At 43.8% G+C, this 71,615-nt stretch overlaps 4 protein-coding genes and 4 non-coding genes across 12 annotated transcripts in view; 3 read left to right on the top strand and 5 right to left on the bottom strand.

The window, feature by feature from the left end:
• LOC107193950 (solute carrier family 28 member 3) overlaps positions 1 to 2,859 on the bottom strand; it is a 5,507-nt gene extending 2,648 nt beyond the window's left edge. The window contains exons 1-5 of the mRNA XM_015583490.1: positions 2,830 to 2,859; positions 2,481 to 2,540; positions 1,885 to 2,053; positions 1,282 to 1,450; positions 1,030 to 1,195 (exon numbers count right to left, since the gene is read on the bottom strand). Coding sequence (XP_015438976.1) covers positions 1,030 to 1,195; positions 1,282 to 1,450; positions 1,885 to 2,053; positions 2,481 to 2,540; positions 2,830 to 2,859 — 594 coding nt within the window. The remainder of the gene's footprint in view (positions 1 to 1,029; positions 1,196 to 1,281; positions 1,451 to 1,884; positions 2,054 to 2,480; positions 2,541 to 2,829) is intronic.
• A 13,731-nt stretch (positions 2,860 to 16,590) lies between these two features.
• On the top strand, positions 16,591 to 23,347 carry LOC107193949. Its single transcript, XM_015583489.1, has 6 exons — positions 16,591 to 18,083; positions 18,330 to 18,356; positions 21,956 to 22,077; positions 22,161 to 22,400; positions 22,536 to 22,772; positions 23,187 to 23,347. Exons 1-6 carry the CDS (start codon positions 16,591 to 16,593, stop codon positions 23,327 to 23,329), a joined length of 2,262 nt encoding a protein of 753 aa, XP_015438975.1. The 3' UTR covers positions 23,330 to 23,347.
• Positions 23,348 to 25,070: 1,723 nt separating this feature from the next.
• LOC107194189 (NAD kinase-like) lies at positions 25,071 to 53,704 on the bottom strand. Of its 5 annotated transcripts, XM_015583769.1 has the most exons (9): positions 53,421 to 53,704; positions 51,039 to 51,092; positions 35,331 to 35,414; positions 30,452 to 30,581; positions 29,887 to 30,012; positions 29,607 to 29,778; positions 28,337 to 28,689; positions 27,429 to 27,511; positions 25,071 to 26,832 (listed from the first exon to the last, which is right to left on the bottom strand). In XM_015583769.1, the coding sequence occupies exons 1-9, from the start codon at positions 53,531 to 53,533 to the stop codon at positions 26,640 to 26,642; spliced, it is 1,308 nt and encodes a 435-aa protein (XP_015439255.1). In that variant the 5' UTR covers positions 53,534 to 53,704; the 3' UTR covers positions 25,071 to 26,639. The 5 variants fall into 5 exon arrangements, with proteins under 5 accessions (XP_015439255.1, XP_015439258.1, XP_015439254.1 ...); XM_015583772.1 differs by lacking the exons at positions 51,039 to 51,092; positions 53,421 to 53,704 and adding an exon at positions 42,370 to 42,682; XM_015583768.1 differs by lacking the exons at positions 27,429 to 27,511; positions 51,039 to 51,092; positions 53,421 to 53,704 and adding exons at positions 27,281 to 27,363; positions 42,370 to 42,608.
• Positions 41,343 to 41,414, bottom strand: Trnae-cuc. Its single transcript has one exon. It is a non-coding gene; the product is annotated as a tRNA-Glu (tRNA).
• Trnag-ucc lies at positions 46,834 to 46,905 on the top strand. Its single transcript has one exon. It is a non-coding gene; the product is annotated as a tRNA-Gly (tRNA).
• Positions 47,324 to 47,394, top strand: Trnag-ccc. Its single transcript has one exon. It is a non-coding gene; the product is annotated as a tRNA-Gly (tRNA).
• On the bottom strand, positions 52,767 to 52,838 carry Trnag-ucc. The gene has a single exon. It is a non-coding gene; the product is annotated as a tRNA-Gly (tRNA).
• A 7,188-nt stretch (positions 53,705 to 60,892) lies between the features above and the next one.
• On the bottom strand, positions 60,893 to 64,805 carry LOC107193948. The gene is made up of 3 exons (XM_015583488.1): positions 64,796 to 64,805; positions 64,463 to 64,665; positions 60,893 to 62,888 (listed from the first exon to the last, which is right to left on the bottom strand). Exons 1-3 carry the CDS (start codon positions 64,803 to 64,805, stop codon positions 61,317 to 61,319), a joined length of 1,785 nt encoding a protein of 594 aa, XP_015438974.1. The 3' UTR covers positions 60,893 to 61,316.
• Between the last annotated feature and the right edge of the window lie 6,810 nt (positions 64,806 to 71,615).

The following is a 71,615-nucleotide window of genomic DNA, read 5'->3' as shown; positions in this document are numbered from 1 at the left end:
TTTGCATGAGAATAGGTTAGAATTCTTTGTATTTTTTCGTAGTAATTACTACGAGACCAAATTTGTGATTGGCTCTGAACCAAAAATGGTGTTCTCACCCCTCAATTTATCCTATTCGCTGATCCACATTACATTATTCCGAGGCCTGCAAGAGGAGTGTATTATATTACGCAGACGTCTTCGTAGCCACGAAAGTAAAATGCTAAATATGATTACGGTAATATCGGCGACGATGAAATATTCATTTCCACCACGATACATATTTCAATTGTGATGCAGACACATTTCTCTCTTTCTTTGTATATCTGTCTTTCTCTCTCTCGCGTCTGATATTCAAAAATTCGAAAGAATCGGGCGCGACACGTCCAACTAAATCGTGGATCGGGGCGTGTGCAGGTTCAAGGGACGATTAACATTATTCCGTAGATCAGGGCCGGATTAAGACCTTCGGAGACCCTATGCACTTAAAAGATTTTGGTGCCCCATACATACGAGTGACTGCTAAAAATTACCAGCCAAGCTAGCAATTCCATCGTACGATTGTCATAACTTTTGTGAGGCCCGTATCCGTTAGAAACAGGAGGACAGATTGTTTTTATGCAAGGGAATTTTTAATATCACCAAATCTGAAGAAGTAATGCATCCTCGACATGGGCATATCAAGAGTTCATTCGTATTAGGGTGGATGCACCAGTAAATAAAGACCAGTGAATGAACATTATATACAAAAACGAGTAAATTAAACTTTTCAATTCTTTGTTTTTTCTTTGTATTTTCTCTGAAATTTATATTTTTCTTCCTTTTAATTTAATTGATTAGATTTTTCCAATTTTTCAAATTCTAATCTATACGTTATAAAAAGGTATAGATATCGAAATAATCTAATTTTCACGTGCCAAACATTTATTAATATTATTATCACTTAAAATTCGAATTTAATAGTCACAAAATCACTTAAGTGTTCGGTCATTTACTGTATTTCGTTTAATGGTTAATTCAGCCACAGATGATGTATACGATTTTACTCACACGACCGGGATGCTTCGAGAATATCCATCCCAGGCCCATCAGGATCGCCACGCCCGCCGCGCTGATCAGCCGGTCCCGCGATTCGATCGTGTCCAGTATCAGGAAAATGATAATCGCCGCGAACACGCACACGTAGATCGCCGATTTACAAATCGTTCCGCCGTATCTGCGAGCAACGTTGTCAATTCGTTAATTAGAATAGCACTGATACGATCGACGATTACGGTTTATCGAACGAACTGTCAATCGTACTTGGTCCTTCGGAAATCTTTCACTCGATCGTTGTACGGCGAGCAACATCGTCCAAGTGGTTTGCCGAAATATCTCGCGGCGTAGTGATAAAACAGTCCACCGTAGCCGATCACGAACAGGATTAGCAGTAGACCGTAACCGTGGCACCAGTTGAACCCATATTCCTGATCTGATAAATGTAGTTGTTATAGTGATCTCATATAAAAAAAAAAAAGGGTTCATAACTTCTAGGGTAGATATAGTGATTCATACATTTGTTCAGATAATTTTGAAATAACAATTAGGTACAAACTCTTATGCAACTTCCATTTAGATATTCTCCTTATCATTATTTTTATCACAGTTTTATGGTAAATTTTTCTTAATTTTAGTTTTCAGTCCCACTCATAAATTCTGGTAGCAAACTCACAGATAGGCGAAGTAATATAACGTGATGATTTTTTCTTTAATTGTCATTTATAGGTAAAATCAAAGGGTAAATAACCCTTTGTAAAAGTAAAGTAAAAGTGTTAAAAGTTGGCGACGATTGCGTTCGACAGATTTCTGTGAATATTCACAATGTCTGGTTGCATTGTTGTTAGTGGGCCAATCAAGTTAACCTACTGTAGTTTCTCCAATACTGAGTGGCGAAAATGAAGTAGATCACCACCACAGCGTTGAACACCAGCAGAGAGAGCAACCTGACGATCCTTTGGTGCCTCGACAGGAACACGCTGAATGCGTTGTATCCTGCTGCCAAACAACCGACAGATTCACGGTCTTCTATGTTTTCCTGCGAGAAATGAAAGACATCAAGGCCAATCTACTCTTTAGCAGAAAATACGAAGGATTATCGTAGAGGGGTTGTACTTTCCACTGTACTTTCATCTAGCTCATATTTAGACTAACACTATTAATTATATGAACTCTAATTTCGATAAATCCCTTTATTCTAGATGATCCTGATAATTTTGTAGTAGCAAATCCAAGGTACAAAATAAATTTTTATTTATAATATTTCAATTATTTCCCTGACAATTACTGTTTCTTAAAATTCATTCCCACACTACTAAAACTAGACTTTATTTTGACCACCTATGGAAACGTGCAACATCAGGAGTAATAACGTTTTATCGTTGTAAACATCGACGATTGATTGTCGATTCCAGGAAATAGCGGCATTCCACAGGAAATTATACACACGACGACGTACCGCATACCTTGTCTTTCGCGGGACCATCGACGCGCAGGCCAGCCTCTAGCATGTTCAGCTCGCTATCCTACCAAGACAACGTGGTTTTATTATAATTTATCCAATGATAATTGATCAGTACCACCTGGAGCCTTGATCGATCAATCTAATTCAACCTTACGAATATAACTAATCACTTCGAAAAATGTTATTCTCCACAAAGTTCCGCAGTCTTCTTATGAACAATATCTACCATATATCGATCTAAGGTCGCCGAGTGAAAGTACCACAAGCTGACGCAGGTGTTACGGAAAAACATACGAAAACGAAGGTTATCGGTCACGAGCGATAGACAGTTGATATGATATACTGACTACCTCGAACGCTGGATTCACGGTCCCAGACATCTTCCTGGTTTCCAACGGAACGAATGTAACCCACGGAAATACGTGTGTATGTGTGTTTGTCCCTCGCGGTTGTCAGCCACTGACGCGTTGCACAATGGCTAGCGCATGGCACCAGATAACGTAATAACAATTATTCCGACGGAATCGTGCCGCAATTCACATCGGCAACAGTATAGTGTGTCCCGTAACCGGAATAACAATCGTTCGTTGTAGATAGTAGATAACACCGATAAGAGAGACTAAGACCGATGGCCTGACGCAGCGGACGGTGTTTCGAGAGAAAGCCTGATTTCGAAGGATCTATAAGGGCTGTTTCCAATGTTCTGGGACTTCCTATCTCTGACTGAATAATGCATAGGGTAATGACTAGACTATCTTTATGCAAATTTCAATTTCTACAGGTTAATTTACCGAAGTAAAATTACGTCAGAGATTCGTTTTAGTCATTAAAACAGCGTTTCTCAACATTTTAGTATTTGGGACCGAACTTTCTATATCAGTTTCGTTCGCGGGCGTTCAAGAATAAAAGGGCCAGAAGTATTTAAAATCTGAAATTACATACATTATAAGAACTTGTTTAATTACATTAAAACGGAAAAACCGATCTCAAATTGACGTCGTACGGACCTGAACGACGGTCAAGCACAGTTGTTGTAACTCAAGGGTATCGAATGACGCTACCGAAACAAAAATAATACAATAAAAAAATATAAAAAATAATATAAACTTTAGGGTCGGTCAGGTTTATGGCTAACACAGTATATCTCCGAAGCAGCTGTACCCAGACACAGATGTGCGATACAGAACACTGATAAAATCGCACAAAAAAAAACCACTCGATATAATGTAATACCGAAACAAAAAATAAAAAAACAAAAAAGAAAGCAGCATGCAGCGGAGCGGTAATTTCGCGATCCACCTCGAGGCCAGGGGAAAATATCACTGGTTACACCGATACTGGGATCCGCGGTCACCGTCAACACACCCATACACAACGATAGTGGACGGGGTCAGGCGTGTACGTGCGAGAGATAAGCGAACCGAACCAACTGTGGAATCGGCGGTGTCGATCGTTGCCGTTTGTTCGGCTGTACTTGAACGATAAGTGTGGTAGGGGTGGGGGGATCAGTGTCGATACGGTAATGAACGAATCGAGTGCCGGATTCTGCAATTGACCTCGTTCCATCTGTTCACCAGCTTCGCCATCCGCGGGGGTCGCGTTAACGAACCACTGCGTGAGCCCGAATTCACCACCTGTCGAGTGGTGAATACCAGATAACCACGGAAATTGAACCACGACGGTACGCGACTAGTCGGCGACTAACACTTTCTGTCAGAGTTGGTGAAAGTTGGTTCGTTTTGATGACGACGACCTTGGTATTCCCCGTCGAAACTACGATTTCTGTGGATGAATCGGTAGCTTGAAGGATGTAGATTCTAGGTAGTAATTTCCTGTGGGTCTTAAGACATCTGTGAATTCATAGGATTCCTACGTGATTAGAGTATCTCTCGATTGTCGTGTAATTAACGATTATTGGTAATGTTTGCTTTGTAACGTTTACACTGTCATAATGATAACGACACGTGGAGGACCACGAACTTCACGCTGTCGAGATTCTTAGGATATACAAAAAAAGAAGGCAAAATATTCTCTACTGGCTAGAAAGCAATGGTATGCTCGAGATCGACGAAAGGTTTCGGAGTTCCGTATTCTTAATTCGACAATCTCCTGGAGCGTTCCTCATTACCCATAATGACGTGACCGTTGAGAGGAAATTAGCGGATTTCCTGGACGATAAAAATAATTGTCGTGTGTGCCGTTCGTTTGCGACAACGATTGCGTTATGGGATCGCTTCCACCTGGAATGTGTGTCCTCTTCTGTGGTCCGTTGATTGCTTCGTCGAGCTCGCGTGACTAGAAGTCTGGTCGATGCAGAGTTCCGTTGTTATTCAGGAAATACAGAATATCCGTGAACCTCAAGCTGTGTCATTGCCAGACTCATTGCTCACGCTGCTCGAACTACAGACTCCACTCGATTATTGTCTGGTAGGAGGCTCTTTCCCTACGCCACTTTTTGCCCTACGGAAAACCGAGTTTGCACGTCAGTGTACAAAATAATTATCGCCTGTTTTGAATGTGTTGAAAAACGAAATAAAACATGTCTGGCTACGTACGATCTTTTTCACTGGGGGCTGTCTACGTGTTAACGATCCTCATGAACGCCCAAGCGTCACTTGTGGAAAAGCAAAATGTCATCGTCCCATTTATTGAAATCTACAGTACAAACACCGTCTCACGATCTTCTCTAGTGTCGAATTGATATACAACCGATGCTCGATGTCGAAACTTTCACCTGTTTTCGTCCGAGACAAAGACGCCCCGTGATGCCGTGTCTGGGGCAAATGACGGGTCGGAAGATCATCATCGGTCGATCATCCGGTCGTTGTGATCCGAGATTTCAATCGGTCCCGCCGTGTTCGTCCGGTTCGTCCGCACGTGGATCACGGGGCGAGTAACGGACGCTGGCGGGATTGTTCGGCGCGCACGTGGACCGGGCCGAAGGTCTTCCTGGAAAGAAGACGTCGAGGATCAATGGAGAGAGAGAGAAACGGTAAAGTAAACATGAAAACATTCAGACGTGGCCGCAGACGGGACCTCGATCATCCCATGACATTTGTCGTGTTCCCATTCGAGTCGGCCAGACGATGAAATTCAGTTAAACGGCCCACAGACGACACGATTTATCGTACATCAAGTTCTACAAGTTACACAGACAGTCGCAGAGACCGATCGTATTCAGAAACGATGCAACTGTCTTTGAAATGATCGATGCAACTTCCGTCGTTATGTGACGATCTATTCCAGTATCTATACTTAATCTATAAGTATGCTTGACTAAATGATTAATTTTCATTTTTTGATTTTATTACTTATAGTTTAATTGCAAGTATCGATACCGATAATATCGATATTTTATTCCCGATATACATGTGTATCGATATTCTAGGTACCAATACCTGTAATCAATGATTGAATCGTATCGATATTTGGTATCGATATAATTCAAATGTATCGCCCATCACTATTATTGATACTCTGGGTATCAACACGTATCGATACCAAATATCTCGATATAACTCAAATGTATCGCCATCATTATTGTAGACCCTTTTGAGACCAGAAGACGTAGCATAAGGCAGCCCATACCGAATATGAGGTGGATTGGGAAGATGATGCCGCCGGCTTATCTCTTTAAGACGCAAGGCGCTCCCATCCCCGAGTCACGTACAGATTTTTGTTGGAAACCGACGCGTTCGCGCGTTTTTCGAGCTGCTCTCGCTATCCGACCCTACTTCCCGGCTCCGAGGGAATTTGATTTCCCAGACAGTGCTTATACAGCGGGGAAGATCGCGAACGGTGACGATGGATCGACAGGAGGACGGAAGTGGACGATGAGATAAACAGACACGGTTGATTCCGCTTTTAAATTGAATGTATAATTCCCTGGTGTTCTTTTATGTATTTCATATGGAACGAATAATTACAAATCTGTAAAACTTCCTCTTGGTTCTTATCATCGAACATCATCGTCCATAATAAGCCATGGTCTGAGATCACGCCGTACCTGCGTCATCACGACTCGAGCCTAAAATGGCGTTCGGCTGCTCAAGAAAAACCGTCGCACAGTGATACAGAACGCCTATTTAGGAGTTCAGAAGCTTAATTTGGATGTAAAAATGGGAATTTCTTTAATGTTCATATTTATTAAAAAAAATATAAAATTAATAAGTAATGTTTTTTAATAATAAGTTTTTTTAAGAGAACCTGTGATTGACAATGATAATTTCGTAAAAAAAATTATTATTTACAAACATTACTTATTAATTTAGTGTGCTTTTGATAAATATGAATCTTTAATATATGCTTACCAAATTTGGTTCCGAAATTCTCATTTTTACACCCAAATTAAGCTCCTGAACTCCTAAATCGGCGTTCTGTACCACTGTGCGTCGTGAAAGCGGATCGAGACCGTCGAATCGTGATTATTTCAAGATCGAATGCTGCGTCAAACCACGAGGATTGACGCGGGCCCGCTACCACGAAGAACGTAATTTGCATTTTTCGTCTTTATCCGAGCTGTTCGTCGTTTTCGCTCGTCGAACTGTCTACGGCCTTGATAATTCTGCACGGCTCTTCTATTTTCCCGCTCTACGCGGTGGAAGTCGGGCCGGGCCAGTTTTAGGTCTCTGGCAGCCGGCCAGAACCCGATGAGAATAGCGAAATCCGTGGAACATCACACTCGCGGATAAACAGCCGACATTATACAGTGCTGCCCCGCGTTCGAGACCCACGTCACCGTCGGTCTTCACTGAAAATCACGTGTAGACGAGGATCCATCGATCGTTTGGGGAAAGGGCGAATTCTGGCGAGGTGTCTGACCCATAAGAGTCGAGACACGGTGATCTCAGGAATTTTTTTGGGTGACAAAATAATGTATGAAAAATTACAGTGAAATATTTACACTAGAATCTGTATATACAGGGTGATTAGAAAGAAGGGTTTATAAGTTCTAGGGTAGATAGTACTGGTCAAATGATGAAACAAGTATTGATTAAACGTGGGTCGATAAATTAATATTTTCAAAGCAGTAAACAATTTTTTGTCGCGGTTAATGCGAGTGACGTTCTCGGTTTAGATGCTATCGTGCTGTATGGAGACACTGAGGAAATTTGTAAAAAATTGTTAATAGAAATGGTAGAAAACCTTCTGTAACCAGGAAATGAAGAAATGATAAGGTAATCCATTGCTTACATACGGTATGATAACTCCCGTTAATCAACAATCACTCGTTTTAACCGACATAAAAAACTGTTTACAACTTCGTAAATATTAATTTTTCGACCTATGTTTATTAGGATCTTTTCTTCAGCATTTCGCGAGTACTATCGAACCTTGAAGTTATGAATCCTTTTTCTGAATCACCCTAATATGGTGGATTTGTAGTAAGTCAATATTCAATCTTTGTAATTAGACTACGGATTTTTATATAGAACTGTTGATGAAGTAATTCATGAAAACAAGAAAAAAATAAGAATTTCTTTCTTCCCTTATGTAGATATCTTATCAGGTTAACAATGAAATAGGAAACCCGTTGGATTCGATGAAAGTTTTGTCTCATCAGTTATCAACTGTGTTATAAGTTATCAGTTTATCAAATGGTGGATTACTGATTGGTATAACGTGTCATTCTATTGATTCTATTTTCTCTATCCGATTGCAATCAATTACTTTCTACAAACAGCTAACAGCTTTTATTTTGATTATCGATCTCAGTCTAAGAATTAGGTGACTCACCCTGTATATTATATTATTATTATATATATATATATAAATATATATTATATATTATTATTATATCCCACGTTATAAAGGATCCTTGGTCGTTTCATCTATCATTCAGATATACTTCTCGTCCGGAGATTCCAGAACGATGGTCGAAACCGCATAGAGACGGAGCTCTCGAGAAACGTGAAATCGCCGTCGCGATTGATATTTTATCTCGACGTAAGATAAGAAACCGCCTACGTCGATTATGGCTCTCCGTTGGAATCTGGCTGGTATACTTACGGGGGATGGGAGGAATCGTGGATGGATCCGTGGAACACGGGATCGTGGGATTCCCACAGAGGAATCCAATGCGCGCGGAAGTGCGTAGTATACATAGTTTGCTGGCCACGGTGGAAACAGTAAACCCAAGATGGCGGCCGCAGGCCCGATGCTGGACACCCGAGAAACCGGAGGAAAAATTGAAAAGTGACTCGCTGTAACGACTCGACTCTTCCTGTTGCCTTTATCGTTTTACCAGCGTCGATCCACTTCGCTGGATCTCGATCTTTAGTCGGCACGTGGATTCTGCGTGTGTCTAAAACGAGAGGAATCCGTTAAAACGCGAGGCGACGCGACTCGGGAAGCCATCGGGATCGCCACGACGAAATATTGTATTTCGTTGACTGGTTGTTTTGTTATATTTAATAGCTACTTATTTATTTATTATATTTTATAAACTAGGGGTGGGTTGGAAGCCAATTTTTAAATTCTTGATACTCGAATCCAATACCTATTCTGTAAAATTTCGAAACTCTCGAAACTTGAAGCGCTGGTTTCGTTTTGTAAGAAGAATAATTTGCTTTAAGAGCTGGTTTTAAATGAAACTTAAACGAAATACGACAGAGTAGAGACATATTTGGATCATTAAGGATGTATTTAAATTTTGATTATAATTTGGGATGTTTACTGCCCAGGATTGATTTGTTAGGTCTAGAATCGTTAGCAGCTAGTACACGAATGACTAATATTAATATTATAAGAGAAAGATTTAAATAGTATTAGCATTGCTTTACAACAGAAATCCTGAGTGATTTATTGACCGAGGATGGGGTGAGACCTGGCTTAAATCATTCGTCGCGGCAAGTTTCCATGCATCTCTAATTGGGGTCCTACCGGTAGCTAACTGTAAACGAGGAGTCGAGCCAGCCGCGACGGGTAGATAAATCCGTGGATAATATGCATTGATATTGGGGCAGTATACTCTCGCTGGACGAATTTATGGATACCTTAATTTAAACCGCGTGTCAGCAGTCCGACGCATTTTTTAATTGGCTTCCTTTCTACATGCGCCGCGGCTCTGACACTCTTTTAGACGGCTCCAGAGATTATATACGTGAACACGTTCCCATTGCGATGTGCGACCTAAGTTCGATATCGAACTGAAATAATAGGGTACAGAGCCAAGAATTGTGACACCATTTTATTGGAATAATACGTAGCGAGAAGAACACGTATCTAGTAAAGTAAAGAAACTAGATAATTTACAAACTTGTATATTTTCGAAAGTATTTTATGTCTATCGATCCAATAGAAATTAATACACATTATCGTCGGTGGTTCTAATGTTAAGTTAATCAAATATGACTGGGCAAATATTTATCAGAGGCAACGTAGATCGCTTGATAACCGAACAATGTAATGACTTAAAGTGGCTAATTAAATTAAATCATCCATGATCTAGAGAATGCGATAATATTGCGCGTAACAGTCTCCTACCGTTTCATCTCTCTACCGTCAGAACGGAATGCGACGCGTTTGATCCGTCGTCTTCCGTCGTAGCACGCGACCGTCGTCAAGAAGCAACCAGAGTCAAGTTGCCCGTCTTCTATCGTCTCTGCCTCAGTTCTGATGTCTCTTTTTATCGGAGCTGATGATCATCTTCCGAAACCTCAGTAGCCGACTCAGTACATCTCGATCGTGGACACGCGTCAGCTTCGAGATGAAGTAAAGACTAACTGATTTGGATTTTTATAAGGTTTTCGATAACAGGTAACTCTATATCAAAGTCAATCGAAAATGTTTACTTTTTGAGAAAATGGACCTCGAAAATTAATCTGAAAGAAGTGTGTTCACCATAGTAAGTAGAAACGGAATGCCATGAACAGACGCGCTAGCCGAGTCCTATTCAATTGCCCCCGTATCTAGCAGATATTCAAAGTCGATTTTCTCGAAAACTAAGCCCTAAATGAACAAATTTTATTTCATATTTTGTTCTTAGTTTCTCATAAGGAATCACCTCGTATCCGCTTATATATATTATTAGAATAAATCTGGTCATTAGTTTATGAAATATTTAATCTTTAGTGCCGTGGAGCCTTCGAACAGTCATCGAGAATTGACTGTAATGGGATATTACCTCGTATGATTCCACGTGAGTTCCGTTAACACCGACGATTCAAACGGCCAATTATCCAACGACACCTCTGTCTATGTCAATAATAAGTATACCAACAGCAGTGTGAACAGCGAAACTGACAAGTATAATATCGAACAAGCAGCGTGGACAGCCAAGTCGACACGAAACGGGTCAAATGTACAGTGTAGTTCGATCCACGAGGAGGGGATCGACGCGTCGAAACTACGTGACGCCTCGACGGACGATCGAGTAGAAACGCCTAGGAATCGTCTAGACGGGTCCCGTGAACCGTGTCGAGTCGGCGAATATTTTACCTCGGTGTAGAAGAAAAAAAAAGGAAGAGAAATCCGAAGAATAACAAAAGGGGGGTGGCCCGACACATTTCGTGCGATCTCAGGGCCGAGATCGGATCGCGGTGCAGCCTAATGGCGTGGGTGGGATTGCGCAATACGGATCCGAAATTCAAATTCTTCGTTTCCACGAACCGCGAGCGTAGAGGAGAAGATCGAAGGAAGGCGACGTACCGGAGAACTCTCCTGCCGGATTCCAGGTACGCCTTATCTCGATTTCGCCGTCTGCCTTCACTCGAGGATGGGGGAGGAAGAGATGTGTCCGAGCCATGCAAATTGCACCATTTCCATTTTTTTTTTCTCCTCCTTTTCTGCGTCTTCTCGCCGGTCCTTCTCCCCCTTTGCCCAACCGCGACGACGTACCCCTCCCCCTTCGTTCTCCGTTTCGTTTCTGCTCTCAACGCGTCCTTTTTCACTTACTCTCGATTTTTCGATCTCCACGCACGATTCTGAGAAGAAACGAAATAAAAATGAGAGAAAACCGAGTAGGAAGAGAAAAATCGAACGTAATAATCGGTTGAACGTGGGCGTCCTTCGACGCGTTTGGTTTTCACCCGAATCACATTTCGGTGGTTTGACGTCACGCGATATAGGGATATGCGCATGGAGGATCGACGCTCTCGCGAAAGCTGTGTGGTTGTTGAAATAATGTGAATATTGGGAATTGCAGACGTGGGGATATTAACAGTTCAGGGATTCACTCTTTTTGCAGGGTACCAGTGGGAAGCCAACTTTGCTCGTGGGTGTACCTCCTCCGAGGCTACAGCACGGCTCCTTAGCGCACTAGCTTTCACAAAGCCCTTCAATTGGGGCTAGGGTAGACATTACTCGGGGTGCTTTTAACCCCCGACTTTCCAACCGATCCAACTTTTTTAGGCAGGAGCCACATGGAAGTACTCCTGCCGGGGGCGTAGAATCATTAGGATGGCCCATAACTACCTGTTTAATAACTCTCGTCTTCACTCACTGACCGAGTCTGTACAAATGCGGGATTCATCGTCGTATCGTCATCCTTGAGAGAGCTCTAACCCAGACCCCTAGATTCTAGGGGTTTAACGACTAACACTAATCAGCCAAAGGATATTCCGGATGTCCCAACAATGTTCCAAAGCTGTAGCAACAGTAGCTGTCCAAGATAGCTCTTGACTCATTCGAAACGAGGGAAACCCGAGACTTCGACGCAGACAAGGGTCCCCAGACGGAACTAGAATCTTCCGAAGATAATCTCTGGCGAAGTTAAAATTTCCAGAGGGCTACCGAAGGCCACACAGGAGGGCCCAGGGAATGGTCTTGACGGCTGATTAATCGGACGATCCGGATTGATACGTTGCGCGCCCGTCTCCTTGTTCCACGCGGGGTCTTCCGAGGCGGGTTCCGTTTCTGTTCCTCATCCGTGGCCCCAAAGGAAACAGAGGGGGTGGGGGGAGGGAGGGCCCCGACAAGGACGACGGATGAGTGTTACGGGTGCAAACAACAGTTTGATGGCGAGGCAAGGCCCCGCGCTGTTATTTATTTTGGTACGTCTAGACGCCAGATTGTCTGTTCGTACGTCCGAATCGCGACGGAGGATTCGGAGGATGACGTCAGAGAGGGAGAGAGAGACAGGCTTGTGGTATTGCATCGTCGAGATTCGACTTGCCTCTGGATCGGATATCTCCTCCTCTCTCTCTCTTCCATCTTTTGTTCTCTTCTGTTCCTCTTTCTCTATCTAGTCTCGACTTCGACGTCTCTCTGTCTGCCTCCGTTTCTTTCTTTTATTGTCCTTTTTTCTTTTTGTTTATTTAAATGCGTGCACGTGTCTCTCTGTGCGTAACACGCGCGTGTATCGGGCCCCGTGGATGGGAACCGTCTGTCTCCGTGTATGTGCGTCGTCACACCAATATAACGTGACCACACGATGCCAGTGTACCGTCGATGCACACGCGCGGATCTCCGAGCGCATCGGGTCGATGCGACTTGCAACTGCCCGGGGGTGGATTAAAGTGGTCCTCTCTCGTTCATCGATTTGTTTACCGCGCCACGATTCCATCCGCTCTGACCCTGGCTCCTACGGTTCTAGAATCGTCGTTACTGGCTGGAAGATCGAGCCTGCGAGTGTTACCCCTTGGGACGATCGTCTTTTCTTTTTGACAGGGTTCCCACACTTTTCGTCATTCTTCAACGGTCTCATCCGTTGCTTTGGTTCTAGAAAATATTGGATGATAAAATGACCTGTTCCAATCTGGATTGTTATTAAATACAAAAATTAACATTTTAGTGCAGTGGTCATTTTGTTTTGCCTAGGAGTTGGATTTTGTCGTAGTAATATAAATGATTACTAGTATGTAGATGACAGGAGGTGAAAGTTAACGAACTCACTTGGTTGGTCCAACAGAAGGACAAAGAAGGAAATTAATTAACCCTGATAGCGCCTCGAAGAGGCGCGAGAGTCGTCCCAGGAGACTAGAAGTGATCACGGGACGCTTCCGGTAAATTCAGCCGTGACACATTCCCGTCTCCGCGGCGAGTGATTTATTTTCGATGGCCCCGGGACGAGCTCGCGCACGGCCAATGTCTGCTTGTCACACCGTTAGACACTGTGGTCTCGCCGGGTCGTGGTAGAGACAGGTTCAGAGAACCGAATCCTTTCACCCAATTGCAAATGGAATCACCATGGGAATATCCTCTACAAGATGAAACACATTTCATCTCAAATTTCATCTAAGTTCACGTTTTCAAAACGAAGTAAAACATTTAAAGGATTCTGGTCGTCGAAGGGTTAACCCGTCCGAATTACGCACCCAATTACGTTCCTCATTTCTTGAAGTTCCATTGTGACGTCAACAACCAAATCCTCCGTCGCGATTCAGACGACACGGACAGACAATCTGGCGTCTACATGTCGTATCATTTCCCATTTTCAACGTTCCACCAGCTCCTCAGGGTGGACTGAAAAATGTAGATCACGTTCGCGATCTCGCGGCTTCCCTGGATTAGGCACCACGGGATCAAAAATAAATCCCGTCTGGCTGTGAGAGGTCGTCGAAAAACAGCGATCGAAAATAACGAGAAGAAGTGAAGGAAATAAACCGCTCGAAGGAGAAAAAAAAAAGGCCAGAGAGGGGAGCAGAAGATGGCGTGATCCGAACGTCGAGGTGACAGACAAATTTTCGCGACGGATTGATTTCCACACGCTCGCCCCGTACCCCCTCCCCCTACCCTTCGTCCCGCTGCTGGATACGTAATTCTTTCTCTCTCTCTTTTTCAAGCTCCTCTTTTTCCCTCCTTTCCTCCGTTCCCGTTCTTCGTTTTGGGGGCCCCGACGACGTCGACGTGCGTTGCCACGCATCGTATTTTCACGCACGCACGCGGAGGCTGCATTTATTAAAAGCGATACATTATGATTCAAAGATCATATCTTTCGATTCGTCTAGACGGCGGAGAGGGAGACACCCTATAAAGTCGTATGTGGCTGCCCCTGAAACGAGCAGCCGAATACAAGGTGCCACCTCGATCATTTCACTCGCGGCGGCCCCGGTCGGGGACACGGTCATCTTCTTATTACTTCTTTCTTTCTTTCTTCGTGTTCCCACCTATGTTTCCGCGAATACGGGGTATCGTCCAGGTGTGTCTTCGGCCTCTGTGTCTCTGTCATCGAGGATCAAGAGGATAGACGAACATCGACGAGTGTGGCTTTTGGGTATCCTCTTAGCCGCCATGGGCGACAAAAACTAGAATAATAAAAAACAGAAAACTAGAAAGGAAAATAGGAAGATGTGGTAACAGACTAGTTTCATTGAACGGAAGGAGTCATCTTTCTTTCGATTCTTCGCGAAAGCATCACAAGTTTATTTGCGTAGCTGAGAGCAAAGAAAAAAAGAGTAATCCAACCGAGAGGATGCCGCGGAATCACTGTCAGCGGCCGGTCGTGGAACGCTCTCGTGAGCCGCAGACCGTGTCGTTCTAGCCGTAAGCAGAGACAGACAACGACTACCACGACGACTACCACGGGTGAAAGGACAATTTCAGTTGTTCGTCAATTGTGAAAGGATCACCGATAAGGATCAGTATGCAGACTCTGTCACGCGCTCGACAAAGATCTTAGAAGGCTAGGCCATTACGGCGACTATACAGACACTTCGGGCCCCGTGTGGTCTGTCGCGCGTTGCATCGAGACGAAGAAAGGGGGTGTCTGTAGGGGAAAAGGGAGAGGAGGAGGACAGGACCGAAGAGCAAAGAGAACGAACCAGGGTGTGAAGGAAGACGACGAAGAAAGACGGGATAAAAGGAAAAGAAGGGAGGAAAAACAAAAACAGAAAGTAAATTCCGTGCGCCGTGTCGGGTGAGTAATCGAAGGAATTGCCAGGCCTGCCTACGAATACACGGCGGAGGTGGAGGAGGTGCAGCAGGGAAAGGAGGAGGAGGGCACACAGAACGGTGTAACACACGCTCGAAACGGGCGGTGCACGGCCGGTAGTGTTGTGTTCGCCGGAAGCAGCGCACGAGCGAGGCGAAGAAGCCACGCGGCGGCGGTGGCAGCGGCGGGGCAGATAGAGCTACCGATATATGTACTGCGGCGCGAAAAACCGACCCGGCAGACGAAGAAGGTGGCGAACGCGATAAAACGTCGCGAAGAGACAGAGACAGACCGCGAAGAAAAAGGACAGAGAAAGAGAGGGAGAGAGAGAAAAAGGCCAGTCGTCCGCGGGATTTCGGCGAGCGAGGGAAAGGGATTATAGAGGCGGGTGGAGCGAGCGGGAACGGACGCGCACCAGGAGAAAGAAAAAGGAGAAGGAGGAGAGAAGAAGGAACGGAATATACGATAAACAAAAAAAGAGAGAGAAAAAAAAGAAACCACCACAGTGTGTACGAGAGAGAGAGAGAGAGAGAGGGAGAGAGAGCGAGAGAGAGAGAGGGAAAAGAAAGACGAAAAAAAAACTAGAGGAGTGATCGTAGTAATACCGGCGCGGCGCGCGTCTCCTCTCGCGGGTTCTCGGTGGCTTGTCTCTCGGAATTAGTGAGTAGACAGAATTATGTCTGTGAGCAGGGCAGCTCCGCTCAGTTGAGACTTACTGCTCAGCCCGTGCACACGCGTGCCACGAATCTTTCCCCAGTTATATATATATATATGTATATGTATATATGTATATATATATATATATCTCGCGCCTTCCTGATGCGATTAGACTAGTCCGCGGACCTTCGACGGATCACGGTCCAGTTTGTTAACACTTGTTCGTGATATCGAGGGGGACACACCGTGCTGTTCCGTTCGTCTTCCGTGGATGTGTACACAGACACACGTGTATCCGCACACGGGTTCGCTTCTGTGTTTGCAAGCTGTCTGGTAGCAGACAACAGCGATCAGCTGGAGGTAGACACGTATATATATATATATATATATACTGAATTCACTTGGTTCCGTTTGGTTCGGATGAACAATCGAGAGTTCACAGTGATAATTCGTTCCGATAATGGAGGACATCGTTTATCGATAACAGTGCGCCTATTCATTTGCTGGAGCGGAACAGACAGAGTGGTACCGTTTTCGTGTTGCTGTAAAATTTTAGAGGATCGATCAATTGGGGGCAGTGCGTAGCGTTCGGTAAGCGGTGTCTATTACCTGGTTCAAAGACACAAGAACTTTGGGATTCGCCATGATTGGACTGGCCAGGTACTTGGTGCTGCTGCTGGCAGCATCCGTCATAAACAGTGCTTGGTGTCATCATCGTCATCACGGTGTCCACGCGGACATCAGGAAGAGAAAGGATCAGGTGGAACATGTGAGACGGTACGGGTCCAGGGAGGATCTGAACGCGATCACGTCGATAGCTGAGAAAAACAGGAGAAACTTGAATATAGATGAGACCAAGGAAAAGGTGCCTTATAGCGATAAGCGATTGGAGAAAATGCTGGAGAAGGCTATCCTGAAGATCATCACTGGTGATCTCAGCGCGGGTGATATCCTGCTGTTGAAGAGTCTGAACTACAGTCTGGAGGAGGTGCTGGCGATACGTGAGAGGGAACTGGGAAAGAAGATAGAGGAGGACACGAGGAAGAAGGAGAGCATGAAGGCTTGGACCAAATCGTTTTATGGTGAAAACGAGGAAACGAAGGCTAGATACTGGGACAAGAATACAATGGATCATTCGTCGCCGAGAAATCCTGATTACGAGGACACCAGGAACGAAGGTAAAAAGAACCGACACACGGAGAAGTCCTCGTACAAGGATTTCGATTTCGATGCTTACAATCGGCAAGCGGTACTCGATTACGAGAATCTGCCCACAAATCTGGAGCTCCAGCCGTCCAAGTCCGAGAAAACAAGCCTGGACTACGATGAGGCGGGCAAAGGTACAGAGGAGGACGGGATCGCTCGTCGTGACTTTGACAGAGCAATGGCGCCTCACGTGGTCTTCAAGATCCGCCACGACGACTCCGAGTTCGACTCCAGCTCCGGGTCCGACGAGACTGGTAAAAATCGCTCTAAGAGACCCAGGTACCATGTCCCATCGGCCTTGAAGCACACTACGTCGAGAAGTCTTGGGAACTCTGGCAATTCCTTTCACGGTTCACCAATGCCTGTATTGTCTTCTTCTACTGTTACCGTGCCACTTCCTCTGGTTCCTGGGTTAAGTAGCTCGAATAATGTTCAGACCAACCATCCGAGAAGTTATCTTTATCTCAGCACCACACCGTCGTCGGTGACAAGTAGCCAAAGTACGATCATTGAGTCCGATGAGCTGTCGAACCCTGAAGAGGAGACGAATGTTGTTGTTCACACCACCAATTCGAACGATGAGGTGATAGTTCCGAAAGTCGAGGAGAAGCACAGCGGGAGCAAGAAGATCAGTGAATACGAGGGACTCGAGTGGGTCGAGGACGATGTCTACAGGGTACTCCCCGAATTCGTGGACTCCCTTGGCTTCGAGAACAGCGAGGACAACGAAACCGCGGAATATGAAGACACCAGCCGTGGTTCTCGACAGAATTGGACCACGGAGGAGAACGAGAACGACACGTTGGAGTACCAGAACGACACGCCTGACTCGATCAAGCTCTTCATAGCCAACAACAACATATCCGCGGGCGATCTTCCCTTGGCGAACCTGACCACCTATCAGCAAGTGGCTATAGCACATCGTCGAGAGTAAGTAGATTTCTTCGTTGTATTCTTCGTTACCACTGGCGAGCCTCTGCGTTGAAGTTCTGATATGTTAGATTCCAAGTTTGGACAGAACTTTAGCGCAGGTGGTCCCAGTAACCGTGATATTTAGGCCAGGAAAAATAGAAGTTTTTGATTTATCATTCTCACGTTATACGTCCATCATGTGTCTCGCTTATGCAGTACCTAGCTAGACTAGTCTCAACAAACTGTGCTTTTTGTGTCTTTTAGAGGAAAGCTAACCTCAAGCTTCGACAGGTAAGCATCCCCCTGACGGCGCAATGATCGCTTTGGGTAAGGGACCTACTCGGTGTTGTTGCCAAATTTACTTAGCAGAATTTCTGCCGAATTTTTGTTTTGCGCGTCTGGCCCCAGAGCACGGCAGCTTTCTTTCGTTGGCTTGGCTTGCATAATCTAAAAATACACATTCTCATCGCAGTTATCTCACATTGCTCGTGTTGCATGAGACGCGATTTAAGTGCGATAATAACACGAGACCTTTTCTCTTACGTGGTGTGTTGTGTTTGCATGGAAAAAGTAACAACGTTTCTCTTTCTCTCTGTCACTCCCGCCCCTCTCTTCTTGCTTCCATTCTCCCCTCGATTATCCAGACGAGAAAAACGCGAACGGTTTTCCAGCCACGTAACCCCGACCGTCCTGCACACGAATACACTCCGACCGGCTGAATCCATTGCCCCCGCCACGTAAAAATATCTCGATGGCCTGTAAAAATATCGTGACGAAACGAGGAGACCCGTGAAGAAGCGCTCTCCTGAAATTCAGCGGCTGGTCGCTGACCAGCGTCCGCTTCGTCGTACGGATCGTACTCTCCGTTCGAATTGTTCGATGTTTAATGATTAAAGGTACGTTTTCACGTGACAATAAAAATCTAGTTTTCACGACGACATAACTCATGGCAGCAAGTGTCATGACCGTAAAAGTCACGATTTACTGTCACATGAAAACGTACCTTAACGTTCCTGATCCTCTAAAATGGACCGTGGTTACATCTATCATACTGTAGGGTAGTAAAATTTGTAACGGAGTTCTAGATAAAATCCCCCGATTGTGTCCAAAAATCAAGGTATCTTGTGAAATATTCTAGTTCACCGGGTGACCAAAAGGTAAAAGAAGTAGGAACGTAGAATCTTTTCGCGAGTAAAGAGTCACACACAGCCGATGGGACACCAAGAAGCCCCCGTAGCCAGGAAGGACGCGCACGGTGGAAATTCCGCCGTGGTCCCCAGCTATGTTTTTAAATCGTCCCCCTCCTATCCCACCTCCGCTCGTGGTGCCCCTCTTCGCGCGAGCGGGTGCGAAGGCGTTTCTTTTATTTTATTAAGTCTAGACGCGTAAATGCATTCGTGTCGGCACTGGCGTAGCCTGGCCGGAGGAGTAGTCCTCCACCTCCTCGCGCGCGCCCGCCCCGGTGTGCTTCGACTGTACACACACACCGTCTGTTTCTCTGGAGAGGAGTGGGGAGGGGGGGGGCGATCTAGACGATCTACAAACGTGAGACGGTACGGTGGACACACCAGGTAGGGCGAGGGGGAGTGGAAGGGAGAGGGAACCAGTTTTTCAATCGGTTCAACTTTTCCAACGATCTCGCGGGCCCGCGTTCCCTCTCGGCGGGTTTGAACAGAACTCTTAAGAGTGATACGTGTGTGACGTCTCTGCACGTGTCGTTCGACGACCATGATGTCAATTAAGCTTGCATTAAAGGTTGCATGAGGGCCTCGATGATTAGAGGAAGAGATACGGCGGTAGAGGGGAGGGAGGAAAAGTGGTTCTAAGGTCTCACGACGATCCATACGATCGTGTCGAGGGCCCCGCCGTTCGATATCGACCCGTCCCGTGAGTTGAGCACCCCCGTAATCACCGGGTGTCTAGTCAGATTGCAGTTAGGAGTGCTGCTCTCTTACGAGGTTATGTAACACATTTCAATTTAATGCGCTGACCTTGTCTATGCGCGTCTCTCTTCCTATCCCCGACGGAGACGATGTGACGCGCGTGCGACGAAGAGAGAGGAGGAAGTTTTCGCCAGTGGCTCTCCCCCACCTCTCTCCGCCGCCGCAGGCCAGACGATGCAACATGCATTTTTTGGCGGCCGCCAATCACGTCGCTTCCCCCTCTACACCTTCTTCTTCGGGTGTTTCGCGGTAACCGGCTGTATCGGGGAATGCAAGACTTTTTCCCTCGGAGTCTCCCGAACCCCCACGTGTCCCGATTCCTTCGCCATGGGTATTTTCGATCTTTATCGATCCCGACAATTCCGATTATTTATCGGTCCCTTTTTATTTTTTTTCTTTCGAAACGATAAGATTCATCGAATGTTCGATTTATTTGTCGAAATGAAAAAATAATGAAGTCTTCTGACTTTTTTTTTTAAATTGAAGTCGAGCGGAATTGTAAATTGCTGGAAGCTTTCGGTATCTCCAGGGTAAAATCCATTTAATGAATTATCCTCTGACCCTCTGGCCGTTCACGGGGGAGGAGGAGGGGTGCCGCAAGCTCTCGAGGCCTGTTACAAAATCGACGGTAACACCACGAGCCAATTTTCTTAATACGGTACTCAAAGAAGGATCACTGGATTCATTCTCATGATGCAACGGCCTCCAGACACCCGAGTCCTTCCCTTTCCCAGACGGCAGACAGACGTGGCACGTACGCAACGAGAGACGGTGTAGAATGCGTGACTTGGACGCGGCTAGATTAACGAGCATGTCTAGAATCGAATACACAAGCGCGACGGCGGAGAGATTTCGTGGCAAGATTTCGTCAGTGGAGCCCAAGTTGCGCTCCTCTCTTCCTTGGCCTGTCCCCCTCCTCTGTGTCCAGGGTTCGTTGGAAACAAAATATTGAGACAGGCCCCCCGAGATAGGGTCACCGAAATTCCTCCACGTTCTCTCCTTGGCTTCCATCTCTCTTTCGGTGAATACACTTTCCTCCTAGACGTCCTGTCTGCCCAGGCAGGTTCGTTTCATTGTTTAGAAAAAGAAATTCTGGTTGTTTCTCGACCAGCAACGAGGTCGTTGACGCGCCTGTTGTCTGCGCTCAAATCTCCGTGTGGGCGTCCAACGCAGCAATCCTTGCCAGTGACGTAGAGAAAAGACGTTCCTCCTTTTTTTTTTGTTCTTCCCCGGCTCCTTCGGTTAACGACTTGCAGGCGTTATTATGTAATCCTGTAATCTCACCTGATCCTCGGTAAGGCTTTCGATACGCTGAAGAGTTGTGGTTCACATTCGACCGGTCGTTAGGAGATGAATGTTATGAGAAATTTTAGAGATTCCGATGAATCCTGGGCCTCTTTCCGTGTTTCTAGTTTCGTGTGTTCTTTCTGAAATAGTTAGATCGTTTGAGAATTCTCTAATATGGCCGAGAGGGTTGAGATGTTCAGTAAAGGGATTCAAGACACACGGGATACAACTGCGAAGCGTTAATGCGTCTCGAGTAGATGGATAGATTAGATGATCGTTACACCAATGCCTCGTCGGCTGTCTAGCCAACGTCTAGAACGTATAATAAATATCTCTGACCCATACCGTGGAGTCTATAGGTCACTGACCACCGTCCAATGGCCTGCCTCGCCACCCGGAAGAACTTGCATGCATCTCGAGGAGAAAATTTCCACACCCCGACATAAAAACAATTTCACAACTGTTTCTGCTTCTATTTTTTTGTACATCGAATGTTTTTAACCGCATACACGAATCCCACCAGTTAATCATACTGTCTTTTATTTTTCATGTTCAGTCACTGACGGTCGAAAGCTTGATCATTGTCATGGTTTTTCATTTTGTTTTCGTTGTACTTGCTAATTATTTTATCCAAATGATTTCCCCCGTTCGTCTGTGCAGCCAAGGTGAAAAGGCCATCGAGGACATTAAATCGCGAGTCTTGGCACTAACTGGAAGATTAAACAATAGCGGCAGCGCGAATCAGGTTCAACGACAGAGGCTAACTATGTTCTCGCCTAGCTGTGAGTCGATCGATTGTTTCGTTAATTAGGACTTATTCGGGTAAACGGTGTTTTTTACGTTAAGGTTTGATCCTTTCGAACAGGCCAAATACCACGGAACACGGACCAGGACGCTTGGACGGATCCGTTCACCATGAACATGCATTTCCAGTTGAATCTAACTTCCAGCGACCACGTGGTCGCTGCAAAATTAAGGATCTACAAACTACCGCAAGAGAACCTAACCTCCACGACGGGAACTACTTTCGAGGAGGAAGAGGAAGACGAGAAAAAGATCAGAATATCGGTCTACTATTACACGAAGTCCCTGAAGAAGCATCGATGTGAGTGTTTATAAAATATCCTTAAATATTAGAGTTTAAAGAGAACAAATCAGTTGAAGATCTAAGGCCAAACCTAGGCAATATATTTATCTAATTTAATACGTGGGTTTCTTATATAATTTTTTTTATTTTCAGCGAAGAAACGTCTAATGGATTCGGTGGTGACACCGCTCACGTCGGAGGGAGCTCACTTGGCCTTAGATGTTAGACAGTGTCTCCGATTTTGGAGGCAAACCCCCCGGAATCCTCACGGAAACGGAAATAATCACGGTTTGGTGGTCCTAGTGGAGGACCAAGATGGTCGGCCGTTAAAACCGAGTCTGTACATTCAGCAACAATCATGCGCGGACCAAGCCACGGATCAGAAGGCATGTGAGTGTGTGCGCTAACAATACTAACTCCGATTTGGAATGTTTGCTTGTGGTTTTCCGAGTGATATTTAACACCGTGTGCCGTAACACATTTTGGATGACGCAGACGATTCAAAAACGGGACGATCGATCGTAGCGTCAATGGTGTGCAACGTATTATGTTGGCAATGCTGCACGGTTTTCCCGCGATATTTTCGTGGGCGGTTTATTTCGAAATAGATTGACTCAATTCTAACGAGAACAGGCGTTTCAGTTTCGTAAATTTGCCTTTCGAACGCCGTTATGTTAAATAAATTGCTAAATTTTTAAGATTTCCTGTTTGGTCTCGAGATGGATGAAACATGTTTGCAAGCATTTCTTTCTGAATATGGATACTTGTGACAAAGACTTACCGTATTTTCCTTGTTCTTTACAGACCAGCGCGTACCTGCACTTTTCTTCCGAGCCTGTACTCGTTATGTTCGTATCGTAAACGGCGAAACAGTGACGTACGTAAACTGTAGGCACAAGACCGCCGAGAAACATAACGGTGAAAAGGGACGATCGTTATTAACGTAATTTATTCGAAAAAACAACGACGACAAGGAATCACTTTCGTTTACGTTCCAAGCGCACGAAGATACTGGTACCAACCTGGACCACGAAGTATAAACATCTTCCATGACAGCGTCTAGGTACTTTCGACCTGTGACTCGTAGATCGATTATAGTGATTTTTTAATCTAATCATTGAAAAACAATTAACCGATTTTTTTATCGCTGTTCTAGTATAACTAAGTCTATTGGCATCTTTGTAATCGCCAGGGTAATTTCCTTTTTTTATATACATATAAAAAACATCGATCACCCTAGTGACATTTTGATTGGTTTCGCGTTCGAAAACAATAGACCGTTGCGCCGCTACCTGTTTCAAATATCGTCGAACAACTTACGCGCCAACGGTCGAATGAAACGGTGAACGATGGGTCCCGCGGAAAATTCATGTCATCCCGGTGAAAATCCTTCCTTGGATGAGGTCCTCCACAGAATAGACTGTCTTTTTAATCGTTAACTTAAAGAGGAATCGCGTTATTTAAGTGCAGTAGTCGGTAAGTCGTATTTTATTTCGTATTTCAACGATGGCTTGGACAGCGCGTCCCAAACCGGGTCGCGTCTGATTCCCGGCTAACATTTAAGTTAAATGTTAAACGATTTAACAATGTAAATAGCAGCGTAGCTGCAACAATAGGTGGATAAGTTGATTAGATTATGATCGTTGACCTGTATACACATGTACGTGTGCATTGATATACGTGTGTATACAGGTCATGCCCATGACTGATGTAACCAAATGTCAATCCTTAGAGTCTAGATATTTATGTCATACGTTGATTAAGCAACAGGCTGCCCTTTGGGCCCTTTATTGCTGTATTCTGGGTGAAACCGGTGATAGAAGTCTATCTTTTAGTCTAACATTACGCGAGCATCATACTTCTTGACACGTTCATGTTTCTCTTCATGCTTACTTTATAAGATCAGTGGTTCACCCAAAAACTTATGCTACTTACTAGAGTACACTGTTGTCCTCTAAAGGAGGCAAGAACCAGTTGATGCAACTTTTACACAATCATTGTATATAATGTATATTTAATTGTCCGATTGCACTGAAATAAATGCATTGACGTCGAAACTTAATGGTGCTTTTTCCTGGGCAACCTTTTAAGTTTGACCCTTTGCCTTGGTGTGTGCAATGAATGTTCTGGTATCTATTTGGAAGAATGCTTATAGTACAATAGACTTATTTCTCCAGATATGTAATTCTGTGAGAGAGTCTTTCAAATAATGTTCTTAATAATACATCAAAATGATATTTATAGCTTTTACAATGAGTGTTTTGTTTTAATTTTTTTCATTCTTGTATCACACACATGCTTTAAAGTTGTGCTACCTTTTTGTGTAGTATGCTACAACGAATATCTGATTTCTATTTTATGTTTTTATGAGATTTATACCATGTCATAAGTTTCTCTCATTACAGCAGTATCTTGCAATAGTGTTTCCACTATTCATGATGTCCTTTTCACATTTTATGATTGGCTATAATTAAATGTTTAATATTTTATCGTTTCATTCTATTTTATATAATATGTATGAATTGTTTGACTTCTTTCCTCTTATGATTAACTATAATTAAATGCTTAATATTTCATCGTTCCATTCTATTTTACACATATAATATGTATGCAGTGCTTGACTTCTTTCCTCTTATGATTATCATGTTTCTCTACCTTGAATGGAATTAGTCAGACAACGAGTTCTGTATAAAAATGATTTTATTAAAAATTCTCATTTATAGGAAAGTACATTTAACATTTACAACAGAATGATCCATGTCTAGACCATATTCATTGTCAAAACGTAATAGTTACCGACAACGACCTCATCTCATTTCTATTTTGAATAGTTGATTTGAGCCTTGTGTGCTTTGCCCATTAGCAGTCGGCAATATCGCTCTTGAAAAATTGAACAGAATCTGTACCCGCGTGCAAAGTACAAATCCATTTACATTGGTGGCGTAAAATGCATTAAGAAACATGTATGTGTATAATAAATAAATACGACCGCGCGACTTGGAACGTTTTTTCCCCTTTCGAATTCATAATCGCGAACGCAATTTGTTGTTATAATTTCTCGTTGAAATATGGTACCGAAAAGTCGTTCTTTTTCTATTTTCTATTCAATTAGGTAAATCGAAGAGCGCATAATGCTTCAAAGGCACCATCGTATTCCGTGACAAAAGGGATTTACAAAATTTTTCAATTGTCCCCTGATTATTAATATCCCTTTTGTATTCGATTTTTGAGCGTTAAAGGATGTTTTTTGAAGAAGACATTCCTCAAAAATCACGTAAGAACATCCTCTCGACGTCCACTTTATCATCCTCAATAGAAACTATCAGTAGCGCTGATCTTAAGGATGTTCCATCACATTCTGGAAAGGAAACAAAGGTGGGAGGACCAATATTCCCTCCAAGTGCCGGTGATACAGATAAACCTGCAACTGCGAACTTCGTCCCTATGAGATCAGTGGCATTTGCTCAAACATTACATCAAACAGACTCGGCCAAGATGCCTCCATGGACGGCATGTGCTCAGAGTCTTGCCACTAGGATGAACAACAAAGGCGTCGTGAAAAGAACGTTTTCCCTTCGACACGAGGAAGATTAGAGCTACCATCGTTAACACTCCGAAAGAAAGAAGAAGAAGGTATAAAATCAAAACTCGTTTAGAGATGAGTTTGTTAAATTCAAAATGGAACGCAGGGTAGAGAACGTACGTGATCTGTACAATTATGCATTCGGTACAAAAAAAATCATCTCCTATTATTCGATCATTCCGTTGTGCTTCTCGATGCACCGGTTTTAACGCGACACCATCTATCCCAAATCTTTACAATCGCGAGTAGGAACGCGCTTCTGCGTAGAAGCAAGAATTCGTACAGTGCTACAGTTCGTCTAACGACAAATGGACCACATATCTTGTTCGTCCTTTGAATTTCTTGTGCAACAGTGTTTTTCGCAGTTACCATTCGCAGTTTCGCAGCGAATCCTCGAAAAAAAATTTAACAACACAATTGTGCCCGGACGACCATATGGTGTCTTCACTTGTTTAACTTGGCTACCTTTTAACCGACACGTCAATCCCCCGTTCGGTCTCACAAACCGCGGAATAAACGCAAGTCAGGCATGGTCTGTGCATGAACGATGACGATTTTTTTAACGAGTCACTGACTGATTTCGAGCCGACCTCCAGCCCGGTTGGCCTTAAAAGTTGGCTGAACGTTGCCGTGGCCTCGACACGCAATCTGATGTGACCCGTCCGTCGCTTGGTCTAGCTGTCGCGGTCAAGAGAGTCCAGGGTGTCGTTACTGGACGAATGAGTGAGATCGCTCAGCTCGTCCAGGTGTTTCTGTTTTTTACGGACGTTCCAGTGCAGACATTCCGCCAGGGAATCGAACCAATCGGTGATTTGGTCAGCGGCGCAAATGCTAGGTACCGGGTATATGGAGGTGGTGACCCTCAAGCTGAAAACGATGAGAAAACGATACGTCAGTTAGATGATCGGAACACACGATGATCGAGAAGCTAGAACATTGACTTGAGCGACAAACAGGATGAAACGTGAAAAAGTAATATGCCATCACCTTGCAGTACAGCCAACGTCTCGTTTCTAGGAGGATAGGTCGTGAACGGATTAGAATTCATTAGAATGACGAAAGTAGCATCGAGTTTCGATAGCGTATTATTAAAACATACACGTACACTGAGAGAACCCCCCGTCCCTCCCTGAAAGAGCCGAGGAGAAAATGAAATGAGCATCGAAGAAAAAAAAAGTAGAAACGGAATTTAGGTAACAATAAATGGAATGTCTAGAACATTGGTTGCAGCGACGCGTAACCGTGTGAAGCGAGACACAGAGAAGAGAAGAAGTCTTTTTTTTTTTTGTTATTTTAACGAAATAACACGACACACCTGTCCCCGACGCGTAGCTCTTGCTGATTGCGTCCGTCGAAGGAGACGTAAGCTGTGCTACGGGCCTTGCTGTTTGCCATTATCTGGAATAATTCCGAGAAAAAAAACGGACACGATTAGACAAATCTGACGTGCATTTCGCGTTTACCTGTCGCCGTGGAAGAGCTCCTGCCTGTTTCTACCGTCGAAGGACACCCACGAGGTGTTTCTGCTGTCGGGTGAAACAGAGATCTGTGGTAGAAAGCAAGAGACCGGTTAATTCGTTTTTAGCATAAGCTATATCCCTATTGGGGGTCAGCTTATGTCCTGAGAACACTCGGACCGGTAGCATCCAGCGATGTTACCGACCATTTTCAACTGGAACATATGGATCACTGTTATGTTTCCTGGGTTGTGTATGGTAAACCTCGTTCGACCATTGTTTACAATCGTTCGAAACACTACAAGTGGGGGTAGCAGCGCATGGTCTGGGAATGCGGGCGACATCCACCCAGGACCAAGTTTCCTTCTATGGGGCAACATACACGGACCACAGAGATCTCTCGATGTCACCGCGATAAGAAGGCCTCCACTGACCCACACGGAAATACTACCTCCTGTCAGCTCGAGAAACATCGCGTGTCGAGCGGTTTTCTCGTCGTTTGACACAGTTTCTCTGTGACTGGTGCAGTGAGTGCCAATTCCAACTTGGACTGATCCAGGGGTCTAGGATACTGGCTAGGCGACAAGGTAGCAGCGGGGCGGAGCACAATGGTCCAGAATCAAAATTTAGCAATTCAAATGGTCAAAAAGATATTTCCTTTATCTTTCAAAAACTTGTTCATCACAGACCCTTTCGTACAACCAATCTCAGTCAAAAATAGAAAATAATCGTGTTTGGGTTACTGAACGATCCCTAAAATTGATAAAAGTTGATTAATTTATCTAATCTTATTCGAATAAAATTTCTAAATTCCAATTTTTTTTATTGCTTGAGTTATTATAAGGATAAATCGCTAAAATTTGATTCTGGACCTCACTGTGCGAAGGGCAGAGAAGAAAAAACCTCGAAAATACCTTCAGCTCGACGCCAGCCGGCACGACGATCGGCCTGAAGGACAATGAGTGAGGGCAGATCGGTGTGATCATGATCGCCGGTACAGACGGATGAATCATACTGGCCCCGGCCGCGACAGCGTACGCGGTGGACCCAGTCGGCGTGCTCACGATCAGACCGTCACCCTGCACGCTGGTCACGTGTTTCCCGTCGATGAAGAGGTCGATATTCGAGAGATACGGGGACGGACCACGATCTACCACGACTTCGTTCAGCACCAGAAGATTCGTCGGTGGTTTGGCCGGTTTGCCCTCCTCTCCTTTACGCATGATGATGCATCTCAGTCGACTCCTCAGGGTCAAGGCCGCGTGACCTAAACAAGAAGAAACGAACCTATCGTCAGATTTTACGGCTACGTGTCTTTTTAACGCCTTCGCCTTAACACCACCGTGTTGCCTCTGTCCGAACAGTTAACGGCAATGTTTATTCGTTTATCTAAATGCTGTTTGCGTTATCTCTAATTCGCGTGAAAAATAACCGCGAACGAGGACGCCACGACTTGTACGTTTCGCTTTTACGAGGGCATTTCACACGTTGTGAGTCACACAGTGATGATACTTTATCAAGAGGAACGAGGGATCGTGCGACGTGGACAGGGTTTGTTTTTTTTTTTTGTGATTGACAAATGGTGAATCGATGGTGTTGAACGAAAGTGGGATAAATGTGTTTGCCTCTGATAAAAACAGGATTACAAGATGATGCGTCTCGAGACTGTGAAGCGGATACGCGTGCTAATGGGATGTCGGTATTTAAAAAAAAGTGCGCGAGTGACTCTATGCACCTGCGGGCGTATCGGTTCGGTGGGAAGTGGAATCAACTCGATGATGTCAATTATCATCGGTGTGACGGTGGCGGTTAGATGTAATGACAACAGGTTATTTACCGCCGGCTGACTAAAATGACGTCCCTACAGGAAGAATGTTCACGCATGCTTATTTTAATCCGGACCGAACGTCTTCAGGTATGTCCGAATCCCATCGGTTGTCTCAGTTACGTTCATAATTACTGTTTTTTGCCCGCACGGTCTTTATGTTTGCGGATAGGTTGTCAGTGACGCGAAACGTGTTGCGACGACTGATTATTATGTGGAATTATAGGTTTTTTTATCACTCTCTCTCTCTCACGGTAACGACGGAGGGGAAGTATCGAAGGACACAGATATTCTCCGTCAATTATTTCCGTTGTAAAAATAGTACAGACGCGCAGTAGCAGTGAAACACAGTTGCTCACCCTCTAATACGTTTGTCACTTGTTCCTGAAAATTGTCGAACTCGAAGGGCGTGAGGAAACCCAGGGAACCGAGATGGAACGCCATCACAGGCGGCACCGATTGCTGGAAGAGCAAACTCGCGTATAGAAGGGTCCCATCGCCGCCCAGACAGACGATAAAATCGATACGATCCTGAAACGGAAAATATTCGTCAAGCCTTCGTTTATACATAACTCTGGATTCTATTTGACAGTGAAGCTTCTACCGCAGTTCTGAAATTCGAGGGTCTAAAACAGTTACCTGTAGGTCATCCGTTCCGTCCCTGAATGTCTGCAGCCTGTCTCGAACCCCTTGGAACCTGGGGTCCCTAGCTAAGGCTGGATCCTCCAGAACGGACGCCTCGATGAACACCACCATCCGTTTCTCCTGAAAATCATTCGTGATGATTCAATATTCACGATTTTGTTCTTGTTTTCACGAACATCGTTACGTGTAACTTTTTACTGCACGACAAGAGAAAAAAAAAGACGACGCTTGAATGAAATCGCCGACTTCCTCGTGGATTCGCGAAAAAAACGTTGCTGGATGACGAAACACTCGTGGAAATTTATATAGTCATGCTGAATCGATAAACCGAAAGAAAGAGAATATAATGCGCTTACGTACCACAAGGAAATCATCGCGTGTAAAAATACATTCGATTTCATTTCGTCTGCTTAAAATGACTGTCCCTTGTTGTCTGGTCTCTGACAAGTGGGCGGCTTCGTTTCCAAGAAGGAAAAAGAGGAAATCCAGGAGGATACAATCGACGGTTGGATGCTAATTCGTGGGGCAAATTGCAGTGTTTTGTTGCGATCACACTTACTTCTATTAGCCATGTGACTAATTGGACGAACGGCGGTAGGACCGACGAATCACGGACCTTCTTGATGACCAGGACAGTGAGAGGCGGCTTGTACCACGTCAACCTCTGGGAGGCTGGATCCTGTATGGTCCTGCAATAAGGAAATTATTGAAGATCGCTTCACGAGACCCGTCGATCTCCTCGACGACAAACAATTTAGACGATCGCGTGTTATCGGGCACCTATACATCCTCCAACGAATCCAGCAGGCGAACTATTAAAGTCCTTTCGCTACCACGTGCGACTATAGCAGCTCTTCACGAAACGTTCATACACCACGGACGACTATAATCGCTCTCCACGAAACACAGTGCATATACTACGTGAGATTATAGTATATGTATTTGTATTTTGCATGTCATTTATTTTAATGTTATTATAATTGTTGTGATATATCATGTGCAGGAATGATTAACGATACTAGTACGTTCATGGATACTTATTCGAATTACGTCTAGAAATATATATTTCGATATTCAGTTGAACATAAGTTCATTTTAGAAATTATAAATGTCTCGTTTCAAGTGAAAACTTTCAAACAAACTTCGTTAAAGCATCACTTATAGGAGTGAGAAATTAACTCTTGGGTCACATATTCATTTAACAATTTTGTCACGTGGTTCCGTTCTGGCGACCAGGTCCATCGTGGCGAAAGGGTTAAAAAACTAGGAAACTCGCGGTGAACACCGCCATTGATATACCCAGCTGCGCGTCAGAGATAATTAATATTAATGACGAGAAAAAAATTAAGAAACTGTTGGATCGAGGTGTTTTAATGCCGTGATTAACAGGAATATCTCCTCGCGAGTCCCAAGGACGGAGAACCGAACCGTTCGCGCGATATCGAATAACGATCGGCACGGGTATCTCCTGGCCGAAGTGCCGTTTAATTATAAATTGTAATACTTGCTAATTACGGGGGCTATTTAATGTTAATAAAAATCACATGGTCGATCCTCCTGTGAACGTAGCACGACGCCCACTTTCGATTCGGACGGACGAGACGATTGGTGGAAAAGCCTATTTGAATTACCTACTCGGTCGTCGGGATCAGAGGTGCGAAGGGATCAATGATGTATAATGTATGCGAGGAAAGCCACGGTATAGTGATCTCGAAATGGCCAACGCGTCGATTCTATTTGCTTAGAATAAGACTTTCGTTCTCGAATATGCTGACTGTCACGAACCCTAACTTCCGTTTCTACCTAACTATTTTATTGCAATTTTATGGATCAACGTTCGAAACACTTTTGAGAAAGTTACATGGTACTAGCAAAGGCAGCTTTTCATACTTTTCAAATCACCTACGTACACTACATCACTTAGAAAAATATTAAGACACTTGGGGTCTGTATGAGAAACACCTGATCTATTTCGTAAAAATACTATGTTTTAGGCTATGTTTTATTATATCATTGTAGGTGTAAGCCAGAGATGGTTAAATCCATATCTGGACCCCAGAGTTAGAGTGTATTAAGTCCACTTTTTTAAAAGATGATACTTTATGTGTTTCCTGTATCAAATTTTTCACTCTTTTCGATGGTAAAAATTATTTCGTTCTAAGTTTTTAATATAATAGTTTGAAAGTGATATTAAGTCCCTATCTTGTTTCGAGCGAAATAGTGTGAATTCCATCACATAAGGGATTGAATGCAATGTCCACCATTTCTAAGTATCGAGACAAGTTTTTAAGTCCATTGAATAATTCGATGATGGTGATTGTTGGATTCTTATCCAATGATTCCAGAATTACAAGGTTCTTGCACTTTCGATTTGCTCTCCTCTAAAATTAAAAAAAGTCTGCCTTAGTGTCCTATCACTAAAGAATTATATTAATTCAAAATCTGCTATCACCAAAAAATTCGATATCATTATTTATCTATTTCTATCAGCCAGATAAGCATGATAGACTTTCGAAAATATACAAATTTACAAATTTTCAAATTCTTCACTTTCATATTAAAATAAAAGTTATAAATGATTTGAAGAAATGCACAATCATCGTTATAAATGTGTACTAACTAATCATTTTGACAGAATTCTACCGTCACTATCCCCTAAACAATATTTTCTCCAAACTTTCAGCAATTTCGTAATCCCTTATAACATTTACCGCATAGGTGCTCGATAAGTGTTCCAATACGGTGTCCCAATATTTACAAGCAAGAGTATATGTCAAGCGACGAATTGTATTAATCGAAAATCTGTTATCATCAGAAAATTCGATAAAACGATTACATATAAAAATTCGATAAACGATACATTGACGGTTGTCAATCTATACGATCGTTCGCGATGTTTGATTCCCCCACCGACGATTTCTGAGTGGCCTACCTGACAGTTCCAACCATGACGTGGTACCGGATTGAGAGTCGCGCTCGCACTGAACGTGGACCGAACACGGCGGTACGTTTTTTAACGGTAAACAATCGGACGGACGCGCAAGCGCAAACACACGCGCGCTGATTCGTTTTTATGCGAGAATAAAACGCGCCCGTAACCCGTGTGATTCACGTGCGCACTGGTTTCAGCCGATAGACACTTGTTGACCCAGCTACGCGGCGACAAGAGTACTCCGTCGAATTATCTGTGACGTCTCCAGCGTGGCAAATGAAAGCAGATGAAAAAAAAAAAAAAAGAAAAGAAGTCAGTCGTCTAGTTTCGTTCTTCGGTGAATAATTTCTGTATTGGCACGGTGAATCGACAGAAAATCGTAGAAGGCAATCACGCGCTACGATTACCATAATTCAGTGCCAACGTGAGTTTCAAGGGAACAAACGCAAATTACTATCTCAAAGATGCTCGCACGTTCGCAATAATTCCTCGGTTAGCATATAACGAAACCGTGCTCGTGAAAATCCATTGATCAACATTCACGTGGGGATTGTTTGCTAATGAAAATTTTGGTATCGAGCTTATCCTACGTTTCGTTCACGTGCACGTATGCTTCTAATGAAATGTTAAGTTGAATGAGTAACTAATGAATGTTGCATCGCACATCTGATTACCGGTTGACTGTAATGGATTTTTGTAGCGAACGTAACAGAGTTGCTCGCTGGAACGACACGCAACACACGTTTTTATTTCGAATGTTTAAAATTCGAACAATGGCGAAATGGAAATAATCGTATACGCTGACGTATGTGAATTTTTCAGCGATTACGATTAACGATTTATGCAGAGTAGACCACGAAACGTGATCAGCTTAGATTAGATTAGCAGCAAAATTAGCATTAGATTATTGTATTGGTGGCTGTTAGATCGAACATTTTCTTGGCTGGTATCACGTGGTTCAAGGAGAGGTTTAAAGATGATTATGCCAAATTTTTTGTCAACCCTCTTTTCCACAGTTTTTAAGGTCACTTTCAGTTTTTTTATAGATAAATCTATATTTTTTTTACGAACATCTTTTAACGAATACTGAGACGAATTCAGCAAGGATTATGACAAATAATTTGTTTTCTTCTAGACCAAAAAAACATTAAGAAACCATCATTTACCTTAATTACAACGATGTTCAAAATTGTGACCATAAGCTACAATGTACTCAACTTTAATTTATGACGTCTACACCGATGGTTAAGCATGCAAAACAATTTTTCATCGAACAGCTAACAGTAGGAATAATCTAACGTTTTGTGGACCACCCTGTATAAGGTCACTTTCCATTCATCGTGTACAAAATCGCTTAGAATCACAGGGAGAAGTCACTGTCACGGGTAATTGGGTCGTGTCGCGATATACATTCGCACGTGGACAGTACCGTTTTTTTTGTGCGCGAAATGACGCGCTTTCCCCTCTTGGGACCGATCATAAACCGTCTAATTAAAACTAAATGACGTTTAGGTCGTCGTGGAGCAGTTCCACGTGACTTTCTAGATGATATCGGTCCAACGATCGACCATATCTACGGCAGTGTTTCCCAACCTTTTTCGATCATGCCCCACCTAAACGCCTCAAAGTTTTCAATGTGCCCTCTAACATAATCGTGAACTATGTTCTGAAAATGTTTAACATTAATAGCTGCTTCAGAGAAAAAAGGCACATAGGTGAAACCTGTTGTGGATGAAGTGACGAATATTTACCCATTTGCAGTATTTGCGTATACAGGGTGTCATGTTTAAATCGACCCACTCGAATATCTTCGAAACTATTGAAGATATTAAAAATTGTTTCGGACAAAGGTTAAATGGTATCAGGGTACACACTTTTTGATGTAACTTTTTTTCCATGTTGACGCGTAGAGGTCATATGAAGGTCAACCTTGTGTTTTTAAATGGAATCTTATATTTTTTAATGCGCTGCTTGATGCCACTCGTTATACATAAAATACTACGTGACTTATGGCGAATTAGTGCATTAAAAAATATACGATTTCATTTAAAAAAAAACAAAGTTGACCTTCATATGACCTCTACGCGTCGTCATAGAAAAAAGTTACATCAGAAAGTGTGCCCTCTGATACCATGTAACTTTTGTCTGTAACATTTTTTAATATTGTCAACAGTCACGGAGATATTCGATTACGCACAATTTTTCTGGTCACTATCACGAAACCGTATATATACGCGCATCACGTTGTACAAAACAATTAACCCCGATCGCTCAAATCAATGAAATGTTAAGTGTTTTTGTACACTTCGAGATATTTGTAATTAAATTGACTAAAATAGGAAATTCCGTGTTAGGAGCCTATTTATCATTTTTTTTTTTAAATGACTCAAATAGGTTAATGATTTCCTAATGGCCCCCGAAAATATTCAAATTTCCCCTCGGTAGAGCGTGTACGGGTTGGGAAACACTGATGTACGAGGCACCACACGTCCAAGGGCGTACTTACATGACCATCGCAGAATTTTTCATAATACGCCCGCATGGGCCGAACTGTTGGATCGGACTGGGCGCGTTCAGACTCCTGGTTCTCCTGGAATCAGAAAAAGAAACGATTAGAAGGCATCTCGCGATTCGGTTCGACGTGATAAAGGTGTGACATTGTCCTTGAACTTTTTTCCTCTTGTTTGTCGCATGTGTCTTCTTCCCTCCGTCCGATTTCGCGATTGATCGCGGAAATGACGGAGGAAGATTCACTGTGGGTAATCGTGGAAGAAGAGAAAACAAAATAGAAACAGGGGAGACGTTTAATTCACGTCGAGTGGAGACACACCGAGGCGACACGTAACCAAGACCAGCATACGTACACGCGAATCAATTTGTAATACCTACGCTGGTACAGGCAATTACGTCGGCGTTTCACAAAGTGACCGAAGGAACCGTGGTTAAACGACTTTGTACCGTGAAAGACAGAGAGAGACTAGTCATTTGGTTCCTTAAACGTCTGGCAAATGTACCCGCGCGAATTGTGATTTATCGTGTAACCCTATAAAAACGAAACGATAAGTGTTCGTGCAAAATAACAAGGAGAAGGATGCACCTGAAGTGGAAAGTTCCTTAAGCATTTCTTTGTTTCGTTTTTTTCCATAGAAACGACACCTGGGAATTGGTGCAAGTGTCAGGTATCCTGAATATGCATCCAGTCACGTGCAATGAGCGGTAACAGTTTGTCTAGTTTTAACGTAAGATATGCTAAACGAGGATCGAACAGACGAAAGTGACGTTACTTTCTTGAATGGTCGTTCCTTCAGGGTTAAAGACCGTAAAGCTGGCCATCAGTTGATATCACTGCGAATTGGGTAGCAATCAGACCCTGATAACGTGTAACCTCGAGCTGCCAATAATTATATAAATACAAATACACTGCATGGTATAATTATAAAATCAACATAAAATTTTTAATGCTAATGTAGAGTAAATTAGCGACGAGTGTTCGAAGTCCCCTCGGCACTGATAAGAAGAGGTCGCCAGGTGTAACGCTGACTTAGGAATAGACTGCGGATTTTATGCATTTATAGACTCTAGAGCTCTGTGAAATACAATAAAAGACAAAATTTTTAAAAACAAAAATCGCATGTCATAGTTAAAATAAAAACGAATCAAATATACCATCTCTGAGCGGTACAAAAATACTGAAAAAATATTTTTTTAGCCACACGTTTTAATATGAAATAAATATTGAATCTAATAATGTATACATATACAGGAAATATAAAATACATGTTTCCAATATTAAATACATATTTATTTTATATTGGGAAAAAATATTTTGTTTCCAATATTAAATACATATTTTTTTCCTAATATGAAATAAACATTGTACGTATATTTAAACATTAAAAAGAGATTGAATCTCTTTTTAATATTGGATGAATATGTATTCAATATTTTGTGTTACTAGCGATCCCTTAGAAAAAAGAAATGGTACGTTTTTATTTTAACCACAATTCAATAAGAACTGAAAATTTTAGGCTGGTTTTATAGTTACGTCACGCAGTGTATATCGCACACCTTGACAAAATACGTACAATGATCAATACGATTACGCTCGATTGATCTTTCACCTGTGGTGTCGCAATCGGGGTAAAGAAAGAAAGCATTTCTTTTTCTCTACCTGAGCACACGGTTCCGGGGGACATTCTCCATCGGCGACTTGATCGATCCGTTGGTCCCCAGCGGATCGACGAGATCGAAATTCACGTCCGGATGACCGTTGCCGCCCCGTATGTCCAGCAACGGTGACACATGGTCGGTCATTTTCACCGTGAACGATTTTTCCGTCGTGTCTCAGACGATCACGGTTACGAAAGCCATTAAAGCCTCTGGCTGGAAAGATTCCGTGAAGGTGTCCAAGGCACGGCTATGTTAATCACCGACAAGCTATCTGTCACGTGATTGTGCAACCGAATAAACGATCAAGGATCGATCTCCCTACGAACCGATTACCAACAGAGCTCCCTCAGTCGACTGTGTGCATCTCCAAGATTGAACGAAATTGTGAACAGAATGATTCGTGATAAATAGAAGTGCAGTCACGTGTGTTTTACGATCGGCTGATAGCCCCGTTAATCGTGCGTTACATAAAAAAAAAAAACGGAAAGAAAACCAACACTTATCCGTCCAATCGAATCCTCGAACACGAGCGCACTTCGAAACGTCGCGGAACGCCTATTTCCGCGGGAACCGATCGTTAAAACCTGACTGCTAATTTATGGGAAATTAACGACAGCCTTCAGCCTGGCTAACGAAGAACACACAATAGATTTCAGGTTTCAAGGGTAGATTCTCCTCCTCTCCAGTGTTCTCCTTCCATTAGAAGTCGATTTTCCTGTTTCCCATCTTATCTTGTCCATTTGACAATATTTACAGGTAACATTCGTGTTATCTTCTCGCACGTAAATGACACTATATGCTACGCCATTCATCCAGCAAACTGCATGAGTCTGTTAAATAATTATGTTCCCAAATAAAGGCACAATATTCTAGGCCCTAGAATCTAGGGAACCTGTGACCTCAGAGAGGATTCTTCAAGGTGTCCAATAATTTGTCCCCCCCAGAAGTGAATCACGTTTCAATGACGACAGAAGGTTTCAAAGCGTCGATTTCTGTTCACCTTGAACTCGTCGGTGGTAATCCCACTTGGTGGAATGCGCACGACGCAGTGGTCATATCGTTTGTATGCATTATTCATGTTAATCATTGACGGAAAGGTACGCCGCCGATCCTGAAGATTAACATCACACACACACAGTCGATTTTTTGTTCCCTTTCTGGGATCCTGTGGAAACTACAACCCGAAGAAGCTCACTTTTCCGCGCACCGAAACTTTCACCTCACTGCTCACACGTTCCATGACTTCGTATTTCACGAACACAGAGAGCATTCTGCCAAGAACGCGTGGACACATGGAAGCGGCCTGTAGAAGGGACCGAATCGCAAGGTGGCTGGACGCGGAATGAGGATCGAAGTCGGGGGAGACCGTCGAACGATCATGGGATTTCTTCGACGGTCGGTACAGACCGTGGACTGGCCGGTTCTTGTCGTTGCTAACAGAGGAGTTATGTAATAATAAGTGATTATGTCATATCTTATCGTACAATAAATCTTCCACTGGGTTAGCCAACCCTCTGTATGTATGTGTGGTGTCTGCACCGGTGAGTTGTGACACCGATCTAGAGAAGCTACTACGAAGCGCCCGTTGTCTCTGCGAAGACTAGAAGCGATTGAATGAAATGGATATCAGAACCCAACATTTCAGAGCCGAGTTTACATTCGAACCTAGAAAAAAGAGGTTCGAACCAAGTGTATTCGAACCCTGGCCGAGTAGATTCGAACACTTCGATCTGTATGATGCCGGGCCGAGAAAGCCTCGAATCTCTGAAATGGATCTTTCTGGGCTCTAGAGGAATCTCTCTTAAAAGACCCAGTTGGAATACACTTTGACAATGTTACCAAACCCATTAGGCAACTTTTTCCTCTGGTTTCACCGCGATCGGGCCACTGTGATGACTTTCTCTCGGATCGATTGGGAAACATGGAGAAAGATAGAGGGAGACTTTGCGAGAAGATTTTCGAAGGATCTTAGTCCGCCCAGAAGACGTTCTACAATAGGTTTAGGTGGCTCTAGTTTGAATTCTTCGACTACGAGTAGCTACCAGAAGAAATCCAACCGATTTTTTCGTTGTGTCCAGTTTGGAGAATCGAAATCTGGAAGGGAGCAAAACTGTACAGAAAGAGTACAGAAGAAATCCAACTGATTTTTTCGTTGTGTCCAGTCTGGAGGATCGAAATCTGGAAAGGAGCAAAACTACACCAGAGCGTGCTGGTCCGGTTCGGTGATCGATTGCATCGACGTGGAATTTCTGAAATTCCAGGCGAGTCGGGTAATGGGGTCGCCCATCCGTGGAGAGCCTACGGGAGCCCATTGGGAGCTCGTGAGCAAAAGCGGAGTCGGGATGGAATGTGTACAGCGAAAGGTGAACGCGTTCTCGCTCTCGAAGAAAGGAGCAACAAAAAACGCTCTCCCACCGATTCGTGATTCGAGCAGGTATATACCCGGGGGGGGGCTGGTTGCACACGCGTGTGCAAAGTCACCACCTATCCACGCGATCCCTGGACATACACCTGAGATGTTCGGTTGATTGGAACAGGTCAAGTGGACTGTTGGAAACCCTTTCGAGTCAGTGATACACCCATGATAATATAATAAATATATTTCGGCACACTGGAGGTTTACAACAGTAGCTTTCTTTAATATCGATATTTTTTACTTTAAAATAATAACATACAATGTGTATATCAATCTCATAATTTTAAAATAACAATTTAAGAGTCTGAGCGTTAGAGGGTTAACTGAACTTTGTACAAATAGAAAGTGACTCGACGATGGGTAATTTTAGGAAACAGTGACTAAATAGAAGTTATATCGCTCTATTGATTCACAACTAACGGAGTACTACTCACTCAACCCTACAATTCCGAAATTACATCCCACGCTAAAGGAAACACAACCGATTCCTCAACAGACATATAAATCCCGGTACCAGAGGATCCGTGACCATTGCCAACGTGTGTATTTATAGTCAGCCTGGTGTGTACAGTCGCGACATATTACGCACGTTGTGCACATCCGTCGCGGTGAATATTCTCTACTGAAATCGGTCACCACACAATAATCACTTCATCACACTCGATCCTGTCAAGATACACTAAATCAATCGAACAGAATGTTCGCCAGGGACCAACACTTTCCTCCCTCTGTCCCTTTCTCCCCGTTCTCGTAATCTTTCGATAATAGCCCGAATCCTCCACCGTATTTCATCGAACAGACACACACAGAGACTGAATGAACAGATGTACACACAATCCCTACTAGTGCACCGATTCCACACGTGTGTAGATGTTCCACGAGCTGTTGTTGCCTGCCACTGCTTTGTGCCACTCTGTGGTTCAAATACGACACGTCGCGCGGCGGCACACGTTACACACGTAGAGGAGGATTTAGGTTAGCCGTTCGTCGTGAACTGAACCGAACGGAAGATGCGTGTGTGGCGCGCCTACCTTAATTCGTCCTCATCCATGGAACGCGATTTCACGATGTAGAGTCGAGAGGGGATATATATATATATATATGACTCTGTGTGTACTAACTGAGGAAACCACCGTAACCACGGGTGGAAGACACGCTTCGCCACTGAGGAAACACAAAAGGAGATACCATTGGGCGGGTCGAGGCTGCCCTGGCAGCGTCGCGACGCCTGACTCGCTCTACACGCATGCCCTGCTAGCCCAGAGGGGGATCGACCAATCAATTGCACTCCCGTCCGTTTGTGTGCACTTGCTTCTATTTTCTGACCGATTTTTATTTAACTTCTTTTACGCAACCAACGAGTGTTTTTTCTTTCGCTCTCTCGATGTGATAATCGCGTGAAGACGGATGGAAACAAAAGCCGTTGGGGAGATATGTTATAGTGTTGCAACCGGTTAGGGGTGTAGGGAACTTTCTCGTGCATCGGGAGCAAAGAGAACGATGAAACGGTTGTGTAGGGATATAGCAGGGAACACGTTCGATAAATTAACGAATTGTCAGCTTTTAGAGGCGTAACGTTTGTGTCCCCTCAACAATCCCCACCCATCTTCCCAGAGACGTAGGAATGTTGAGCAAGCACGGCGCTCGTGTTTCGAACGAATTCGAGTCGGATTACGGCGGCTCCAGTTTTAATTACGAAATTGAACGACCGTCGACACTGGTTTCGATATTGTTTCGCTGTGAACGGCTTACTTTTCATTTTTTTCTTTTCTGTAAATGAGTCCCACTAGTCTTACGAATACATACGCTAATTCAGTTGTATATTTTAAAAAAAGTTCATACTCCTTTTTTAATGTTTCTTAGGGAGAGGATTTATAAATCGTGTCACGCGGTTATGTAGGAAGAATATTAATTCAGAGGAAAAAAAATATATTCCGGTACCGGGAATCGAACCCGAGCCTCCTGGGTGAGAGCCAGGTATCCTAGCCACTAGACCATACCGGATTTGTGACGGTATATTTGTGAAGCTCTAAAAAATTCATCAATGACCAATCGAGAGTTTAACAATATGTATTCTTCTTTCAAACATTCATTCTTACCTATTCGGAACTATAAGGATTAAGATTATTATGCAATTGAACACTGTGAATTAGAGAAACTTCGTCATCATTGCATCAGAATTTTAAGTATACAGACACTTAGTACTCTGTGGCTAGTAGGTTACGGATTTTATGCACTTATAGCACGTTCAGGTGTCTGTAATTCGAGTATAGTAAAAAGTTTAACAATATGCCATGAGATCTGTATTTTGTTTAAAACCTAAAAGAGTCTTTAATAGATTAAAAAAATTGCTGGTGGCTTTCAGTTTCTCTAAATTAATACGTGAAAGTCTATATCTGCATAAACATCCGCAATGTAGTGATCAGAGATAGGGAAATTCATCATCTGGATAAAGAGTTTCGAGTAACAAATAAGATAAAAAAAGTATTACGCCATTTTTAATCGTTTAACCATGGAAATTCCGATTTTTATAATAAAATAAAATATTACTTCTCAAATGAGTAGACACACTTCGCAAACAATTTAGTCCTATTAACTGGTTAAAGGTCAGAATGACGATCTTAAGGTGAATTTACACTTTTACACTTTGAATGTGCGTCGTGAATGATTCATCCACAATTCATTCAGTTTATCAAAAGTAGAAGCAAATCCATTCAATTCATCAAAGATAGGAACAAATCCATTCAATTCATCAAAGGTAGAAAACAATCTACAGTTTTCACTGTGGATGAATCATCCGCTTTGCACGTCCAAAGTGTAATAACATTTTTGATGTATATTATAATGTAGTTATAACATTTTAATCATCGTTGTAGGAGTGTATTGACAAGTCATTTTGACTGATTCGTAGTTCTAGTGTCAAGTCCCTGTCCAAAACAGTTTCAAGCTCATTACTCACGGCCATGTACCGGAACGTTTCCGTCTGCGCATTTCCGGGTCCTTGTCGTAATCGTCGAGAAAGGGCACGTCCGTGCAACAAGCATCGTCCACACCGTTGCTTACTTTACTCTTGGCGATGCACCTCCAATCGAGCATCTCGCTCACGCTCCTACGCCGCGGCTTTTCTCTCACCATTTCCATTATCCTTGGATCATCACACACGACTCGCACGCAAGAATTATTCTCTCGACGGGGACTGTGCGAACACGATGCTCGATTTATGCATTTTTCTGGGGGGTGTTTCACACCGTCTTTGCGCGCTCTAATGTACAGTTACGAGATCCCACGGAGCAACACGTGCCTGATGGGGCGAGCATTTATAAGAGTGCCGAAACGTTTTATGCCGCCGCGTTACACACCGTTGCGAAACACGAAGAACGTCCCCACCCCACAGGAATAACGATCAACGAACATATTGACACTAGAACTACCAACGATAAACGCATATTTGCTTCGATCGGTGGGTAAACGTGAAAAACTTTTATAAAACTTAGATATTTTATAGTAATTAGTGATAGTGTAGATGTATCTCGAAGAATTTTTGAAAAGTTTTTAAATTGTTGATTTTACAGCTATTTGGAATATTGTGTCAACCTTATTTTTCAATATATTATAAGTAGACTGCGGATATTTATGCAGACATAGAATTTTATAGATTAATTTGTTTAAACTAGACGCAAAGAAAAACTTATTTACCCTGCTGAGGGGTCTAATATTTTCGAAATAAAAACAAAACCTAAATAAACTTTCTGAAACTTTTTACTATACTGAATTTTAGATCAGAATGAGCTTTGTGGATCTTGTTATGTCTCCGCTGTAAGCACTCACAAAGGTCACGTCGATCAGTTTATTAGTTCAACAGTTACAGTTTATTGAAAAAAGGTTGACACTATATTTCAAACAGCTGTAACATCAACAATGTTTAAAATATTCAAAAATCCTTCGATACATTTACACTAAAAAAGACTAACACATCCAAGTTTCAAAAAAATTCGAAATGTTCTCACAAAAAGTGTCCGATTTCGCGTGGGATGACTCAATAATTAATAGTCCAGCTGAAACCACAAGCAATCGATCGGAAAGGCCCCATTCCGCGATCCGTAAAAAAAGGTGAAACGACTTCGTTCGGACGGGAGAGGTCACACTACGCGTGTAAATTGAAACTTAGAAAGTGTTGCGCAAGCCACTCCTGAATTCATAGAGTATACACCGTGGAAGCTAGCCGTTCCGTTTGTCTCGACCATTAGCAAGGCCATTTCTGGCGTTCCATCGCGACCGTGGATATTCGAATTTTTCCAACAGCTCCAGAAAACTCTGGTGACTTCGATTTTAACGCGAGCTTCTACGACCCACTTCCGTTCCACACGCGTCGTGAATTTTACCGAGTGTAATAAACGGGCCTGCGATTGGTGAATCGTTACCGAGCTCAGTTTACCGTTTCCCAGTTTTATCTTATCGTTCGACGAACATTATATTGCGCTGAATCATCATGAATTACTTCGCCCCCTCCCTCGCACTCTTCCAGACACTTCCACGTCCCGTTGAACACTGCTCGGAACCGAGTCGAAGCGAGCTCAATCGTTGGATCAACGATCGGTTACCATTTTTTCCATTATCGATATCAAACGTCTATCGACCGCGCAACACGTTCCAATCATCGTAAATCGGAGCTATATACGATCACTATTGTTGTTTCACCGTTCGATTCGGAAGTGGAAATGGTAATTCGATGATTCCTCCTCGGGTTCAGACGATCCGCGTGACCTTACGTCGAGCGTACGCGAGGGACGCGCAGCAATTGACGACAAGACGTTCCCCGACACACGATCAGTGGCGTTTAACCGCGAAATCGGCCACTCGAACTATTTTTAAAAGAGAAAGCGTACTTACAAGGACGAGAACTCTAGTTAAAAGTTACCGTCGCGAGGAACGGGGTTTCACGAGGACGTTCTGAATGTTTTCCTTTTTTGGTGTTTTTTGTTGTGGTTTTAGAGGTTTCGGACCGTTTAACAATAGAACTACCAGACCAGTCAAAATGACTGGTTCTCACATTCTTATAACGATGATTAAAATATGATAACAATACAATTCCTCAGATCCTTGGCAACTTTTATTTCATATGGGAGTGACGAAATCAGTTAATTTATAAGTTTGTTTATCTTCACACGTTTATCATGTTTATCAACCGATCGAAGTAGATGTGCGATTATTGTCGGTAGTTCTAGTGTTAAGGATGGCGATTGAATGTGAGAAATGGTTTAGACACGCGAGAAATGGCTTACGATGGCCAAAATCCGACACGACGGTGAACGAACGCATGCGACGGGGAGCACCGCGATCGACGACCGCTCCGAGTTCACTGAGGAGCGACTTTACCGGCTGCAGCCTCTGAAAGGCACTTAGGGGGCTTTCTAACTCGCGCCGCTCGCTCCACCAATCCCCTGGCTATCTTAACGTACACGCGATAAAAAAAAAAGTGTCGAGCAAGCAGTGGTGGAGGCGTTCAACTGTGACCACCCAATCGACATCGTCCATCCCTACCCGTCTTCGGTCACGAAAGGATTGTGAGACAGAAATTTACGATTAAACGACAACGATTACGACCTGATCGATCGTTTGTAGACGTAGGGGAGACCGGGGTAGAAAGTAACAGTTTTTGGTTTTCATGAAATAAGGAAGTCTATATTTTAGCTAGAAATTTGATGTTAGTTTATATTAATGGGTTGGACATTCAAGGTTACTTCTATAGAGATGTAATGTTTTGAGATTGCCAGTAAATCCATGAGGCTCAGTATGAAATAGAAAATGGAGTACCTGACGAACATTGGCTTATGCAATTTTTGTTCCGTGAAATTGAATTTCACCTTTATGAAAATATCACGATGACTGGCCCAAATAACCACGTATTATTAATAACTCCGCATACTTTCTTTTGTACAGAATCTAAATTTACAAGTGTTCGTCACCTCATCTTAATTTATGAATCTGAGGGTCACCTTACAGTTCAGGCCCATTGTTCCAAATAATTCTTTTTTATGCACGGTTTTGTAGGAAGTACGTCCACCCCAAAGCGAGGCAGACTTCTAATCGGTGAAAGCGACAATGAAAGGCGAACGAACGATTAACTGGTTCATTTGCAAGGAGACCTTACAGCTGCGCCAGCGGCGTCGTCTTGACAGGCTGGGCGGTCGAGTCGTGCTTGACCCATTTCCATTGTTCTATCCGGGACACAAAGGAATATTCTCCGTTCCCCTCGTCCCGGTACCGTTGGTCCGTTCCCCTAACTTTATTCATAATCTTCCAGAATATTCTCTTTAATTATCGAACCTGGTCTCTTATTTTCGGCCTTTAGTGTATGTGTTACACATGACAATTCTGAAGAATCGAATCGGAATTCTGCTCGACTTCTGATGTTGTTGAACCCCATGTTGCATATCGTTTTCAACCCGTTCCCTCATCGAGACAAAAAAAAAATGTTACATCGCGAACACGGTCGCGACGCCTCCTCTGTTGCATAATAAGCAGCGATACGCTAGTCTCCGCGAGAAGTGTACATGTATGTAGGTACTATAATAAGCAGATTGTAAGACATAACTGTAAACCAGTTGCACGTAATGCAATTATGGTATGAAAGTGATCAAAATTTATTGCGGCCGCCGGCACCGTGGTTGCAAAACCGATGGGGCCAGGGATACACGTGGATTGGCGAGCCAAAATATGTCCCTCCGCTGAAACACTGGCGCCATGCTCCAGGGCCGTACGATATATCATGCACGAATTTTTCGTTGTAATAGATAACACGAAATACGAAAATTCAGGGTGTCTAGGAAAAATTGTATCACGATGTACAGTCAATCCTTGATGAGTGCTCGAAGGCTCCTCGGGACTGAACATTAAATATTTCATAAACTATACATAACTTCAGAATTCCAAGCTCTATCACTGTGCTGGTACCTCATTAAAACCGTTACACCTGGGCACCTCACCTTGAAGTGTTCAGGTTCAAATCGATATTATAGTAAAATTCCTAAATAGTTATTAGTTTTCCTATCGCACGTTTTCCAACTAGATAAACACTTTCTACGAGAAGGAAGCTCGAACAGAGGCGGTATTTTCTGCATTCCGCGAAATGAGATACTTTCTCACAGGGGGAACATAAAACCAGCGGTTCAACGACGACATTGTGGTCTACGATGAGGCATTGCGTCCTTCTACGTTCACGAGGCGATAGGAATGGGTCGTGCTGGAAGGGAATATTTACCAGGCATGCGAATATCGCGTTGCCTCCGTTAAATCGCCAACGGTGAACTTGACAGTGAGCAATTACACAATTTTGCAATAAAACGTGACATTGAGTTACATTCATGAGAAATTGTGTCATAATAAGTGATTTCTACCGAAAAAACGGAAAGTTCCATCAAGTGCGATGGTGGTGTAATGGTCAGCATAGTTGCCTTCCAAGCAGTTGATCCGGGTTCGATTCCCGGCCATCGCACATTACTTTTTTTCCCCTATTTCTTAACTTTATGACGATATTTGGTACTTGTCCGAAAACAATTATTATTGAAGCATTTAAATATTTTTCACACGAAGAATTAATCAATATATAATTTAATTTTAAAGAAAACGTGTTCAGAGCAGTGCTACATGCAGTAGGAATTTATTTCTTTTATTAATTTTATTTGAATAATTTATATTGTTAACCTTTTGTAGAATTGTGTCACGTATGTATTTGTTCCTATCCATAAAGAAATGAAAAGTTAAGATTTTATTTACAATTAATAATTTTTTATGTTGTTAGTATCATTGTTGCAATTTTGTTGCAATTACACTATAATTTCACGCGATATAAATTAAATGTTTGCAGTGGACTGCAGTATATACCTGCGAAAATAAAGCAGCGTCTGCAAGTAGCACTGCTGGTGTAGTGGTATCATGCAAGATTCCCATTCTTGCGACCCGGGTTCGATTCCCGGGCAGTGCAAAATTTTTTTTTCACCACAAAACAAAATTGTGCACAAACACAACCACGTACAAATCCTATTTAACACAATATTAACAAAAATTACGTTGTTCTGAGCCATGAAAAAAATTTCAATAAACATACCAACAAAATCGCCACGACTCGTAACACAAAACTCAATTATCCATATTAATCGATACTGCACGGCAGAGATTCGTCAGTTTCATCGATCGTACGTTTTCCCCACGTATTTTTCACGCCATCGATAACGTCAGGTTCCAAAGAATTCTGTTTCGTTGGGCGAGGAAAATTATTGGATTTCGCTCATTAATTATTAAAACGTTTCGTGAACACACACGATCGTCGTTGTTACGACATCGTGTCGCTGGCAGTGACATTGAATTTTACCGAACGAAATATTCCTGGTTTCACGTCTGAATTTAATCAATAAAACGTATCACAGACGTTTGCTGTGTGTTTACCTGATGGTTTTACCAAGACTCGTGTTCCGTTTGAGGAGAACCGCCCTGCCGAGGATACTTCCACCACGTTGCATCACTATATACCGGACACCACGATACTGAGAACGGCCAGAGCTGACAACGAACACTCGAATCCCATCTCAACGGTGGTGCATTGTCGGGGAAGGAAGGAAAACAAAAATCTCCAACGATAAGCGGGAACCTCCGCGATAACCCAGCATTTAACCGGCAAGAAAATATTGTTCGCCTCCGGCTGTTGCCCGAACGATCGTGATTTCCAATCGATCAATGGATTCGTCACGTGAATCCCATTATCGTTTGTGGGCGTTTAATGTACCTGCGACATAATCGACGCTTATCGCGTAACACGCTGAAAACACTTCTGCTCCAAAACAAAGTCCACGCAATCACGCGACGTCGCGCCTCTTCGGCATAGTTCCCGAGGGTATACAGGGTGGACCACAAAATGTGACCAGCTAAGATTATATTCTACCGCTAGGCTGTTCGATCGAAAAGTTTTTTGGCTGATGTAACATGCTTCAAGATGATTGTACCAAATGTTTTGTCAGCCCTTTTTTACCAGAGTTTTCAAGGTCACCTTCAGTTTTCTTATGGATAAACCTGCTATTTTTTTACGACCACCTTTTAGAGGATACTGAGACGATTTCGGCAGGCATCAATATTTTTTCTTCTAAACCAAAGACACATTAAGGAGTCATGCAAAATGTTCGATCGAACAGCTAGCAGCGGATTAATCGAAACTGATCACGCTTCGTGGTGCACCCTGTATATTCTCAGAATTAATCTCTGTCACGAGACGAGCGTGGTATCGCGGTGCTTTAACTGTTAGCTCCTCGCTGGATGGTAGCAGACACCAGGCGAAACACTTCTGCAGACAGAGAGACACTTTATCTTGCTCCAAGGTGGCTATTCATCAGACTACGTGTGCCTGGTATCAGTTTCGAGTTTGATCGAGGAAGATATCGAAATGGAAAAACGTAAAGACCAGAGATACGACGAGGATCGATGTGTTTGCGTTAAAAGTCGGAACCGATCGTCGAGCTACATTGAAGCAGAAATGGTACAGAGACTTTATATTCCAGTGAAATCTGCAAAGTCTGCAGAATGATTTCTGATACCGTGGTAACATTGTATAATGTACGAAAGTGGTTGGATCACGTGAAAGCACGGTCACGTCCACGGGATCAAAGATCTTAAATAGATGATGACCCCAAACAATGAGATAAAGCAGGATATCTAGTGTACCGGAGCTAAGTCAGACATGTTTGTACGTCTTGTGTCGCTGATACTCATATCAACCGGGATTATAGTCATCGTCCAGGGTGATAAGTGTTATGGAGACCCTCGTGACGAATTGGGTCGTCACACGGTTAACTGTTCCCCTTGAAATGCATCTAACAATGGATCATTATCAGACGTACAGGGACAACAGCGACAATATATAACACACAGTTTTCCTTGATCTATAACGGAACGAAGGCCGTTATTGTCGAACGGCCGACAATGACATTATGATCTTGAAAGTGATAGCGTTCTTACTGGTTATGGAGAAGTCAATTACCTACACCGCCACGAGTTAGCGGATCTCGAGCCGAGGATTTGTATCGAATACCTTGCCAAAAAGATATTTCTGTTTCGTTAAAGACTGTACGATTTAAGAGCATGATTTCAACGGCCTGATTAACCATGAGAGCTCTGCCTCGGGTATGTTAAATGTAATATGAAATTTGCATATGCAGTCTTGCCTCACACTTCGTTAAAAAAACATAGTTTTATACATTCAATGTAAAGAATTAATTAAAAATTCATTAAAATCTGCGAGTAATCTCAGTGTCACCTATAAGTTCCACCTCAAAAATCGTCTTGTCACTAATTTATGCCAAAAGTGGTTGGGTCTATAGTGACCCGGTATGCTCGACGCATGCCACAGGTTCTCTACGCGTATCAATCACACCGGCATAGCCCGAGAAAGTGCCTTGTAAGACTCAAGGTTAATTTACAACACACTCGATCGAAAGCTAGTTTCTTTTTGCGTACCGGTCGCTCTCGGTTATGACAAAAATGTCGCGCGTCGGAATGCTCGACGGAACAAAGGTGATTTCGTCGTCGTTGGGTGTCGATCGGTCTAGGTGTCTGACAATTTGAAGGAAGGATCTACGAAAAGGCTACTGGTACGATCTAGGACAACTACAAAGCTAATCGTGCTGGGCCAGACAGACAAAACGCATGCATAACAAAACAGTGAGGAGAGATACGGGCAATGTGCTGACACAAAAATGAGACAGGGGATACGAAGCGACACGACTGGGGCGGACGTGCGTCTACACAGGGTGATACAGAAAAAAGGTTCATTACTTCTAGGGTAGATAGAAAAAAAGTCTTGATAAACATGATCGAGAAATGAATACTTTCAGACTTATAAACAATTTTTTGTTTCGGTTAAAGCTAGTGACTTTCTCGATTAGGAAACTATCGTAACGTTTGGAAACAATGGATTATCATATTACAGTAAATCTTCGATGGGTGTTCGAAGGCTCCTCGATACTGAACATTAAATATTTCATAAACTACGCTATCACTGTGCTAAACCTCATCAAAAAGTCAGCATTACATCTGGGAACCTTTCCTTGTCAGTACCGAGGAATCTTCGAATACTCATCGAGGATTTACTGTATTTCTTCTTTCCCTGGATACAGGAGGTTTTTGACAATTTTCATTGGTTTCCTTTTATAATTTTCTTTTTTGTTTCCATACGGTAAGTCATTTTCTTTAACCCAAACAACAAATTATTTATAAGTCTGAAAATATTAATTTTTCTATCCATGTTTACTATGACTTTTTTTTCGTCATTTGACGAGTACTATATCTACCCTAGAAGTTACGAACCCTCTTTTTGTATCAGCCTGTACATGGCGGACCTGTACTTCTTCGAACGTTCGAAGAAGGAGACACGCTAGGATCGTATAAACGTCACAGACGAGAAATTTCGATCATCGCAACCCATATAGACGCACCTCGTTTCCGATTGTGTTCCACGTGAGAACCAACAACGCTCTGTTTGCGGGGAAGAACAACAACAGGAGGAGATACGTTTTTTCCTCGTCATGCTGGTGGCGCCAGTTGCAAGGGACACACAGGCTAAAGAGTAGAAAACTGCTTTACCTTCGCGGTTCCGCCGCCTCGATGCAATCGACCGTTAACTCGGACCGCGAGTTGCTTGAAGGAAAAAACAGAGAGAGAGAGAATATTATAATATGTCAGTAAAACGAGTAAACTGTAATGTGATTAATAATATTGAAATACAAAAATACAGAGTGTTGAGGATATTAAAAAATGTTTCGAACAAAAGTGAAATGGTACTAGAAAGCACAGTTTCTGATGTAATTTTGTTCTATGTTGACGCGCAGAGGTCATATGGTCATCTGCATTTTTTAAAATGGGATCGTATATTTTTTAATGCACTGTTTGATGCTAGTTGTTATTCTCTACATAATTTACTAAGTTACTTTAAGTTAATTAGTGCATTCAAAAATATTCGATTCCATTTAAAAAAACATAGGTGTCTTTCATATGACCTCTGAGCGTCCATGTAGAAAAAACTTCAGAACGAACATCAGAAAGTGTCCCCCCTGGTACCATTTGACTTTTGTCTGAAACATGTTTTAATATCGTCAATAGTTTCGGAGATATTCGAGCGAGGCGATTTAAATGGGACACTCCATACATTTTTTTTTTAAAATCGTGTCCGTGACAACTCATGGGGACACCTATTTGTCACGGACGATAGAGCTTCGCGAATTTCATGGTCGGATGATCTCCACAACGATACAGCGATGCGTATTGCGAGTGGTAACCTCGATATTACAATCGCCAAGCAGGTATCCTTGGCTTCGTTGCTAGAAACCCTTCATTTCAGTGCGTTCCCGTTGAAGATTAGAATTAAAGCCCTGTGGCGATCACGCGTGACAGACTTCGTTGCTTCACGATATTGACCCTCTCCTCCGGCTCATAATATCGAGTCGGATGTGCGATGAAGGTCTCAAAATGAAGCTGAATATTATGGTAATATTATTCATTTGGTGTTAGTCCAAGTGTTACCTTGTTCGTATCAATATTCAACCTTCAGATTGTATGACTATTTGCAACGATTGCATAATGCGTTTCCCGTCTGGAAAATTACTAATGGTGAAAATAACCCTGGGGCGCGAACACGGTCGCGTGAATAATCGTGTACAACAGGAAAATGACACGTAACAACAATTAGTTACATCGTACAAGAAACGTATACCCATATCGGTTGCTCTACATATACTATTCCAAAAGGGAGAGTATTGTTACCAATAAGAGTGGCAAGGTCCGCCGTCGACAGCCTTGGCCTAGATCGCCCAAATCAATTTCAGTGAAGGGACATTTCGACCTAACAGTGCGTTTCAGAACGATAGGGTAAATATCCCAATTACTGTCAGTCTTCCTAATAGTGTCCATTTTCTTTATTTTACTTAATAAAAAAGAATTGTGCAAAGAAAAAATTTTATTATTAAATTGAAACTCTGATTTATATAAAGAAATACATGTGTGTAAATTTTAATTAATTATTAATTCTTCATATTTAATATATAAAACTATTTTTTTTTAATGAAACACGCAATAATTGAGACATCTATCTTATATTCCAATAAAAGCAACGAGGTCAATCGATCTGCTTTATTCATTGATATTCCATTTCGATTGCAACACGAAACGCTGTCGTATGTGGATCATCGAACCGTAAAGTCTAAGCGGTATAGATTGAAGAAAAAAAAATTTATTTGCAATTGCATTGATACATGCGTAAAATAGAATGAATACACTTGGTAGATAAGAGAAAAGAAACGGGGGAAAAAAATCATGTGCGATGGCCGGGAATCGAACCCGGATCAACTGCTTGGAAGGCAACTATGCTGACCATTACACCACCATCGCACTTGGGAACACGGAGCCGTCAGTGACCTGATCCCTGTTGCTCGATCAATATTAAAACGCATCGAGCACATTTGGCCTTGACTTTTTTACGCGTCCGTGTTCGCTTCAAGGGAATTATCGTTGATAACAACGACGTCGTATGTACGCGACCACCTGTCCGATCAATGAACACGCTCATTTATTTATAACGCTACAGACTTTATCGTCACGCGGAACGAGGCCGAGACAGGCCTAGTCGATTTATTTTGAGGGAGAACAGTTTCTATTAATTCTGCTGCAAGATCGGCCACGACAATCGCCGGTTGCGTCCACTTTAGAATCAAGCCTGATTTGTAGATGTCCAGATGACATTAGCGCATAGTCGCTTGAATTTAACTGACGGAATTAAACATCCAGGATCCAGCAATCATCCAAACGATCGATCATCATGGGTCCTGTTACCTGCCGATCGCGTTAAACGCACGGCGATTGACGTGTCCTTATCCCTAAAGGCGCTATCGCATCAGTTCCCAGTCCCTGCGCGCGCCAAAGGTCACAACACAACACCGTGCGACCACTATTTGCGTGTGCTAAACGTCTCACCTGAACGTCTGCTGTTTATTCTGCATCCTTGAGACCGCTGTCTTCTTCGGGGCATTTTTCTCCAACTGAAGATCCACTATCGCCTTCGCCAACTGTAGGTCCCTCTCGTTCATCCTGGTGTTTTTCGACTGTAGTTCTTGTCACGGATGGGTTTACGTGCCCGGTTTTGCGCGTGGACAAACCGATTCCGCGAGACGCAACAACGTTACGCGAACACGCAACAAGGAAAACGGTTGCGTGAACCACACCGAGAGATGTCTCGTCGCGTACTGAAACACCCAGCCGAGCACCGGACTCGTGTGCACACCCCCTCGGCCCCTTTCCCACCTGCCACCGCGAATAATATTGTCTTGTAAATTATACCGAAGCTGCCGCGCGGAATAGAGTCGCGTTCTATTATCGTCGGCAGGGGTCCTGACGTGGTGCACTTTTGGGATATTATTGGACCCGTCTACTACACACTTTTGAATGGACTTCACCGTTTCCCGCTTCGTAACACGTTGTTTACGTTCTCCAGAGCTGACTGTTGTCGGGGGAATCGTCGAGGTTTCGGAGCGATTGAACTGTCAAACGATGCTAGACCCTTGAGGTCAGCATCGAAGCGACGGAATCGGAGTACACTTTTCGATTTAGACGGAACATTGTCAGGTTATATTCCAACGGAATGAATTGTGGGACATTTGAACGAGGAATTCTGGTGTGATTCGTAGTTTGTTCTTTCTTTAGGGAGATATTTGTCATACTAGTGTTCATATAGGTCTATTTACGACGTGAATTTAATTAGGCTTTTGTGCGTTCTCCTTTACAAGGACAATCGTGTCTGGACTTTAATTAACGACGTGGAATTCGTTGATACCTTGCGGAACTTCCGCCAGATGATGCTGTAAGCTTATTCTCGTTGCGGAAATGTAGTTTTTGTTTTTTAGTTTATTTCTGTGAAGCTTCTGGAAGTTACTAAACTCTTTCAGAATAACAATTAATGTTGAATAACTTCTTATAGTTTACTATTTATACAACGTTCAAGACTCTTTGATAGTAACTAAGGGAATGTTATAAACAAGTACATTTGGTGGCTGTACTTCCGAAAACCCCCATGCTCGCAATTGGATGAAATTTTCAAAATAGGTTGTTTCTTTCGACAAGAATGATGATTGCGAGGATTTTTGGCGACTCGAAAATTTAATGTTTCATGATTGGGATATTTTTATTCCCGTCAAATCATATAGGTACACGCAATATGAATGGAATATGTAATACTTCATTTGTGCTAATAATACTCAGAATTCATGCTTTATCGGTAACGTCGGGTATGACACAAAAATGGTAATTGGGCTTCTGTCGCCCTCGAAGCATGGGACAGACAAATACATTGCATGTCAGGTCTATTCATATATCTCGTCTGTGGTTGTAGCCCATTTGGTTCTGTGGAATGTGGAAAGTTTCACATTCTTCCAGTGTTTTTTTTTCTGAACGACAGATGTCGCGAGATTTGGCTCAATAGGAGGGACCGTTACGTTTCTTCATCCCGACAAGTGCATCCCGTCGCGCGTGTGCAACAGGGATCGATACATTCTAGTGTTGCATCTCCCGTCCAGGTGATTTTTCTACGACATAGGGGAGGGATGCCTTTCTGTTTCCATTTCTATCCACGCTTAGAAAGTTAACAACCGCTTAATTCTCCCCTCCCCTAATGCTAATGATCGCGAGTGGCATTATGATTCCACGCGGGATTCATCAGCCGGCTGATTTACACGAGACACGTCATGCTACCAATCTCCGTGCAAGTTGTTGATAGCAGGTCTTGCTGAACATTATAGCAGGCATTGGACAAAATTTGGCTTTGCAGATTTAACTGACTGGTATGTGTTATACATGGCTGTGGCATGTTCCTCAAGGGAATCGATCTTCTGAAGAATCGAATCGGAATCAAACATCCCTACTCTACGATAAATGGCACCTGGTAGTTAACACTGGTTGCGTTTTACTTTCAACCGGACACGGTTGTCTCGCAGAGCTTTCCATCGGACTCCAACTGCTACTAGATCCTGAAAAACGACCGTTTTCAAGGTATCCACCACCAGTATCAGATAAATTCGATGTGAATAGCGTCGCCGCGGCTGGAGACCCCCAGGTACACTGCGCTTTAAAAGCCAGGCGTGTAGCTATCAATCGATAGATCAGAGCGTGTACACGCAAGTACGTTTATGTACCTGTTTCTCGCTCAGCTTGGCCGGTACCGGGCGGCCATCAAGGCCAGTCACTCGATTACCCCGCGTTTCTTATGCACTCGACGTGAAACTCTGGTTCTCGTAGGACACACGAAGGCTGGGTAGCGGTCGACGTTCGTTTACGTCAGCGCTGGGCAGTGTAGGGGCACCTCACGCGCCTGTTTCCCCTTCCAACCTTTCTTTCGCACCGTGTGCCTTGGTAGAAACAAAGACGCCCAGACTCTTATCTCTGTTACTCCATTGTAACCGTGGACGGTGGTGGGAACAAGTTTTAGCTTCCTCGAGCTAACTTTGCCCACCGCTGGTTTACGTCCACTATCGTTTCTATTCGGTGCGCGGCATTATACAGGGTAGGTACGTAGTACTTTTATTAGGGGCCTTACATAGGTTAGGGACCTTCTTGTTAGAATAACTAAAGAAAGTAATCATCCCATCGCTTCTATTTCACACAAATACGAGGTCTGTTCCGAAAGTACAGTAGACTCTAACTATATTGCCGTGTTCGGGGCTGTAGGGTTTGACTTCATTAACACCCGACGAATAAATTACCGCACGGTAAACGCTCCTTGTCGATGGCCTGACTAGAATCGACCGCTTTCCACGCACACACACGTGCTTTGAAAATTACACGGGGCACGTTAATGTGGTCAATCCTGCGAACGCAGCGAGAACGAGTCCACACGGTTGACGCGAAATAAACGATCAGTCCAAGGTCCGCCGTATAAAACACGAATTCCGATCGAGGAATTGGAAAAAGCGTCAGAAAAACACTGTTGCGTCCTTCGTGGCCGCGAATTCCCTCGATTCTATTGTCGGTCAGGGTCCACCGATCGGGAGTCCTTCGCTCAGCGGCGTTAATCGATCTAATAGCGATGGCGGGAAAGTTAAGCGATGCTAGAAATCGAGGTAGACTATGTTGCTCTTCCAAGTGATATCGTTGGAACGAAGTCAAGTACGAGATCAGGGTCACTTCATTTCCACCGTGAAGTCAGGAGGACATGGTGGGTACTGAAATCTTTATTACAGTGAAGCTTCGATAATTCCAATCCCAAACTATGCTTCAAGATCGTCCCAGCGAAGTGAACGTGACACTCAAACCTGTCACGTTCCTGAACAGAACACGAGGTTTCACAAGTTGAAAGAAAAATCCAGTCGCTCGACGAACAATCGGTCCACTTTCACGCGGCTGTTAGCTCGAAAATGGAGGGGAAATACTCCCGATACAATAATTTCACGGTGGTGCTCTTTGTTGCACAAGCCTCTCCGTTTCTAAAGTTCATCGCGCGCGAGGGGCCCGGCCAATCTTCGCTCGCGATCTTACGAAAACCGCGGCGCTAATTAGCGGTAGGCAAGCACGCGCGTGCCTCGAACTATTGTGTGCTAGTAGTGTGCAGCTGAAAAGAGAGGAGAAAAAAAACAGGAAAATCGTGCGTGGGTGTTCGTGGAGGGGAACAGAAGAGTGTGAACCTCCTAACAAGGCCCAGAAAGAGGGAGAGTAAAACAGTTGAGGATAGGTGCCAAGGCCTCCAAAGGCTCTCGACTTTCTAAACCAATCACTCTTTTATGTAACGGCCGTTGTTCGTCCCTTTTTTTATTACAACAAACGTAAATACAAATTCTTGCGAGCTATAATTACGCGGGGTTACCTGGCTGAGTAACGATTCCCAGCCCCCAGATAGATCGCGCGCAGTTATCGCGACCGATCAATGGGGCGTTGCGTAGCGAACAGTTAAAGGGAGGGGGGCAGCCTTTTCGGATCTCTCCGACGAGGGACTAGAGGACCTCTTTGGCGATCGACCGGTTTTACAGGGTTTCCCCGCAGAACAATACACGCACGTCTTCTTCTCTGTAGCCCCGTGAGTTTTTCCAATTTTTTCGTCCAACGGAACACAACCCTATCAGGCGTTCGTATGACTTCTCACGTTGCCCCTCGGTCTGGACCATCTCGGAATCACCTGATTTTTACAGACATACGTCCTGTCCAGGCGAGCTGTAGGATCGCGTTTCTTCGTGGTAGCGCGCGATAAGGTGTCCGAGGCGTATAAGGGGGTTGTTCTGCGACTCGACCCTGTATGCACACGGTCGTCGGCTTGCATGGACGTCGCGATCGAACCTTGCTACGGAAGGGCAGAGTTGGGCAGAATCGAATAATACATAGGTGAATAACAGCAGTATCTGAGAACGTTATTCTGAACTTTAAACAGTATATACTGCGTGACAACTATAAAACCACCCTAATATTGTCAATTCCTATGTACGGTGATTGAAATAAAAACGAACCCAGTGTACCATCGGGTCCGTCCATGTCTGAAATCTTGTTGAAGAGTAATGTTTCTCTAGAAAAGGATAGATTATATTCCCTAGAAAAGAGTGGTTCTTTTTCATTTTAATCTCGATACATAAGGATTGAAAATTTCAGGATGGATTTATAGTCATGCTAGGAAGATCGATCGTTATCAACGCAAAACTGTTTTTTTTTTTTGTTTATTTTGAAATTCTCCAGCTGAAAAACTAGAAATTCTGCGTTTCCCAGTTATGGAATGAAAGGAACAAGGTTCGATCGTGCTGCTACCGTGTTTTTAAATAATTCCTTCCGTCGGCGATCGTTATATACGCAATCTTTTTATCCATTACACATCCGTCGTATTACGATATATATATTATACATAAAGCACACTGAACCGCAATTCGTACATTGTCACACAATCGTACACAATTTCTATGCATACGTAGACGACGCGTGTCGATCCTGTCGAGAATCACGAAAATAAAGGGGCGAATCTACGTATGTCCTTGATCAGGCGAACGCGATACTTGACGCCTAGGCTTGATTCGGTTCACTGTATACAGGATGAGGTACTTAAAACAGGTCACCTAAATATCTTGACTCTATTTAGTGATAGAAAAAAATGTGTCCAACCAAACTTACATGGTATCGAGCAGCACAAAATTTTATGTAAACAGTTTTTTGATAGTTCGACGCGTAGAGGTCATATGAAGATCAACTTCGTTTTTTAAAATGGAAAAGCATGTTTTAAGTACCATCTCATAGAGCGTTTTAAGACGCGTGTAATAACCTATTTATAAGGTTCCGTAAAAATACATGTCTTTCCATTTAAAAAAACGAAGTTGACCTTCATATGACTTCTACTGGTCTATCTATCAAAAAACGGTTCACATCAAATTATGTGCTCCTTAACACCGTGCAAAATTGGAGTGACATATTTTTTCTATCAATAGTCGAGATATCCAAGTCGTCTGTTTTAGATGCCTCACCCTGTATATGTACAGAGGGATCGATCAGGTCCGTCCACGGTTTCGAAAGGAACAAACACGTTTTTCGATCCGTACGATCGTGGAAATTCGATCGATTCTTACAGAAGCAAACGTAACGTGACTATCGATAACGCAAATTTTATACACGTAGAATAAATAAATCGATGCTCTTGGCTCGCTATTCAACCGCGATCTATAAACCGAGAGAGGCACGAAACGGAAACACTAAATCCTAAGAACAAAACAATTTATGTACAGATTAGTCCATTGTATTTTCACATTTTGTACACGTTTTAATTTCTATTCATCGCGGGAAACGTAACATTCTTTCTCTCATTTTTTGGCACTTCGTTAAATAACAATTAATTCTTTACGGTTTCAACACGAACGAGACTACCGAAAGATCGATAGGTCACAACAACACAATTAACAAAATTTTTGTTGCCCTCAAAAATGGCCCCGGTTACACACAGTCGTCTCAGTTTTCTTCGTCTCGTCGATTTAAGAAAACGCCATCTGTTCGATCGTCGTTGTCCTCTTACTCTTACGATTTCGCTTCTCCGCTAATTAATTCGCACAAACTACCAAGAAGGTACGAGCACGGTTGAAGGACCGTTCGTACGACCTAATTGAACCCGAAGTGAAAAAGAGGAACGAGAGAACGACGGTTGGAGGGGCAGAGAGCAGCAGGAACGGAAATTATCGTCCCGATTGGAAGCAACCGGAAGTCGACATTAGGTTCGTCGGTTCACGAAACGGATGCTCGAAATTCGACCGACAGCTGACTGCGTTATTCGACCGTATTTAAATTTGACTAAATATTTACAATCGCGGCTCCACGGTGGGCCAGGTGATCGCGACTCTTTTAGGTACGCGAGAAATTAAGGGGTTTATTTACAAAATCAATTGATCGACCGTGTATTTGGACGATGTGATACCAACTATCTTCGATTTTGAGTCTTTACAGAATTAAATGATTTTATTAGCTCGTGAGTTATGCGGTTTTTTTGCTAGTTGAGAGACATTACTGGAGTAAATTAGAGCTGAAAATGATTCAAGAAACTGCCAACAGACTTTAACTTTTGAACACTGTTGGAGGTCAATTTTATTCGAAGCCAATGTTTTTAATGATACTTTTTATTATAGAAATTTGTAAATTAATTTGACGTCGATGGAGTATTATAACTGAAGGATATGCAAATATATTTCCTTAACTCGATTTTACATCAGGGATTAGGAATGTGATAGTTTATGGAACAGTGCGCGAGAGTTAAAGGCGAAAAGATATTTTATAGGTATACCTTAATAAAATTTGTCATTAATTATCGAAGAATTGCTTCAGAAGTTAAAAATAAATCAACCGCTAATAAAAAAACACCTGTACAATACAGGTTTAAATTTTCCGATTTTTCCAAAATTGATCTTCGTTCGCTTGCACCTCTCGACCCCACACTCTATTATTAACTACCACGGTTCTTTGGATCTCGATCGATTACACAGAGAAGAACGGAAACTGAGACGCCGTGCGCTTGTTCGAATAACAATCACGAGAACACGATCGCGCGGGGCCGAAAATAAAGGGGTTAACATGCCCGAGAACCGTCCTGCATTCGACAGGTGTTCAAGGCATCGCGACGATCGCTCGGTGAATGGGAAATTACCGGTTTCTCCGATTCCCTCTCTCTCTCTCTTATCTCATTTTTCTTTTTTCAATCCACTCGCGCACGCTCATTTTCCGTGGCTCGTTGGATCACGTTCACGGGTTCGTCTCCGGTCGAGACGGTAGTTTTACCACGGAAACGAAATAAATAAACAGAAATTATTCACGAGAGAACAAAAGAAACGGCGACTCTGCATTCACAGACTATCTTTCTACATAACTATAAAATCATGGATAGATTGTATTAGCTAGGAAAAAAGTGGTTCGTTTTTGCTTAAATACGTAAGGATTGAATATTTTAGGGTGGTTTTACAGTTACGCCACGCGGTGTATATTTAACAGTCGATCGGGAACTTCGGTTGCGCCGAGAATCGAGCACAGTTCGGATCCTGGAGAGCAAAAGTGAGCAAAAAAAGCTGCCCTGGACAGCGACTTTCTCCCGGCGTGTGACGATTCATCGCGGCCAGCTTGTTCCAAGTCCTGGCTGATAATATTGATCGTGTTCGGTATCAAACCGGTGGGTTCAACGTTTCCCTCTTTGCTCCCATCATCCTAAACCTTCAAGCGCATACCTGATGGGTCGAAATTCATCTCACCACTTAAACAATTTCACCTTTCGAACAGGTAGCAATTTTTTTTTTGGGGGGGGTGGGGGCAGAAGTCGAAATACAAAATACTCCCACAAAGTTAGAACAAGGGATCACTAAGATACAAGGGCCAGTAACATGGACACTATTTGAAATAATGTTTTTTCCTCGTCGAGGATCTGACACAGGGCGATTCACTGCCTTTGGAACAAATTGGATCCTTCCATGTACTCCTGGTGGGTGTCACAGGGTCGCTGAACCTCGTTTTGGCAAGAATTGGTGACTTCTGGTTCGTATCGTGTTCCACATCGCCCTCGAAGAAACGACACATTTCCCTGACAGGGACAGCTCTGGCTCCTCGGTTGAGATCGTGAAGGGATCTGGCTCGTTGCTTCTCCCTAGGACTAGGCTTGGAGGATGTTCGACCTAGATCCTCGGTGCTCCTGGCCAGTCGACCGCCTAGTCTCGACAGGGACTCGAACAATGTCAGCTTCTCCCGGACTGGGACATAGTGATCCACCCTCTGACACCGTTCCAGTAGCCTGGCGACGTCCTCCTCGCATGGAGGTTCCACCAGGATCGATAACGAGGTCGACGATTTCGGTAGAACCGGCGAGCTACAGATATCTGGTAGCTTGGTCGAAGGTTGGGTTAGCTGTCGAGGGACTGGAATCCTGGAGGACATTTGGGCCAGGCGTTCCTTGCGTTCCTGAAGCGTCTCGACCGTGGTGGTAGTGCACGTGATCTGTTGCGTTTGTAGCAGTTGCCCCTTTTCGCGAATACTTCTTCTCTCCCTGGCTCTGCTTCGTCTTTCGCTGATGTCCGTTCTGAGTATCCCAGGACTGGTGTTACCATTCTTAGGGCTATTGTTGTTTCTCTTATCGTCTTCGTTCCGCTGGTCTTCCTCGAATCTCACCGTGGACTCTGTCGGCTTCACCGGCGGTAGCCTACTGCTGGCGATGATGTTCTTCTGGTTACGTAATATGGAGGTGTCATGGACGACAGTGTTCTCCTTTTTCGTCGACGTCAGACGGAAGTCGTCGTTATCATTCCCGGAATAGATCCTGCTTCTGGATCTGCTGGGACCGTATGTCTTCAGGATATCGTTGTTGTTCTCCTCGGCTCTTGCTTTTCGCCTTTTCGCGTCCTCCTCGAGAACTCTTCGGCTTCTGGCCTCGTTCTCGCGTCTTCTCGCTTCTTTGTACCTCTGGATCCTTTGCTCTCTAGTCTCTGGTTCCGGTAGGGACACCGTTGAGTCCACGGAATCCACGCTCGATCGGCACACTCCGCTCCACGGAAGACTGTCGTCGCTACCCTCGCTGCTCTCGCTGCAGCCCCAGGTTCTGGTGACCACCGGCTGGTCCTTCGTTATTATCGTCGGTATACTACGGAACTCCCCGAGCAGGTCCTCGTCGCTCGAGTTACTGCTCGACCAACCGCGTAGCTCGCTCCTCGCACGTCTACGCGAGTCCTCCAGTATCGTGGTCGCGTTTCTGGTGTCCTTCTCCATCGGGGAATCGCTTGGCCAACAGCGCAACTCGCTTCGAGACCGCCTTCTGGACTCCGTGGGGCTGTCCGGCAGCGGAACTGGCCCCCTCGGGCAGATGGTCAAGATTTCGAGGAAGTTCAGGCAACGTTGGGCCCGGAACGGTGTTTGCCTGACCAGCTCCGCCGCGATCGCTCGCACCCAGGACCAGTAGATTGGCTCTGTGTCAGCCTGAAACGAAGAAAAACGATCTTATATTAGAACATTAAGCATCAATCGATCAGACTCTAACCGAAGCAATCAGCCAGGTACCTGGTATTTCTCTGATTAACAGGGAAATCGACTTTGAAGCGAAGAAAATATTGAACCGAACCAAGGTTTAGATAGCTCCTAGAACTAGTCACCACAGGCACCCTATCTGAATCCCAAAATACAAGTACCTTAGCTCCCAATCGATTTCACGACCAAGTTCCGTATATTCCACCAAGTCCAACAACGAAGTTTATCTATAGCATCACCACAGTTTCCCCTATTGTATTGGATGAGAAACCTTCGCGTCCTCGACCCAAGCAATTTCGTAAACGAGATCCTCTCCGGACTTCGAGTCTTCCCAAACAAGCTCCCAGCGGCAATTTCGTCTTCGATCAAGATGTTACGAGACACGAAATCGCGGACGTCCTTTGGGTGACTAAGCGCGAACGTGGGGCAAAGGAACTCGTTCGCCAGGCAAGGAGGAGGAACGGTGAGACTCCTTGACAATGCCGGGTCATGGGAGAATGGCGCGAGGATCTCCCACGCGCGTCCGTTTATCGTCGAGCGCCGAGGCGGATTTTGACCTTGCCTACTGACCTTATTACCTTCCCTGCCGCGGACGGACGTTAGCCATAACGTCACTCGTGGACGTCCTTCGGCGTTCGTCCTTATCTTATCCAATCGACCTTCGCGAGATTCCCCCGTTCCGCTTCATCGATCACCCTATCTAGCAAGCTCGAGAGCCTGGATCTCCCGGAGGATATTTTAGAACCTAACCCAGGAGTCTAAACCAGACCTAAAATTTAGGTCCTCGCAACACGAGGGGACATGGACGGTTCGAGACTCGTTATGCTAAGTAGGGAGGCGGAGAAAGTCAGACGAATCGAAATTTTTGGCGAACTCTAGGAATCGGCCGGGACATGGAACCATTGCTGGATTGTTGTATAACGGGCCTAGAAATCGAACGCCCCCCCCCCCCCCCCTCTTCACTGGTAATTAGACGGTTTCCGTTCAGCAAAACGGGAGCTCCGAGAGAGCCTGGCGAGAAAGTGTTTATACGAGGCAAGGAAACGGATCGTGCTGAAGATAAAGGCCGTTTACATGCGATTACGTTGCGTCGGGAATTATTCTGTCTCAATTGTCCTGACTGTTTTCGATTTCCTTCTTGATTCTAGCTTTCGATCGGTTGGTAGTTTTGTATCGTTACAGTTTGGAAGGTGTATTTGGGATCTGGTCCACTTGGGGCTGTGCAAAGTTCATTATCTAATTACGAGGGTGAGTGAATAATTAAGTTGCCATCTAACTGTTAACTTCCGTTCTGTACAGTGATGTGTTGTCGTTAGGTAGCTGGATGGTTTAAACAGTCTTGTTGACGTGTAGTGAGTTTTAACTCAATTGCGTCAGTCAGTTGTATGTCACCGTACGTTAACTTCTAGAGGACGGGAAGCCTGTTTCAACCCTTTCGATCCCAGTGTAGCCATATCACTACGTTATCATCCCCCGTTGTTTATACTTACTGACTCGATTCATCGGACGATGTATAACTAACTCACCCAAAATGTCGCAAGAGTATGATCCTGCGAGTTGCTCAGCGTGAATCCAAGGGCCAAAGCGTGCGGTTGGCACAAGCTGGGCGCCGCCTGACGCAGGTTCAACGCCCTGAGCGGTAGCCTCATCGGTGTGCCCTCGACCCACAGCCAGCCCATTCTGATGGACACCACCCGTCTCTCGGCTAGGTCCTCGACATACAACTCGCCTGGAACAATCAAAGGATTAGGGGTTAATGAGGATCAATCAAAGAGAGGACGACCAGCAAGCGATTCCATTGCTTCCTATCCGCCTGGATCGGTGGTCCCCAGGGGTAATTGAGGATATACGACCTTTACCCTCAATCATATCTAATTAAAAGGTACCCCGTAGTTCGTGCATAATTTATCCGCCGGTACGTCATCCCAGCTCGGTTCGTGTCCAGTGACATTCACGTTGATCGAGTGGGTTGGACGGTTCTCTTTCCCGAGGCTGTTTGATGTTCCCCTGGCAACTCTGTGGTCGCGAAACGTCACCGAATTTATCAAGCCACGGTATAATCTCGTGGCAAGTGGATAAGGCACGTAAAGCCTGGCCGAGGGATTGACGTCAATCCAGCGAACCTGCGTAGGAGTTAAAGATGGGACCACGGTATCACGGACCATCCCTATGGTACTCTCTACGGCTTTCTCGATTCAGCCCCGCAATTACCGCCCGAAATGGCACCGAATACCCACGGTCAACCGTGACTATTTTCGCCCGGGGGACTATACGATCGAAATAGACGTCAGGATTTTTCCAGTAGCAATGGCTTGTCCTCAACGTCCTCTCCTATTTTACGCAGCTCGTAAAGAAGTCCCTGATCCTGATACCCATCTCGAAGAAACGGTACGACCTGGTCGATCGTTGTCACAGTCAACGAAACGAATTAACGCCAATGGATGGAATTTCGAATGGCTGGAACCTGGCTGGAGTAGTCGACACCCTCGTTACGCGACCGAACCGCGCTACTATCTCGACTGTTATATCAAGCACGAGCCAGAGAGTCACGTAGAAGGCATACAAAATGGAAACGAAATCATAAAACGCCTGGGCTCAGGAATGCCTTATCAGAGACTTAGAAGGACGTTGGTATCGGAAGGACACGATCGACCGGATTCCTGAAATGCTTGGGGTCTTGACAGCGAATTGGCGTAGACATTATTGCCCCCCCCCCCTTAGGGAGGTCCTTCACCTGCATTCCTGACGACATGCTACGGGTCTATAGTGGACAGCTACCGGTAGGCCAAGTGCTTGACCAGGAACGATACATATTCACGCCCCCACCTGGTTACCACGGAGACCAGCTGATGGTCCGCGAATAGACAAGATTATTTCCATATTCGCATCGATCCACGGGGCTAAACATAGGAGTCACGGGAATATCTTTCAACGACAGGCTTTTCAAGAGAACGTTCTTTTTTTGGTATTCGGGGTATCGTATTACGGACCTACCCATCAATTGGGCTAAAGATAGAGCTACGAGGGGAAACATTCGATAACATTGGGGTGGATAATGAGTTCGTGTGTTACAATGACACCTGCGTGACCAGGGAATTGGAGCAGATACTTTGTTAATGAGAGGACTCAAAAACTTTCGTGAGTCTGCCTTTACATGGAGGGCAATTTCTAAAGAAGAATCTACATGTCCTGAAAGTTTCATTAAAATCGGTGACTCGAAGTTGGGATACTCTACTTGCAAGATAATTAACTACCATCGAGAGAACCCAATCAATCTGGGCGAACACTGTTCAACACGGGTACCAGTATCCACCGTGTCGAGAAAGTGCGAACTAAAAATCGCAACATAAATTCTTCCGACTCGTTCGCCTCGGTTCGACGATCGACTGGGCTCTGGAAATCGGCACGCGGCGCTTGCATAAATTAATCGGGCGGTATATACAGGGTGTTAAGAACAAGTGTGATTTTTACGTGGTTAAACGTATCATTAAAAAATCAGCGTTACACCTTGGAACCTTTCCTTATCAGTGACGAGAAGCCTTCGAGCACTCGTCGAGGATGTACTGTATGTACTTAGACAGCTTGAATGAGAAGTATCTGGATCCAAAAGTGTACCTCGTTCCCCGAGAAATTTCTCTGATTTCTTTTCTCTGTTGTTTCCCTATGGACTGGCTACTATCATTATCGTGAAAGTGTCGCGAATTTCAAATCATCCCCTCCTTCCCCTCTTGGAACTGGACCGCGGCATTGTCGTCGCGAGAAAAACCAGCCAAGGCCCCGTCGTTTCACTGTGGCGTGAAAATGGAAAACGAAAGCAGTCGACGGTCACGAACGAGTTTTCTAATCCGTACGGTTTCCAGGTGTGTGTTTCGCTAAGTACGAGTGAATCACGTTTTCACGGTCGGTCCGTTTGTCGGAGACAATTACCGCGAGATTTTCCACGAACGAGATTACGAAACACGGTGAATCATCGTGGCCGATCGGCGAAACGGACGAGTGTACTCCAATTTATTTTTCGGTGCTAGCCATGCATCGTTCCGTTTAAATATATTTTCTAAAAAAATTTCTTCGTGAATTGGCTTTCTTTTTATTTGAATTGATTTAAGGTAGTCACACCTATTTTTTTCGAACGTAGTTACACCCAAGTTATAGTTCCTCTTGTGCTGTCCCCACTCTATGTTTTATTATTTTTTTATTATTCTCGTTTTAGAATAGTTTTTATTATTGTAATACTTATTTTATTATATGTCATATAACTGAATTATTATTCCTTATTCTAATGATTTTTTTAAAGTTTACTAAATAATAAAAAATAGAGTGGGGACATAATGAAATACGTATCATATTATATAAATAAATTACTATATAATAGTAAATAAAAAGTTTTTTTACCCGTTTGGAAATAACAAAAAGGAGCAATTACTAATTTAAACTGGTTATCAGAAGCTGTTGAGCCGAATGAAGTTCTCAAAGACTCGGGTCAAAAAGACCCAGTCATTTAATTGCGCCCTCGTTCCAGAGTTAATTGTAGCAGCAGTTTATGCCATGGGAAAGCTCGGATAGTTTTTGTACATTGCTATTAAGTAGCCTACTAGACGACAAAACATCTGTTTTGGAGTGTATACAATTTATTGGCAAATTTATTGGTAAAGGTAAATTCAAGTTTCTGGTCGAAAGGATTCTTTCTTGGAAGTCCATTCACCGAGAAGGACGCATCCATTCACCGATCTCGACGAAACGTGCTCGAAGTTTACGAATCCTAAAGTATAGTCGCCATCCGTTCTCTCACGGTCCATTAAGCGCGGTGAAGTCCGAGGGCGTTCGTGTGAACGCCCCATAAACAAGGCGATCCTCCTCTCTAGACCCGCATCCTGCCGATCTGAAAGTTCCTCCGAGCGGAAAACCAGTAATACTTGACACGAGAATGTGACCTTATTCTCTGAAACTCTCGGACCATCCACGCGTGCTATCTGATTTGTGCCAGTTAATAATTGCTCGGGCCACGGTTACATACCAACTGTTATCGTTCGATTGGAAAATTGTACTACAAGCTGGCACTGATCTCTATAGAGGAAAGTTACCGAATTTGTATTATCGTCTAGGTTGGCCCACTACTGTAACTTGTCATGTGTGAGTAATTTGCACCGTATGATAGACAATATGTGTATGATAGTGATGACTGTATTAACTAATTTAATATTGAAGCACCATATATTGTCTATGGTACTGGTTCAACTTACAAGGGAAGGCACGGTCGAGATATTGATAACATTTCGATATTGTCGACATTTATCGATAACTTTACCGATAATTCAACTCAACAAATGGTCCGAATTCGGCAACCTTTCCCTAAGTGGAAACGGTTCGAAGTGACTGTAATTGCTCACACCAAGGCCAGAAACGACGAGGTAAATATATGTATAACCAAACTGTTGTTCCTCTTCCTCCAAGACGGTCCGACCAAGGACAATCCCTTTTTCCATTCACGAATTTTTTTATTACGGAAGTTCATGAATATTTATGAACCGTGCCGGTGGAAGCATCGGTTCTGCGTGGAAGAAGCTTAAGGCGACGCGACGCCGCATGTTTTATCTGTCCCTCGTGGCGGGCCCACGCCGTTGCGGTAGCACGTTTCACTCAGGAAACCGTTTATTTCCTCAGATCCTAGGATAACGCACGGCTGTCACGTATACCGGGTGACTGTTTTCGTTCCGACTCGACTGAAATCGATACCGTTAACCCGTTCGTTCACCGGTTGGCATGCAACACACGCCTATCGTTCCGTCTGTTCTCGAACCTTAAATCTACTTTTCAGGTTCACGAACAATCAATCTCTAAACGGTGTTAACACTGCTCGAAACGATTCGAGGACCGTGTATATTGGAATAACTATTACTAGAATCGGTCTCAATTTTATTCGAAATGAGATTAATTATACGTAGTATTAGCATAAAAGGTAAAACGAATACTTCGTCACCTCGAAAGGATTAACCATTTGTGGGCAATGTGTATACTACGACATTCGTCGATAGTATTGCTACATCGAAAGGGTTAAAATCCACATATTGACCAGCTACAGAGTGAAGTTTCAACGCGAACTCGCCGTCCAATAAGTGTTCAGACTACACAACGACGTTTTATCAATATCCTCCAGCTGAACAATGTGTACCGCAGTGAATACAAGCGTAACAATAACAAAACAACTTCATCGAGGCGATAAAAATGCTATAAAAAAAGTATCGATCAGTTGTGAGTGTAACATGAAAACCCGGAAGGGGAACAACAACATCCACAAAAAAAAAAAAATGGTCCTCATCGATCCCACGAAGATCACGACCGAAGGACGAAGGTCGATGGAAGAGGATCAGTTCCGTGCTTTCTTTCGTGGACCTCCATGTTTTTCCGTTACCTCGGTCAACACACATCGAAAATCCTGTTTAACAGTCCACCCATTTTTCACCTCGTTCGGTTCACGGTACTCTGCCTCCTGTCGGTCCCAGGAACGTCATCCCGGTCAAACAGGACCCCACTGTCAACGCGCGTTTTTTTTTTCTTCTTCGCCATATTTCTGCCGTCGCGGTCGTGTCCTTGGGAACATCATGAATTATTTATTCGCCGGGGATCATTCGGGCGGGTAGAGAACACCCTCGATTTTCCACGCAGCCTACCGCCTCGCACCGAACTCCGCCTCCCTATGCATTCTGAATGCTTTTTTGCTCTTCAGTCAACACGGAACACTTTTGTACACCCGGAAGGATCATATAAGATCCCGTGACTGACAGCGATCTATCACTAGGCGAAAAGAATGTGTTTCTTTCTAATGAGATGTGCTGTCTCTGGGTCGAGACGTTTATTTTGGAAATCGTTGGATTTGGTAGCTGATTTTTATTGGAAGACAATTGGACACTTCAGATCTTGTAATGATAATAGTATAATACGTCTGTAGTGCATTTGTGCGTTATCACTAACATAGTAAAGCCTCTAGTACAGAATTCATATCCGAAGTTGTGAATTTGCATACTAGGGGAAAATAAGGCGTAGAAGAAAACTCTCCTACTCGGTAAATTTATCCTAGGTATTGAAATAAATGTTAAGTCGAACTTTTAAAAGTTTCTTCTACGTCACTTTTTCCCCTAGTGGAAGCCTAGTTTGTTCCTGAGTGTACTAGGAAGGAAGTCCCGCGGAGGTGAAATGCGACGTGAAAGTGACAAAACCTGTAACGTTGGGACGGAACGAGATCGGTGGACCAGGACGGGAGGGGGTGGGGGGAGTTGTCGCGAGACCGGAAGCTACGTCGAGGCACCAGGAAGCGGAGGTGGGAACCACTGTAACGCATTGGCAGTCGTCATGCGAGTCGGTTGCCTGTCGGCGAGAGATAAAACAAGGAACGCTGACGGAAAAACGGGTGACCGTTACCCAGCTTGTGTATGTATGTACTGTTGAACGACTTTCTGGTTGCACACTGGCGTCGTCACCGTGACAGTAAAGTCCAACCACGGTGGCAGTTACAGGATAGAAATTACGAAGATTGTCATCTGCGCTAAATCTAATTACTTTACTGTTACTCCTGGCTCGTGAAACTCTGAACAGCTGTTTGAATCTTCGTGAAAAATTCTAGCCGTGTATCGAGAGTACGGTATGGGCTCTCAAGATGTTCATGATCTTTAGGAGATAATTTAGGACGGCACCAAGTATCGATCCCATACCAAATCCATCCACCGATTCCAGTTCCGAGGAGAAATTTCGTAACAGTCCCCGAACCCACGGAATAAATTCCCCCGAGTGTAATGCATCACCGGCTATCAGTTCCGCCTGGCGTGGTACCCTAATCAGAAACTGTTGCTTGCGTCAACTCTCCATCACAGTGCTCGGTGAAAACGACGTCGCTTCCAGGTAGACCCCATAACTTCGTCCCTAACAATACAACGACCTGTTTCGAAACGAGCTCTGTCTACCAGCCATTTGAAAATTCGCCTTGTTACATACCAAGCATCGAACCTCTTCGACGTCCAATCACTAGCGAGCTCCCCAGTATGCGGTGTATCGTTATTCTGATCGTTAACGAGCGATCAACCGGTGAGATTCCCGTTTCGTCGCGGTCGTTCACGATTGATAGGGATTACGCAATCACCTGAAGTCGCGTTTGGCGCCGGGCCTTCGCTTATCACGGTGCACACCTGGTGTGCGATCTCGTCGGGCGAAACAAACGGTTCGTTAGCTGGTAATTACACGGCGAACCCGTTAGCACAGTCTCACGCACACATAAAACAGGGTTTTTGCCCGTGTGGCATGTTCACGCTGGAAACTGTCTGACTTGGTATAGGCACAGACGAGGTATAGGAGTAGACGTTTCATCTTATGGGAGTTGGTGGCCCACCGAAACTGTAGTACCGACACCTTAAGGGGCTATGCTAGTATCATGACCGCCGATTAAGAAAAAGTAACTTCGAGAAAAACGCGATCAAAGTTTCAAGTACTGTTTTAGAGCATAAAAAGATAAATGTTTCATACTTACAGCTAATCGCCTATTCCGGGCCATATACTACACCTTCCTCTTCCTAAAAAAATGATTGCAAATTGCAAAAAAAAAATCCGATTTTCTAAAACCGTCACATTAGCATAACCCCTTAAAAGGTTATGATTTTAGCGACCTCTACGTTTTGAGAACGGCGAATCTGC

Source organism: Dufourea novaeangliae, unplaced genomic scaffold (genome assembly GCF_001272555.1).
Source record: "Dufourea novaeangliae isolate 0120121106 unplaced genomic scaffold, ASM127255v1 scaffold21, whole genome shotgun sequence".
Lineage (NCBI taxonomy): Eukaryota > Metazoa > Arthropoda > Insecta > Hymenoptera > Halictidae > Dufourea > Dufourea novaeangliae.
The sequence above is the reverse complement of the archived record's forward strand: the minus strand, read 5'-3'. Positions and strand labels throughout refer to the sequence as shown.

What these genes read in the sequence shown, in the direction of transcription:
- LOC107194189 (XM_015583772.1), bottom strand. Translation starts at nt 42,551, where the DNA reads ATGGAAATGGTGAGAGAAAAGCCGCGGCGTAGGAGCGTGAGCGAGATG. An exon ending in AAACGTTCCGGTACATGGCC is followed by an intron (nt 35,415 to 42,369) that starts GTGAGTAATGAG and finishes TTCTGATTCCAG; the next exon opens with GAGAACCAGGAGTCTGAACG. An exon ending in AAAAATTCTGCGATGGTCAT is followed by an intron (nt 30,582 to 35,330) that starts GTAAGTACGCCC and finishes TCCTTATTGCAG; the next exon opens with GACCATACAGGATCCAGCCT.
- LOC107193948 (XM_015583488.1), bottom strand. An exon ending in ATACTCTTGCGACATTTTGG is followed by an intron (nt 62,889 to 64,462) that starts GTGAGTTAGTTA and finishes TCTTCGTTTCAG; the next exon opens with GCTGACACAGAGCCAATCTA.
- LOC107193949 (XM_015583489.1), top strand. Translation starts at nt 16,591, where the DNA reads ATGATTGGACTGGCCAGGTACTTGGTGCTGCTGCTGGCAGCATCCGTC. An exon ending in AACTATGTTCTCGCCTAGCT is followed by an intron (nt 22,078 to 22,160) that starts GTGAGTCGATCG and finishes CCTTTCGAACAG; the next exon opens with GCCAAATACCACGGAACACG. An exon ending in GTCCCTGAAGAAGCATCGAT is followed by an intron (nt 22,401 to 22,535) that starts GTGAGTGTTTAT and finishes TTTTATTTTCAG; the next exon opens with CGAAGAAACGTCTAATGGAT.